The following is a 71,883-nucleotide window of genomic DNA, read 5'->3' on the forward strand; positions in this document are numbered from 1 at the left end:
AGGGCCTTAGCTGAAAAGGCACTTCGAATTGGCTATTATTGGCCAAATCTGAAGGATGATGCACTTTCACTGGTTAAAAGTTGCAACAAATGCCAGCACTTTTCCCATCTGATACACCGGCCGGCCCAGATTATGACACCCATCACAAGCCCAATACCCTTTGCTAAGTGGGGAATGGATCTCCTAGGCCAATACACCACCGCGCCGGGAGGGAGGCGCTATGTCATTGTTGTTATTGATTATTTCACCAAGTGGGTGGAAGCGGAAGAATTAATGAACATCAAAACCTATGATGTGAAGGCATTCATATGGAAAAACATCATCACCCGGTTTAGAGTGCCGCAACCGATCATCTTTGACAATGGACCACAGTTTGAGACACCGAAACTCAAGGATTGGGGCTCTAAAGACTTATTCTTGTTCGGTTCGGGAGCGGCTAGGGAAGGCACGCATCACATAGTATGTATACTAAATTATTCTAATTGACTATGTGGCAATTGATTTGGATTCTGGCTTTATGGTTTTTCCGCATGAATTATATTGTTGTATTTTTCATAACCTAACACTTTCTACTCTTTCTGTCATTATAATTTTATAATCAATGCTTCTAATAGTTGCAGGCTTACAGTTGGTGCAAGATGATACTGATTTCAATTCTCCTAAAATGTTTCTTCTCCTTGATTTAAGCCCTTCTGTCCCTAGTGAACTTTGTAGGAATGAAAGACCATTTGTCTACGAGTTGGTCCTTGGATAAACATGGTGATTGTCTAATCTTGTTGATACACCATTTTGATTATCTCTAATTTCATCCGAAGTTTTGCTAATCATTTGGCATAATATTTGTATTGTGTGTTGCGATGTATTCATTGTAGAGATATATTTTCATAGTGATATTAATTATGCTACATTCTTTTGAATGGCATACAACTCTTTATTAGGCAAACGGTAAAGTCCAACTTATTTGGGTCAGCACATGATGTTATTTAACATAACATATACATGTACCTAGATTCTTTGTAAGGCGTATCAACGAACATTGGTGTTGCATGCCATGAGATCCAAGCATTTTTCCACTCGCTTCTTTTCTTCTTTGTATGTTCTTATTTTTACCACAATTATAAATTGTGATTAAGTACTTGAGGATTGAAAGTTTTAAAACTTAAATTACTTGTTTTCTCCAACTACGCTATATAATTTTAAAACTTTAATTACTTGTTGTTTTCTAGAGAAGCGTATAAGACCCAATTGTTCTTGCGGATATTTGGAATCAATCCCCTGGTGAAAAATGGGTTGTCAAATTAAATCGGTATGGACAACCTATTGGTGAAGAATACACCATTGGGAGAAATCCAGAGCTAGCACCACTATGTTATTCATACTGGGAGCAAGAGAAGAACAAGGTATATTTTTTCCTTGCTATTAAGACCTAGCTTATTACTTCGTATTACTGAAGCTCTTTTGTAATATTCTATATTAGAAGTCTTAAGATGACTGTAATGCATGTTCATTTCCAGACTGCGTCAGTATTTCCCGCCTTTGATGTCTGCAGTTGTCAACACACAAAAATGGATTGGAATAGTGATAAAGAGAAAACTAGGTCGTTACTAGTCTCTCCTAATCAAAGAAAAACCTAAACTAATAACTAAACACAAGTAAAGCGATATGTAATGGTCGAAATCCACAAGGACTAAGGTACACTAGTTAATGCTAATTAATCGATAAGCTAGGTCGGAACAAGTTGGAAAGTCAACTAACTAACTAAGACTAAATCAACTAAACTAACTACCAAAGACAAACGAGGTTAGGGAATGGGGTCAAACAACAATGAATCATGGAATGAGAACAATAGGAATGAAAAAAGATCATAGAACATGAACACCACATATATGAACGTTGAATTCACGAGTAGCTACATCCACCTCCCGGTATCTAGAAATTTCCCTAAGCATCAAGCATGAACTCTCGTACTACACTATCACCCCGGGCTAAATCAAAGTCCAATTCAACCAAATAGTCAAGGTTAGGTCTTTAATCCCTTTCGAACCCAACTAGACTACCTAAAGAATCAAGTAACACCCAAGTAGCTAATTTGAATGCAACAAGTATTGAGAATGCTCAAACATGTAATGATTTAATCATGAAGAATCCCTAAAATCCAATCAAAAATGCCTAAACCAATCATTGTTGGATTTTCACCCAAACCCAAACCAATAACTACTCAATCAACATAAAAACAATAAATTTAAAGACTTTGACAACTAATAAGATGATACTAAGCAAGAACAACAACTAATTTAAAGATTAAATTATAAAACTAAACATAATCAAAGAATTAAATGAAACGATAAATAAGACAATGAATGAAGGGATAAGAGTAAGAAATTCTCATTGATTAATTGATGGAGATCTCCAAAGCATTAATTCCCATCTTTGATTCTTTAAAATCCATCAACAACCCATTATTTCTCTCACTTTCTCTCTCCAAAAACTAACTAAACCCCTAGAAAAATTAGAAACTAAGACTATTATGTACATGGTTCGTCATAACCCAAATTTTGGTATTTATACTAACTGAAGGAAATATGCCCTTGGTCTAAATTTGCAATTAATGCATTTAATGCTAACTCTAATAAATGCGGTTCATTATTCATTAAAAAAGTTAATTATTCAGTGAGATCAATTGATCTGAATGTCTAACTATATGCCGCTTCAGTTCAAGTGGAATTAATATAATTAATGCCACAACTTATTCTTGACTGACCCGATAGGGTCACACAAATAGTACGTGAATGGATTAAGTATTTAGGTGAATATTATATTCATTAAATACTCTTATAATGGATATTCGGAAATGATGGATGTTGGTTTCAGTGGGAACTAAACAAACCATCAAAAAGGCAAAACAAGAATATTTGCCGGAAATGAAGATATTGCCGGAAACAGAAATATGGTTCATATTGGAATTATAAATATTATCGAAGTGGAAGATATTTCCGGAAACAGAAATATGGTTCGTTTCAAAATAGTATGGGAATAGAAACATTGCCGGAAGCTGAAATATTGTCGGAATCCAAAATATTACTGAAAACGAAAATATTGAATTGGAAATAATTCCGGAATCGAAAAACCAATCGGAAGCACAACGAGCGACAGGCCAACGCGCAAGCGACGACCCGTCGCTCGACGAGCCAGCCCGCAAGCGCAGCATAGTTTCGGGCACAAGGCCCAGCGCCAACACCAGCACGCCAGGCCGCAAGGCCCAACGCGCATCGCCAGCGCACAGGCCCAGCGCACATGCGCGCATGTAGTTGGTCGGTGCTGCTAGGCCAGCGCGCATTACTGGTTCACAGCAAGCCCAAACGTGGATTTTCTTGTGCACCAAGTAATGCGGCCGTCTTCCTTAGGGTTCCTCAGGGTTTGGGGATTTTCCCAAAACTGCCAAAATTACTTCTAGGGTTTTGGCACTTTAGGGTTTTCCTATTTCCTATAAATACATGGTCCTTGACCGTGAATTAAAACATCACAACAACATACTTTGCCTATCACAAAAGAGAGATCCAGAATTCATAATACCTTAGTTAAAATCCTAGTTGGTTGAACCTAAGGCGGATCCGAACGTACTGGGGACTTTCTACGGAGGAACGACGTTTAGAGTTCTTGTTCGGTTCGGGAGCAGCTAAGGAGGGCACGCATCATAAAGTATGTAAAAAAAATTATGCTAATTGATTATGTGTATTTAACATAGATTCTGGCAATTATGGTATTTCCGTATGACATTGGATTGTTCATAACCTAACAGGAAATGATGTTGACGACTCTTAGTTTTAATATTAATTATAAATTGTACGTGGCCATTACCAAACATATATAAGGTTGGACATTACTAAACAAATAATCAGTGTAGTGAAAATTGGTAATGACCATGCATAATATTGGACATGACCAACCATATAAAGTATTAGAAAAATTATCAAAAAAACTCACGAGTCGGTAATGAGAAGATATATTGAAATTACCAAATCACGAACAAGAACTTTGTTCTTGGCTTTGTGTGCTGGTAATATCCATATGTATTGTTTCTAGTTACCTTAAAAAAATTAAATATAAGCTATTCTTAATTTTCTAGGTTATTTTCCTATACATTTTTTTTTATTCATTTTACCCTTGTATTTCTTTTATTGTAGGTTAATTAGGTTAAGTATTTTATTCTTTAAACTTCTAATTATATAATTTATTCATGCAGTAAACCAATAAAAATAATATTCACAACAACTCGTTTAAGTTCGCTCTGAAGTGTGTTCATGTTTAGGCATAACTTATTTATTCTCGTTAAATTCTAAAAAATATGTGATATGATTTTAAAACTATTTCAGTATCCAGTCGTTATGCTTAATAAGTCAATAAATCTCCATATAACACCAAGCAAACAAGGAGTTAAGCTTATATTTTAGTGGTTTAATGGATAAATAAATTATATAATCAAGATCTAAAAATGAATAAAAATTGTTAATCGAACTAATTATATTAAGCTACAAAATAAGAAATAAAGATAAAAATGAATCCTTAACACGTGTTTAATTTTATATGTTTATGTTTTTTAGTTGAAAATATGTTATAAATTTGTTACAATAAACGAGGTAACCTTAATTTGGGAGTAATGTTCTTTCGTGGTCACTATGACCAACCATTACATTTTCCACATATTATCAATATTTAGTTCTAAAATTTGTTTAAGGTTACTATCAACAATATAGACCGGCATTACTATCGCAAAACTCAACAACAATGTCCATATATATTTGCGTTTTTGATAATGTCCTTATATTTTCTTGCAAGTTACCACAAACAAATAGAATATAATATTAATTGTTATAATATTAATCTCACGAGTGATTCACTTTTTATGTTAATCACTATATGTCCAAGACTTTTTATTTTTATAATAAGATAACAAGTAATGTCAAACCTCAGGTAATGACCACATTTCTATAGTTAAACTTAAAAAATCTAAATAACCTAAAATGCAGCTTGGATCTTTATGTTCATGGATTTTGTTGTTGATTGATTTTAAGTTGTGATATTAAACAACTTATTGATGACTTCTCCAAGTTTTTAACCCATGATCATGAACGATTTTAATAGAATATGGTTTGAAGGAATTTAATTGAAGTTTTGTTCATTATTTAATTAAAGTATATTGGTTTCGCATATTAATTGAAGTAATTAATTGAAAACAAAGAAAACAGAACACATATTTTGAAATATTTAGATCTAAAATATTTTGTGGTAACTGTCAACAACATACATGGACACAACCAATATACCTGCCCAAAACAATATCAATCTATATCGTGTTTTGGAAAGTTTCACCTACGCTGTTGGTAGTTACCAAACAAGTGTTAGAACTAAGTATTTCTAAGTAAGTGTTTTGTCAAAATAAATCTCAAGATGGCAAGGAAAATGAGCCAATAAATCTCCATATAAAACAAAGCAAACAAGGAGGTTAATCTTAATTTTAAGTGGTTTTAATGCGTAAATAAATTATATAATTAAGAGCTCGAAATGAATAAAAAATCGTTAATCAAACTAATTAAGCTACAAAATAAGAAATAAAGGTAAAAATGAATCCTTAGCACGTATTTTATTTTATATTTAAATATTTTTTAGATGAAAATATGTTATAAATTTGTTACATAAACTAGGAAATTTTTAATTTGGGAGTAATGTTCTTCGTGGTCACTGTGACCAACCATAACATATTTTCAACATAATGTCAATACTTAGTTCTAAAACTAGTTTAAGGTAACTACCAATAATGTAGACGGACATTACCATTGCAAAACTCAACTACAATATCCATTTATTTTTGCGTTTTGGTAATGTCCTTATATTTTCTTGCAAATTACCTCAAACAAATATATTGTAATAAAAAAATTATAATATTAATCTCACAAGTGATTCACTTTTCAAGTTAATCTCTATATGTCCAAGAGTTTATATTTATTAAAATAAGATAAAAGGTAAAAGTTTGATATTTAATTAAAAGAATATTATAAATAATTTTCCTAAGATTTATCTTTTTATTCTATAAGATTTAAGTAAATCTCAAAAATAAAAACATAAAAATAAAAAGAAAAACAATGGTTACACCAACGATTGAACCTCAAATCAAGTGTGTCAAAGATTAGCATGTTTAGAACCACTAAGACAAAATTATTTTGATATCATTTGTTGCAGATTTATATTATATATTTATTATAGACTGGGAGATTTTAAAAAACCATGGGCCCAAAATTAACCCAACCCGGTTAAGGTTTCCAGCCACCCCCTTCGCCTCCCCCCCCCCCCTCCTTGTTGCAACCCCCTCCCGTTGTAGTCCCCTCCCCGTCGCCGTCCCCTCCATTCGCAACCCTCCCCAGTCGCATCCCCCTTCCCGGCGCGCCCCTCTCTTGTTGTTTTTCGCATCCAACCTTGACCCCTCCCCCGCAACCAACAACTCGGACCAGCAGCCCAACAATGCTAGTCGCACGACCATCCCTGCCTACCTGTCGGGCCCACCTACGCTTGGTGGTCCGACGACGGGTTGGCCAGAGGAGAGAGAAATTTACAAACCCCATTCTTAATTAAATTTGGATAATTATCTTAATTATCCTAATTATTAATTTTATTCTTTTAGACAATACAAATAATTGATTTTTGAAAATTTCATAATACAAAAATTGTTTTCATAAAAGATATTTGGCATTTAAATTTAAAGATAAAAACAATTAAAATCATTAAAATGTATTATTTAATTTTTATTTAAAGATAAAATAAATTATTTTATGTGGCCAAAATTAATAGCTAGTGGTGGTCATTTTTATTACGGATTTTTCATGAAATAACCCCGACTTTTAGCATAATTCACCAAACGCCCATTAAGTTTCAGAAATACATAAAATGCCCCTCACAAATGACTTAATACCCAAGATACCCTTACCAATGACGTGTCGTTAGTCCGCCGTTAGTGCTCCGTTAGCCTAGTTTCATAATTTACCAAATATCCCTATTTTAATACTTATTTCACCAAATACCCTTATTCTGAAACATAATTCACGAAATACTCATAACTTAAAACTACCAATTTTGATGCTCAACGACTAGGTTTTGTGTTTGAAAATTAGTTGTTGCTTACTGTTTGCTTATAAATACAACTTTTCTGACTGTTTATTGCGGCTTAGACATTATTTTGTTGATTTCATATCATTTTTGTCATGAGTTTCTGATTCTCTTTATTTTTATTTTTACTTTTATTTTATTTTTAAAATTCTTTCAATTTTTATTTTTATTTTATTTTTATTATTTTTTTTGTTAAAAAAAATGTTCACATGCTATTTTGAAATGTACTTATTTTACTTATTCATTTATTTTAAATCTTACTTATTTTTTATAAGCTCTTACAATATTTCTTCTATAATATATATATATATACATTTTTTCTCTTATCCTACTTTCATTAATTTAACTTTCTCTTCCTTGTTTTTTTCTTTTTACTTCATGCTCCTTTCTGGTTTGATTGGTGACAATGACGATCTCCTACGGCGATTCATGTTAGCCGACCCCAAATCATTTTGGGACTAAGGCTTTGCTATTGTTGTTGTTGTTGTTGCATTATCCACACCCTACGAGTCCACGTATGTAAGAGTCTCGGAGGTAAGAACCTTTTCGTTTTGCACAATGCCTTCTTGATCCACTAAAGTACGTCATGATAATATCAAAGTCTAATTATGAACAAACGTAGTTAGAAGAGAAAATAATAATATTGATTGTGTGTTCCATTCAATACAAAGCTACACAATTTATAGGAATCAAAATAATAAACTAAGCCTAACAACGAGGGAGATATTCGCATGATCAGATTACATAACTAATTATTAATCCTATGCTTTATTAACCAAGTAAACATAACAAAATGCTCCTAAACATTAGCCACTACTATTTTCAATCAATCGATTGTTGCTCCATATAACATCATTGTGTCTTCTCACATAAAAATCTCACATTTCGTAACGAGTACTCCATTCGTTCTAGCTAACATTAGCTTTGGAGTAGTTGTAGTTGATTTTTTAGGATGTACAGTAACTATCACACAAAGATATACAAAGATCTCATGATCAACCTTAACTACTCTTTATGTGATTAAATTAGTATTTGCAGCTTATAACATAGATTTATGTGATCCCTGCAGCAAAATTGGGAAGATGCATGGTACGGTTCTACTAGAGACTACCTGACAAGTTTGTCGTCATTTACATCTATTATCTATAGTCTAAATATTTTATACAACCTTCATCCCTTACTTTGTCTTAAAAGTTAAAACCGATGAGTATCTTCACTTCTCCATCATTTGTGTGATAGTTTGGGACTCTTACATATGTGTGGATTCATAGGGTGTGGATGATGATTTTGAAAGAAAACTCATGACAAAAATGATATGAAATCAACAAAACAATGTCTAAGCTACAATAAACAGTCAAGCAACGGCTAATTTTCAAACAAAAAACCTAGCGGTTGAACATCAAAATTGGTAGTTTTAAGTTATGGGTATTTGGTGAATTATGTTTCAGAATAAGAGTATTGGGTGAAATAAGTATTAAAATAGGGGTTTTTGGTGAATTATGAAACTAGACTAACGGAGGACTAACGGTGCGTCATTAGTAAGGGTATATTGGATATTAAGTAATTTGTGAGGGGCATTTATGTATTTCTGAAACTTGATACTAAAACTCAGGAGCATTTCATGAAAAATCCGTTATTATTATGACCATTGTAGAAAGGTCCTCCCAAATGCGATTTATGAATAAGAGATTTCCCTTTCACCTTGAAGGAGAATGCTAGAGCGAAGACTAAAAGGCAACCGCAAGTTCACTACTTGGTATCATTAGCGAATAGCTACTGCATACCAAATCCAAGCCTACTTGGGCAGCAACTTGATGCAAATTTTTATTTTCTTTTTTGTTTTGCTTTGAGGTTTAACACCCCCCCTGCTTTTTATTATGACAGTATTGGCCTTCTTTTAGAACCTTACAGTAGGGAAGCAATAGATTGAGGATTTAGTAGGGAAGCAAATTCTGCATGTTCTGAAGTATCAACACAATAACAAGTCATTGATTGACTGCTGAGAGAGTACAGTAAAATCCCTTTTTGCTTGAAGGATTTTGAAGGTTCACTAGTTCCTTATCATTTCTTGTCATATTGACATTTCCTATTTCTCCTTGTTCCTAAACCAATACAACTCATAAAGATATATAGATGGCTAATATAGTTGCCTTAATACAAACAGCTTGTAGTACACACATACGAGCAAACCACAAGTTATAGAATGCTCGAGTTTTCAACATAGTATTTATTAGTTCACAAGAAACACCAAAAGTATTGCAACATTTAAACTTCTCTAAAAGGTAATAAGAGGAGAACCACTGCATTGGATATTGGAAACATCAGAAAGTCTTTGCCTCTGGGGCTGTTTTCCGTTTGCAGGACTGTCGAGATCAATGCTTTTTCGCTTCTGATTTTCAACCATTACACTATCTTCTGAGACCTCGACGATAGGACTCAAAAGCTTTATGTGCTGTGACATCATGGCTTGTGCTTCAGCCACCACAGATGTTTCATCATCTGTAGCATATAGTATCTTCTGCATTGCTGCCACAATCTATAGAAGAAGAGAAAAATGTAAAACTTTATATTGCATTCTTTCAAGTAACTTAGAACACAAATACAAGGCATACCGGTGAATTTTCTATCTCTGGGGTTTGACACAACATCTCGATATCCCTCAACTTTGAGAAATAAAAATCGCGCTCTTTCTCAAGACTGTCAACTGATAACTTCAACTCGGTAATCTGCTCAGTCAGTGTAGGATTAGATTCAGGTACAAAGATGTTAAAAAATGCACAATCTTTGAGACATATACTGACAATTACCTGTTCTTCATATATAGATTCAGCAGCAGAACTGGGTTTCACAGCTTTAAAAGAGTGATTCTTAGTGTTAGCAGAACACACATCAGCTCGGCGGTTGTTGTGAGATGAATGAGCCTTGTTGGTAGAACTGATTGGTTTGTTGGAAGCTTGGAGGTTTACTGATTTCCTAACCATTTCTTTTCCACCTTTCCTGCTCTCTCTCCTTTCTACAGGATTGTAACTATCATTCATAAGAACAAACAGCATTTTAACATTAGTATGGAATTCAGACATATGCAATGAAGCGTTTGTTTAACTACTTTCCACACTAAACAATAGGTCACATTTTAACAAATTTGCAATACTATCATTTTGGGACGAAGGAAAACTCATGTCTCTTCATTTGCCCCTTTATCAGCAAACTTAACACACAGAAATTCCAATTTACCACAAATAGCACCAAAAATCGAGCTGCCAGTCAAATTACTTCCAATATTTAGAAGATTATACATATGTGCGCACTTGTACAGCAAATCCTTCACAAGGAGCAGCAAAGAAGAAAACAAGCATATTGACATACATTTTGGTAAAGACTTCATGAACATAATACGAAACCAAATTAACCACTGAAACAACTTACAAATTATTTTAAAAAAAAATTGAGTAATTTCTGAAAGTTAAACCTAATTTCCGAAAATCAAGTATGATTAATTCAACAACATAAAAACAACCCAAATCCCAAAACTCCAAATTGAAATAAGTACGTTTTAATTAGGACAGCTTGAATATGAAATACAAAAATAAAAATCACACAAATAATGATTAATTTCTAAAAACAAACCTATTTTCCGAAAATAAAGAGAAATTGAGATTCACTACCTGTGGAGACCACCATTAACAGAATCAAAATATTTCTTCATCCATTGCATAAACTCCAGATTATCCAATGGCCTCCCTTTTATGAGTTTGTTAACTTCTATATGCTGAATTCAACATCCCCGGAAAAAAAACCAAAGAAAATCAATAAATGAACAATAGACGAAATCAGAAAAGAAAACAAAATTAATTGAAGAGAACCTTAGTGATCTTGAGCTTATTGAAGACATCTTGAAGAACCTTGTAATTCTGGATCATATCGTACTCGTTCTTCGCCTCGAAATTGACCTTGTGCATTGGCACCGTCCCTGGGTGGGCGGCGTCCATCAATTGACACTGCACTGCCCCTGAAGCTGCCTGAAAATTACCCATCAATTTTGATTTAGCGATTGTATTGAATTAAATAAGAATAATCAAAAGAAGGGGAAAAGAGGAGTAACCTCTTCGACTTTGGAGAGATTGAGATGGAGGGTGGAATTGATCCACGAAAGTATTTCAGATCTTCCGACGAAGTACGCGGAATCCATCATTCCTATGTTGCTCGCCATTTCTCACACTTTTTCTTGGAGAAATTAGAAAAAAGGATTTCAGAAAATTAGGTTTTGTTAGAGAAAGAATGCCCGTTGAGAAAGAATATATTGAGCGCCGGTTCCTTTTTATATATTTAATGTTTAAACTATAGTGCTTTTGAAAATTCAACTTTAGGCATTTCTAGCCGTTAGGCCCTTTTTCTTAGTGACTACAGTGCCGAATCTGGTGTCTGATGGAGTGTTGGGCCTGTAGAATATGGATTCCATCCAAAAATTTCCTATCTATATACTTCCTCCAATGCGTCTTCGTGACCGGCCACACCATCAACTTGATGGTGTGACACGCGCGTAATTTTTCACGCGCAGCTACTATGGAGAAAGTTATTGACTAGTGTTACTTGATTTCTATGCTGGTGTTACTTTTAGTTATTTCAGTTTCTTCAACATCATGTTAGAGGTTCTTTGTATAAATTGATGCTACTTGACTTCTATGTTGGGGCTACTTATACATTGTATTCGCCGTTACTTTTCTTGTTTTATTGCAGTTTCATGTTAGAGGTTCCTTGTATAGATTGGTCGGTGTTACTTTGTTTTCTATGTTGTTGTTACTTTTAGATTTCGTTAACCAACGTGTTGTGTTTATTTAAAGTGTGAATACGTCACACCATCAAGTTGATGGTGTGACTGGTCACATATAAGACTTGAGGTACTTCCCCTGTTCTTTTGTAAATCACACAATTATTTATGCACGTTTGCCAATATATGATTTCAAACGTTAATATCTCCAAGTATGGATTAGACCTGATCAAACGTCGGGCCGGGCTAGGTTCGGGTCGGGCTTGGGCATGAAAAATAGGCCCACTATGTCGGGCCGGGCCAAGATTCGGGCCAAAATTTTGTGCCCAAACCCGCTATTTTCGGGCCTAAAATACCGGGCTTTTCGGGCCATTTTCGGGCCGGGTCAAATTTATAACTACAAAGTGTATTTTTGTGTTTCCCAAACCCGTCAAAAAAAAAAAAATGTTTCGGGCTGGATCGGGCCGAGCCGGAAAATTCTGCCCAAACCCGTAAAAAATTTGGGCGGGCCGGGCTGGACCGACGGGCCGAGCTAGTCTTGATCAGGTCTATTATGGATAATAAAAAGTTGATATTTAAAAAATATTTATTGAGACGAATCTAATAAGACCCCATACGACTATGTTTTTTCTTAAATATAAATCACAAAATAAAGTCAAAGAAGCTTGTATGAATAGTGTCATAAACCCAATTGTGTCATGTAAATAAGAACGGAGGAAGTACTTCCTATGTTCAAAAAAATTGCAACACTTTAACTAGTACGTTTGCCAAGATATAATTTTGACTATAATTATCTCTAATTATCTTGTTCTAAAATAATCTTAAAATTTAATATTATAACAGTATATAATGATATCAATTAAAAAAGCTTTTAACTTGATAACATTTGCTTTTAATGGATTAATAAAATATATGGTGAAGGTTGGTGTATGAATAGTGGCAAAAGTAAAAGTGTTGCAAAGTTTTTTGAAACGGAGGAAGTATAAGGTTCCTAACTATATTAGATCAATTCAACGATTTTTTTGATAACATTTGATTTTATTAGATTAATAAAATATATGGTCTAGGTTGGTGTATGAATAGTGGCAAAAGTAAAAGTATTGCAATGTCTTTTTGAAACAGAGGAAGTATAAGGTTTTGAAAAATTCCAAAAATGCATATGTTTAAACAAAAAGCTTATGAAGTATAAGATTTTAAAATAAATTAAATAAAAAGAAAATTCTTTTCAAAACTTTACTTTCTCTCTCCATAAATTGCTCTCTCTAAATTCATTTCTTTCTAAAAAAAAACAGAAATTCTTCCTCTCCAAAGTTCGATCAAACTTCTAACAAACTTTATGTTCATCCATTTCATTGCCATAACCACTCACAAAACACTAACATTCGTCGACATATGCATTAAAATTGAAAAAAGGATAGCATGTCACCAATGTTTTTGAGATTTCAAGTAAAATTAAGGAACAAATAATTGATGTTTGAGAGAAAATCAACTTGAGCAAGATTTTGGATGAAAAAAAACGTAAAAATAAAAGGTGAGTTAAACCAACTTTTTTACCCATTTTTAGTTAATTTTAAGTGGTTTAAAAAATTTCTAGTTTACATTTCCATTTTTCCTCTCCATTTTTCTTGTCAAATTCGAGAAATTCAGATCTAGAATTTAACTTTTGTTTAGTTCAGATTTTTTTTCGAATTTCAGATTAATGCATATTAATGTTCTTTTCATGTGATTCTAATGTTCATATATGTTTATTACGAAGATTGAACATATGGTTTTTGATTAAATGTCGGAATATAAAATGTTCATTTCTGGAAACAAAATTTTAATTTTCTGAGAATAAGATGCTCATTTTTGTTCTTTATAATATTGCCATTCGTCTTAAAAATTATTTTGTTAATACGTAAGATATTTTTAAAAATTCTGGTTGAGATCTCCAATTTCTTTCTCTATTTCCTTACCAATTTTCTTAAAAAGTTTCAAATCTAGATATTTTTTGTTTGTTTTGATTTAGAACTAGTTTTGTTTTTCCCGGGCGATGCCCCGGGTTACTATATTAATAACATTGCCATTTACTCTTTTTCTCCGCAATGATAACATGAAACGTGTCATGTCATAGGGGTAAAAGCTTTATTGTTTAAACACAAAATTGGGGGTTCAAACCTTATACAAACCATATTTAATAATTTTTTATGCATGTGAAGATCACATAGAGTAAATGACTCATAAGTAGAGCGCCACATGTCACATAAACTTCCTTAGAAATGCCTTTTAATGTATAATATAGATCTTTAAAGCTCGTATTAATATATAAAGTCCATTGACTAATCTTTAAGATCCATAGAACATCTCTTTAAAATAAAATGAGCGTAAGTGTGAGCCACAACCGTATCTTATGCCCAAGAAGTTGAAATATCAAGGTTACAGTCTATAGCAAAATTACCCGAAGGGGGAATGACTGTGCCATTCTTCTCATCTTCCTTGTATTTGGAGCACTCTCTTTTGTAATGGCTGGTTCCATCGCAATAGAGACACTTTGATGTGGACTTGTCCTGTTTTATGTAGCATTGCGCTTGGACTTCCCACATTTTTTTAATGTTCTACCTTTATCCTTGAGTAAATATTTGGCTTCACAACTAAGTACTATTTCAGCATTTTTTATAAGCTGAATAAACTCACCAAGTGTTTCTTCTTTAGGTTCACTCAAGTAGAACCGCCTGAAGCGTTCATAGCCATCATGGAGTAAATTGAGTAAGGTGTAGACATATTCCTTCACTCATTGGAGAACCCACCAGACTCGAGCGATCAAACAACGATAACATGTACTTCACATGAGCTCTAAGTGTCTTTCTAACTCTAGGCTTATAGCAAAGGATCCGAGCATTTGTTTCATGGACTTCCATCCTGAAAATCTGTTTTGAGGATCAACCTTCATGCCTTTCATTGATTCAATCAATTCATAAACATTATGGTTTCTTTCTTCGGTATTTCCACGAGAGATATGCCTCAAATGCTTGATTAGCATAAATCGCCATGTGCTTCCCTTCAAGTGCGGCTCATTTAGTAAATTGGCAGCACTTGAGAACATTTTTAAAAAAAAAAAAACCATTTTCACAAATACAGTTCATTTGAGAAATTTGGCAGCACTTGAGTTCAAGTGCGGGCTTTAAACTCAAGTGCGGGCTTTAAACTCAAGTGCGGGCTCATTTCACAAACGAGTCGCCCAAAAAATTTCACAAAAAAAGTTTCATTTCCCACTTCTCCTCCTTCCCTTATGTGGATTTCTTTTCCCTAAAAATGAACGCTTTTTTCCCTCTGGTTTCGAACAAGGCCACAAAACTCAAAATTCACAGCACTCACCGAGACTAGCCCCGGTGCCGCTGCTCTTAGGATTTCTGAGTTATCTGAATGTGCGTTTTCGACGTCGAATTATTCGTATTGTTAAGAGTGAGGGTTCTTCCGATTTCAAAATTATTGGAGAAGCTGTGTTTCTCATTAACAAAGTTGTTGTAATCTCTCTTTCTCTCAATCTCCATTGTTTTATTGGTTAAAATTGCTGGAATTTGAAATCGGTTTGCTCTATTCTTTTGATTTTGCTGGGTTTGTATTTTGAATTTAGTCTGAATTTTATGCTCGTATTATTGTTGAACTATCAATTCGCCTGCTTGCAGGTTGCAACTGCCTGCAATTTGTTTCCTCTGTTGTCCGTGTTAGGGTTTAATCTGTTGAGAAACAATTTGTACAAATTGTTGAATGAATAGTTAAATTGTTGGTTAGAATTGTAGAAATTTGAACTGGGTTTACTGTATTTTTTTTATAAGAAATTATGTGCGTGTAGTTCAATTGAATCGGAACTTAATGCATGCATGCTTGCAACGGCTGCAATATGTTCATTGAATACTGAGTGATTGAAAACAATTTGTAAGATACTACTGATTTTCTAGTGAAATTGCTTCTCCACTACCTGTCGCGTCGCCGTTGCTGTTCCCCCACCACCGAACTCTTCCTCTTCCTCTTCCTGCCAATTGGTAATTCCTTGAACTTATCCCCTAAATTAGTTGAATAGAAAACCCCAAATCACCTAAACCCTAACTTCTCCTTGATTCTATCACTTCTCTGGTTGTTGTTGCTACTTTGTTGTTGTTTCAGGTTCGATGGTGCGCCGCCACTACCACCATCCCTTATGACTGCCCGCGTGCGCATTTTATTGTTTTCAATTGGTTGTAGATGCAGTTTGTGGGCTAAGTAGGTGGGGGGAGGGGGTAGGAGTAGGGGTTGCCTCTGCCCCATGGTTTATGACAATCCTATATGGTGTGTGGTTAGAACATAATTTACACTTCATTTTATGAACCACATTATTATGCAATTTGCTTTCAGATGAAGTGATTTATCTAGTATCCTTGTGGGCTAAAGTATTATTGCATTTTAATTCTGTAGTCTGTTACTAAATGCTATATCCATTTCAGGACATGATTGAAAATGTAGATCAAAGACACGCATGTTAGGGAGGTTATGACACCACTTGTTGATGCTACGTTGTTCAAGTCATACTGTAATACCCCGAATTTTTGGGTATTTTATAATAAATTATTTTGATAAAGTAAGATAATTTTACAATTAAAATAAAGTTTTTAATGAGTTTTAACTACAAGTATATTTTCATATTTATTTTTTAAATTTTCTGAAATTAGTCTTCTAGTTATACCCTAATACCCTAAGCTATAAATACCCTGTTACTCCCTCCGTCCCGGAATACTCGACCCGGTTTGACCGGCACAGAGTTTAAGGGACTTGAATTGACTTATTTAATTTAATAGGTAGTAGTTGATAGTGGGGTATTATTTTAATGTAGTTAGTGGGAAATGTGTAAAAGGGTGGGGTTGGGGAGAGTGGGGGTTGAATTTTTAATTATTTTTTGTATGGAGTAGGGGGTAGATGGGTTAATAGGGGCGGAGTGAGAAATAATATAATATTGTTAGAATATTTCCATTTTTAGAAACAGGTCAAGTATTAAGGGACGACCCAATAAGAAAAACAGGTCAAGTATTCCGGGACAGAGGGAGTATAATCAAAAGTTCTAGTACATAACTTCATTAATCCTCTCAAAACCCTTCTTCCTCCATCAGTTATTCTCTGTCGTCATCAATTTCCACCATCATCACATCATCCTTTGGGTAGGTAATGGATTATATCTCCTCTAACTTTAATTTTTTAGCATGATCTCCATAGTAAGACCATATGATTCGGGTAGTTAAGTTTTCCTTTTTTTTTTTCCATGTTTTAATTGGTCATTAGAACGGCATCAATTGTTTACAGCAAAGTATTTCAAGGATTTTAAATTGGTTTGACATGATTTCCTATGCACTTCTCCCTTCCATTAGTTTCACAATATTGCACTTCCTTCGTCTTTCATCAATTAGGGGCTTATTGAGTAAGTTAGGGGTTAATTAGATATTAATTAAAAGTTACTTAGTGCAGTTAGAGGTTAAAGACTAACGGCGTTAACATCCATTAGTCAATAGGGATGTTTGATGCATTTTTACAAACTTGATGGGTACTTTGTGGCTGGTGCATTTCGGAAAAGTTAAGGGTATTTCGTGTATTTCGTTAAACTCCGGTGCATTTTATGAAAATATCGTATAATTTCTCCATATAGAAATACTCGCAACGTTAGTACTTTTTATGTACACTATTAACATATTCTACTTTGACTATTGTTGGTAATTTATATGTCGGAAAATTTGCCAAATACAACATAATAAAGTTTTCTATTTGTCAATTACAACCTCAAATTTCTAATTTTGCCAATTACAATCTTAAACTTATACATCCATTTTAATTTACAACCCAAAGTTATTTTCCGGCAAAAATCAACAGAAGATGATGTCATAATGTTATTACAAAAATTACATAATGTCTAAAAAAAAAATTAAAACCAAAAAAATAAAAAATAATCGATTTTTATTTTATAGATATTATGTACTTCGTAATTTTTTTTTAATAACATTATGACATCATCTTCCGGTGATTTTCGCCGGAAAATGATTTCGGGTAGTAATTTAAATTAGATGTAAAAGTTTAAGGTTGTAATTGGAAAAATTAGAAATTTGAGGTTGTAATTGGCAAATAGAGAACTTTATTAGGTTGATTTAGCAAATTTGCCTTATATTTGGGATCTAATTAGATTCTTCTCAATACGTATTTTCAAAATATCAAAAAAAAATTATAATTTTTGCTTTAATATTATTTTTGATGTTAACGATCAAAATTGTGCATTGTCATGCGTGAAAGTGACCAACATGACGAGTATTTCGGAATGGAGGAAGTATTATTGTCATTGACTATACTTTTAGTATTGTCTAAGACTTTCTCATAGGCCCATAGTCATGTCAACAATCAATGATATCTACCAACTTACTATCACCATTTCAAAATAATCTTTACCCATTACTTTTAGTCCATTTCATAATGCATTTTACACTTTACTATACACTATTTTTGGAGATGAACATGTACCCCACAAAATTTACATTTTTACACGGACTTCTTCTTACTTTATTCATTTTTTCTTACCCATATCTACCTTTTTACATACTTTAGGTTACTTTATTAATTTTTTCTTATACTCACTTATTTTTTACACATTTATTTCATTTGTCATCACTAATATAGTAATATTTGTGCAAACAGTGAAGGTAAAAAACATTATGGAACTTAGGTAGTACATAGTCCATTTATGGTCTAACTTTTTTTCTATTTTGAGAAGTCGTATTTGGTGTTCGCTTGCCTACGGAGTACTACACGGCACCTTTCATCCTTATTGCTGAGCAGTCACTAGATCTGAACATTGATTTTAAAATTCAAATACTCTCATCTCAGAAAACATCCGTCAGTACAGTAGTAATCAAATAAGTTTGCTTAGATTTCACATTATTCACATTCCTTGAAACTTTAAAAATCTTAGATATGGACTAATCCCCGCGTAGACGCCTACCCAGTACCCACACACCCACCCACCCACCCACCCACCCACCACCTAATTATTTCTTCACGACCATGTTGAAGACCAATATCTCATCTTACCTGCATTGGATTTTGTTATTATCCTATACCTTGAATTTGGATCGAAGTAGTTGTGAGTTTAGATCCAATGATAAAACCATAATCTTACTAGCCGGGCAGAGCAACATGGCAGGACGAGGTGGCGTAATAAACGACAAATGGGACGGTATAATCCCGGAGGAATGCGGGCCAACCCCATCCATACTTCGCCTAGACGCGAAGCATCGATGGGTGGAGGCAACGGAGCCACTCCATCGGGATATTGATACTAATCATACTTGTGGGGTTGGGCCGGGTATGGCATTGGCCCATGCGGTAGTAAGGAAGTCTTTTGAGATTGGTACGGTGGGGTTAGTGCCTTGTGCTGTAGGTGGGACCAATATTAGTCATTGGTCTCGTGGTGGTCATTTGTATAATCAATTGATTAAAAGGGCAATGGCTTCATTGCGTGAGGGTGGGACTATTCAGGCTTTGGTTTGGTATCAAGGTGAGAGTGATACGCTTTTAAAACAAGATGCTGATGCGTATAACAGGAGATTGTTAAACTTCTTTTTAGATTTTCGGACGGACCTTCAGTCCCCTATGCTTCCAATTATTCAGGTACGCCCACTACTAATAAATCAATCTCCCATATTAAATTAGTGTCCATGTTGTTTTCGTCATATTTTAAGTAAGGCTGTTAGTGTAATTTTTTTAACTTCATTTAGAATTATACACTTTAGTATGCTGATTTTATTTTATTAAAATAACATGGAATTATACATTTTAGTATGCTGATTTGATTTTATTAACTATACATAATGAGTGGATTATATATTGTAGGAAAAAAAATGATGTATTAAAAAAAATGATGTTGAGACTATGAGAAGATAACGACAAACATAACGGAATAATTGGGAATGGGGATCATGAAAAACCAAAAATAGAAAATGTAACTGATACTAAAATATGACCGTTTTTAAAAATACGTATTAAAATAAGGAGGCAGCAACCGATTGTGCTTGTCATAAAAAGTCATGTATACTCATTTTATTACAAGTTACACAGTTTATTTTACTTGATATAGAATTTCTGTGGAATCATACACTTGAATTTGGAATAATAGCCAATTGGGCTTGGCTAATAAAAGTTATGCATGTCATGTAAAAATGTAAAATGTTCCTAGATTTTTTACTCATTTTATTATCCAAAATTTGGTTCTATTGCCGGTCTATATATATGAAATTACGGAGTAATAGCTATTGACAAAATGATTCCGTTATTAATAGTTGGGGCCGTATTGTGTTTTCATGTGGGGTTTGCTACTTCGTGTAAAAGGTGCTATACTATTTTGATATTGCTGTTCAGTTTGAAATTTGAACTTTTTTGGGAAATCACTTTCTTAAAATTATTTACCAAGTGCAAACACTCTATAAATTACAAATGGGGTTAAGATTTAAAGTTGCGACTTATCATACACTGGTTGTTAGTCTTAATTATTAGGTTATGAACTCATTGACTTCCTAGATTTTTTTTCAAGCATAAGAGTAATAAAGTTATATTTCAAAAATTGCCTTGGCATCATGGCTATCAACTACTCGTATTAGCTAATACTCTATCCGTATTTTAAAAACAGATACACTTTCTTTAAATGACCGTATTTTAAAATGGGATACACTTTATTTTTCTTTTGACATGTTATGGTCTCCACTTCCAATCATATTAATGTTTCTCTCTTTGTTGTGACTCTCACACTTACTCACATCATGTTTTTACTATAATAAATAATTCAACCACTATCCTACTTTCATCTTATTTTAATAAATTCAGCTCACTCTCCTAAAACTACGTGCCGATCAAAGTGTATTTCTTTTTAAAATACGGAGGGAGTACTTGGAATACTTATTACTTGTATTATTATTGATTTCATAAAATGTTAACACTTATAATATAGGATGTGAGGAAAAATAGTTTGTAAATAGATTTCATAAAATGTCAAACACTTGATCAAAATCGGAATTCGTTGAGCGGGGAAAGAGAACAAAAACGATACAACAATAGGAGGCGAGTATATAATATAGCTAGTACTAGTGTGGCAACTTGGCAAGTCTACATCTCCCTCTGCATTCAGGGCGTTAAGAGTCGTTTTTAACCTTTTGATCATACCACACTAAGGAGATTGAGAGATTCTATATGTGGTTGATGGAAATTGGGTTGTTTTTCAGTCATAAATCACCTGATTAAAACCCAAGTGTTTGGTTGTCAAAGCAGTAACTTGATGCGTCATAAAAATTGTATTTGTTGAATGCAGGTTGCCATAACATCAGGAGAAGGGCGTTTTATAGAAGACGTGAGGCAGGCTCAGATGGCAGTTGATCTTCTGAATTTCCAGACAATTGATGCCAAAGGATTGCCCTTAGAGCCAGATAACTTGCATCTCACTACGCCAGCACAAGTCCAACTTGGACAGCAATTGGCCCATGCCTTTTTGCACTTCCTCCCTGGACAAGTACAAACTAATGCTGGCAGTTTGTTGGTACAGAATGCTGCACCTAGTATTTCACACTATAATTTCTTTTACACCGCTCTTATTGCTTCAATTATTCTTATTTATCACATTTCACTACCAGTACATATACTATAGATTATTCATTTACGGGTCCTCGACTTTATACACTTTTAAATAATTGTTGTACCAAAAATTATTTTTTATATTTTATTTTTTCAAATTAATTGTTGGATATTAAAAAGAAATATCAATTGAAAGGTGAAACATCACAAAGCAAAACATTGTCCATAAACAAGCAGCTGTAGTGTTCCATTTTATTTTAATTATATAATATACATTTTTTTGACATAAGCTTATAGAAACGAACTACTAAAATTACTAAAAGACAAAAGTAAAGTAGAAGCCGTTTTCGCCAGGTCATGTGCTTGTTGAACTCGATCTCGATCCATCTTGTTGATGCAACACCAGCTAAAAGTTTTACCTATCTTCCTAATCTAAGCGATTGTCTAGATGATTTGCACAACTATCAAATCATTTGACCTTAGCAATTCCACCAGACGTTGAGAATCTGTAAGAATTGTAGCTCTTCCAAACCCTACCTGTAAAGCCCATCTCAAACTTAGAAGACAAGGCATAACCTCTGTTTGAAGAACAGAATTTGCTGAACATGTTTCTGCTCCACCTATATTCTACTAGAGATGATTTGTTGGCTATCCAAAACCCAACCCATGCCTGCATTCCTAGTATTCCTGTGCCAAGATTCGTGGATCACAATTGTAGATGCATGCCCTTGGTAGCCAACATTCAACGGTTGTTTTTGTTTACTTTGGATATGAGACTTTCTGTGTCCAAACAAAAAATTGATTATGTTGATTAATGGAACAAAATCCAAATAAGTTCTAGCGTTTTGAAGGATTTTAAAACAAACAAGATGACCCTACAACTAATGTAGAACAACTTTGCTTAATTTTCCACTCGTAGGTCAATAATCGGGCTTAGCTTCCAAAATTTGAGTTCTTAACAAAAGTTAGAACCTCAAGCGGTAATACAATACCATAGGAGATCAATTGCTAGGCCGTTTCTCTTTAACAAAAACATTTAGGTAGTAGAATTTTGAATTCATTTCTTTTATTCCCTTATAGTCCAAAATATTTTACCCTTTGCTTGATCTTCTTACTTTGATATGCTTACAAAGTCTCTTTCCCCCCACGTGTTGGTTCTTGGTTCAGTGGTATTTGAGACTGAACTTGGTAGGAAGGACCGCGTATTCGATCCCCCGCAACAACAATTGGGAGGGGACTAGAACCTATCCACCCAGATTTCTCCCCGAATCCGGATTAGCACTAAAGATGAACCGGATGGTAACACCTGAAAAAAAAAACAAAAAACAAAGTCCTTTCCTTTTATTCATTTTTAATGACCACATCCAATGAGTCTAGTTTTGAATCAAAAGGCAATTTGTTGTTAACCATTGGTAATACATGAGCCTTTAAATCAATACTTAATTATTCCAAAACTGTAATGCCTAGTATTTTTGAAATGATTATAAATATATTTTATTATATTTATTAAGCTTTTTGGGATTTTGTGAATTTAAATCGCATTTAAATAAGTTATTTAAATATATTTAATTAATTAAAAGTATTTACTATTTTAATTAATTATAAGATGAATTTAGTTTTTGAGTCGAATAGTTATTCGGGTTTTAAAATTAGAATCCAAGAAGCATAGCTCAAAGCCCAAAAGAAAAGCCCTACCCCAAATGTGGGAAAGTGTAGGAAATTCAATAAACTTCCTTGATCTTATCCTTAATGACTCATCACTATGATTAAGGGAACTCAACCAAGGTTAACTAAGTTTCTAGGAAACTTCCTTAGCCCTGATCCCCAAGTATTTCCACACTATAAAAACCCATGAACATCCTTATTTCTCCTCACAAATTAAAGAATTCTTTTTCTCTCTATTTTCTTCTCTCCCATCTTTTCTTTTTCTCTTTCTTTCTCTTCGGTGCTGCGCCCAGCTCACGAGTGCTGCTGCCCCAAGCCTCGTGCATCGCTACACTTAAGTGTGTGAGTGTGTTTCTTCTCCGCACAACATTCCCCGCGCACAGCCCCGCGCTCAGCCCAGCCTCCCTCGCACGTCGTTGCGCGTCTAGCTACCCATTGCGCGTCTGTCACTGCCCGCAAACAAGCCGAGCTTGTTGCTTGCTCGTGCTTGCTCTTCTCTCTCATTTTGTTGCCCATTTGCGCCCGATTACATATTTTGTAATCGTACCGTGCTATTAGGCCTGTTAGTTATAATTCTCTTCTTCCGAGCCTTCTCTAGGATTAAAGTTTTAATCTATATTATATTTTGATGATGGATTGTGATTAATTATATATGTGGGATTGGTTATGAACACCAAAGTTGAGGATGGTGATGATTAGATTGTTGAGGATTATTTTTTATTGAAGATTAGTGATTTTCAGATTTGATTATGAGATAAAGTTCCAATCTTTATGGATTTTTAACGATTTTAATGATGATTTAAAGTTAGGGTTTTTCCCTAAACCTTATGGTTAAATGATTAGCATAATTAGATGACAATTTTAATTATGATAATCAATTGTAATTTTCAGCTTTGGTTTAAGACATAAAGTGTCAATTTTTAATGGTTTTAAGCATGAAATGAGCCAAATTTCATGCTAGGGTTTTAAGAGATTAATTAGAACTACTATTTTATCGATTAACGATTAATTTATAATTAGTTCAAGTGTTTCAAAACTTAATAAAATTGCTAGAAATTTAATGAACATGGATAATAATTAAGCCTCACTATTTTAACGATAGGAGGAGATTTCTAGAGAATTAACTTGAATTGCAAAGTGGCCCCAACTCTTACAACTTTAAGGTACGTGCAAGTCTAGGGTGATCACCTTATTTCCATGATGATTCATGTGATGATTTTATATTGCGGTTCATGTATTTGGACTATGTAATGATTCTTCTTTGATTGCGTGAACAAACATGTTAAAGGTATTGTTTATGTTTGTTGAATTGAAGTAAGCAAGCATGTTATGATTGGTTTATGTTTGTTGAATTTGAATAACAAGCATGTTGTCCAAGTATGGTTATGCATGTATGATTTGTTCACATGCAAGGAAGAGTTTATGCTATTGTACGTAATGTGTAGCTTGTTTTGAGCTAATTTATTGTGCCTAGTTGCACTATTGCTATTTACCACATATGAAGGGATAGCTTTTGTTAGCCACCGCATATGTAGGGTAGACTTTCGAGTCAATTGGAGTAAGGACTCATTCGTGCCTAGTGCACAACCCGCATGTTAATGTGCATGTCGTGAATTACTTAACAAATGTTGAGAAGGAACCAATTCACTAGCGTCTTGATTGATTGATCACAAGTCCTAATGAATTAAAAAGGGAGTCTTGTTTGGTTGTCTGTTTATTAAATGCCTTGTTTGACGGTGTCTTGAGTCGACTTTGTGAATAAAATATTAATAAACGTAAAGTGCAACCAGAACAAGCTTCAAAACTCTTGGAACGTATATACCTCGAGTATGGACATGGGGGGGGGGGGGGTCTTGCTGTAAAACTTAACTCCTATGAATGATACAATACGTTGTTTCATTCTTTTTATGCGCTGGAATTCCGTCGGCATGGCCCGACAACTTTTATTATTTTAGGTGTGTGGTTAGCCCCAACACCTGTCCTTTGGACATTTTTAGGCCCGTTCGAAACTTATTCTAATTAATCTACAAGTCAAGAGTCAAGTCAAGAGTCGAGTCGAGATTCGAGTCTTGTCTTCATGATCAATTGTTATTGATTGGCTTTTGCATATGATTTAATTATTGTTGGTGTGAAGCATGTTAGCATAAGATTTCATTCTAGCTTGTTTATACTCAGCTTTTGCTGATTACGTGCTTTGTGTTGGTCATGGCCTACACCTAATGACCCTATGATGATCCTTCAATTGCATTCGCATTGTTTGGGAGTTGAATTGGTAACATGTTGGTAGAGTTAATTAGCAAGAGAAGTCATCTTGCATGGGGATGGTTGAGCGAGTTTCTTTTCTCGTGCATTATTTCAAACTCTATTTATTTCATGTTCCTAAACTATGTTAATGGATTTGGTATTAAGGGTTGGTTTGGGCCGAGATGGTTCCAACTTGTATGGAAACCATTAATTATCTTTGTTTATTTTAAAAGTTTATTTTATTCCGCTGCGTAACTTTGGTAAATAGCCTTAACCATTTCTACGGTGGCAGTAATATTTCAGTAGTTACTTATTATTAAGTTGGAATTAGGTTTTTTTATAGTAAGGAATTATTAGGGTGTTACACCAGCCTTGTTGTTGTCGTTGCTACACAAACACGCGCCCAAGTCAAATAATGTCCATTTGACTTTTGGCAGCGACATTACACTTGATCCATATTCATTACTCTGTAATTTTTTTTTTTTAATGTAAGTGGTAGACTTTTATTCATTAGTACTCACTCCGTCTCTTTTTGTTCTTTACGTTTGATATTTTGCAGGCGTTTTAACGATTAATTAATGTGCATTGACATTCTTCTATTTTTAAAAAAAAAATTTAAACAAGGCAAATTACATTTATTTGCATTGTTTTTACTTTTATAAAAAATTTAATATTGGAAAAATGAAAAAAATTAGAAGTCCAAATGGATAAGTGTGAGATTAAATGTCCCAATATATATTTAATTGGTTGAAATAATCATTGAACACAAATTTTGATAGATATTAAAACATTTATGTTATAATATACGGAGTAATGAACAAAAAGATATTGAGGGAGTAAAATTGCAAAAGTCTGAAAAAATTAAATCAGAAATCCAACACTAGCGGAAAGAAGTCTGTGATACGCTGAAAGTGGGCCTATACGTTTTAAGGGGGCACATTTGATGACTCTACAAATGTTCCGTTTATGAAGCAAATTATCACAATAGCTATTCTTGAAACTTATTAAAATTACGGATTTTTCATGAAATACCCCCGAATTTTGGCATAATTCACCAAATGCCCCTCGACTTTCAGAAATACATAAAATATCCTTATTTCAATACTTATTACACGAAATACCCTTATGACGTCATCAACACTAATTAACCCAATTAACCCACCCATTAACCTATTTTTTCCCTAATTACTTTTTCGTTTCTCTCACCCCCTTCCTCTTCCCTTCCCTCCATGGAAATTACTTTGCTGCTACTCTGCCCTTCGTCTTCGTCGAACCCGCAGCCCAGAAACGACCAAGTCACCTCCTCCAAACACAACCATTTCCAACCGATGTGCCTGCAATAACACCTGCAACAGCACTTTGTTTTCACGTTCGTTCGTGCTCTTTTGCGGAGGAGCAACTCAATGCAGTGGAGAGTGTGGTTTTCCGCGGCGGTGTGAAGCGGAGCGAAGCCGAAATCTCCGTCGACGTCGTTAACTGAAGGAACGACGGCGCCGCCGGTAATTTCGCCGCTAATCAGAACCTCTGTTGAGTTCACCGAGTCGAACTCATAGCAGAGGTGAAGGAGTTTCGACATCATCACTCGATTGGACGATTCCGACCATTTTTCTTCAATCCTCTGCATTTTCTGCCAAAAAGAAATCCCACAAACAACCAAATCGTCCGAATTTAATTTTCTGCCAAAAAGTAAAAGTAATCCCACAGACTACCAAATCGTCCGGCAAAAATGCTTGAAAATGCTTGAATTGAAAAAATAACTACAGCTCAAACATAAATTCAGAGAAATATGGAATGAATTAAGAGAAAATTGAAGAGATTCAGAGAAAAAATGAAACGGTGGCAAGGTGGTGGAGGAATCTGGGTTGCTTGATTCGTGAATCTGGGTTGCTTGATGTTTGAGGGGTATTTTAATAGCAGTGGTGGTGGTTGTTACGGTGGCAGGAGGAGATAGAAGAAATGAAACGGTGGGCGTGGTGGGGAGGAATCTGCAATCTAGGTTGCTGATTTTTGAGGGGTTAATGGAAGAAGGAAGGGGAAGAGACCAGTGAGTTTATGGAAGAAGGAAGGGAGAGAGAAAAGAAAAAGAAATGGGTACGTGGGTTGGTGGGTTAATGGGTGGGTTAATGGGTGGGTTGTTAGTGGGTGGGTTGATTAGGGGTGTTAATTAGGGATTATGTACTTTAATTACACGTTAAGAGGTTGATTATGGGGTTGATGACGTCATTAAGTATATTTGGTGTACTTAGTTTTGAAATAGGGGTATTTCAGTCGAGGGGCATTTGGTGAATTACGCCAAAATTCGGGGGTATTTCATGAAAAATCCTTTAAAATTATTATGCTGCTCATGGGCAGTCATTCCATCCATTTATCAGTCGAACCAGTCTCAAGCTGCTGCTAGTAGCTTTCCCTCCCTCTCTAGAATCCAGCCTGCCATATCAGCAAAATCATAAGATGACCTGATGCAGAGTGATCACTGCAAACCAAACCAGAAATAAAATAAAAAACCTCAAAAATCACAGGGAAAAAGTACATTAAATAGGCCAATGTTTGTAAGGCTAAAAACTCACCAGTATACCTCTACCATTACGTGTCTGTGTACGAAAACCTAGGTTTTTTAAATATAGTCCAGGAATATTTCAAATTCCAGTAACTTATTCCACACCATTGACCCCCCCTGCAAGATTTCCCCTCCACGTGGAAACTTATATTCATTCATAAAAGAACCAAAAATGTTCTCAGTTCCCCTTAATTCAAACTACCATTCTTCATTGAGTTCATCCGTCAAAAACTATGCAATGTGGCATGGTAATAAACATTACCATCACTCAACTTTCTTATCATAAAAAACGAAGTTCAATAAAACTTCAAAGCAAATAGAAGTCTAGTGACTTGACTCCCTCTTCAAAAACATAATAAGGGACTAGCTGCAGAAGTTGAACCTCATTGTATTTAAGTTTGAATGCTTTATCGATAGAAGCCCGTGCTTAATAGATACGGAGTATGGAGTATTCATGAGCAAAGCATTATCTAATTTTACACTTAAAAGAAAGCCCAACATCCCAAAAACCGAAGACGGAAAATTTCACAGGGGCGAACGAAAGCATTATCCTTTGATATTCCGATAATTCTTTAGTTTTCTCCTGTGATATTGTACAAATTAGATGTTCGATAATGCTTTCGTTTTCCCTGTGAAACTTGTAACAATCATGCCTTCCGTTGTATTGCATAATACTTTTTGTACCAACTTCTTGATTTCAATACAATCCGTTCATATGATTAATACTCCACGGTAAGTAGTTGGTATAAGTGGTAGCTTACTGAATTGCTGCTGAGGTGTGACAATATGGATGTGCATTGAATTAAGTGTGCCTAGATACACTATACAACCTAGAGATCAAGTGTCTTATAATCTAGATGATGGTTAATTGATTCACGCATGTTTTGAGAGTAAAACATTTTACACCAAACCATTTTACTCTCTTACTCAATCGAAAAACATTTTACACCAAACCAAACATTCCCTAAATGTAATAGAGTTAAGAGAGAAAGAGACTCCTTACCTGACCAACACTCGTACACGCTCTTATCAGAAGCCAATAGTAAAGTGATCAGGGCTAATAGGCTGTATTTCTGATCCAATTTCTGCCAGCACGTCAAAAGCGCGTTCTACTGCTCCAGACTGGCCACAAGCGGTGATAACTGCATTGAACACAACTCGATCTGGCTTCACATTCTACTGCACTATAGGTATGCTATCATTTGGCTTTTAAAGTTACTGAGCAGGTAGTCTAGAAATCAACCAAAGATGTACAATAACTGCATACCTTAAACCTTATCACCTTAAATCCCATAGACCAAAGGCTTTAGCTACCTGGCCCGCTCTTGCAGAACCATCAATAAGAGCTCGATATATGAAGATTTGGTTCTACTCAAACACTCACCATTTCAGGAAAGACCTGATGAACAAAGTTCAGAGTGAACCATAAGAGATTTCAAATAAGAAAATAAGGACAATATTACATGGAAATCCATAAACAAATACTCCGTAATACTCTGGACAAAAATTGTGACTTTAAAAGGAAACGAAAATTACAAGAGGAAAAGGAAGAAAGATCTTAATCAAGATATAAAAGAAGAGCGAAGCATAAATAATCGACAATCCCTGTGACGTTTGCATACGTGTCTTTGATCTGTACCCTAAAACTATAGATCAATTTAGTCATTCCTGTAGGAAATAAAATATCATTGATATATTTTTTTTTTGGTGTACCACCTAGTTCACCCTTAGGGCTAATCCGGATTCGGGACGATTCAGAGTGGATAGGTTCCATTCCCCTCCCAATTGTTGTTGCGGGGATCGAACACGGGTCCTCCCTACCAAGTTCAGTCTCAATCACCACTGAACCAACAGTCAATTGGTAATATCATTGATAATTTGATTAATGAGAAGCTGCTTATCTCATCATAGCCAAATCATGAGTGATAGAAACAGCACCCCCATTTCCGCTTAATTTTTTAAAGCAATCCACGAGCCATTGCAAAGTTCTCAGTCACTAATAAACTAAAATATAAACCATAAGACTAAAATTCAATTGAAGAACGAAACTTGATCCTTCTGCTTATGATTGTTGTGATTCTTGTGAATAATTTTCACTGTTCTCAAAATCAAGCAATTCAATAAAACTTCCCCACTTTAACTACCTACCTGTACATCAATGAAGGGAAATGGGTGCAATTATAAGCATCAAATTACCTGAATGCGATTATAAAGACGATGAATATAGAATTGTCGTTAACCAAACTCATCCGCACAGAACCCTAATTTTCATAAAATGTAACACAATTAGAAATAGAATTCGAACAGTAATAGTTGAATACTAAAAATTTGAAAAGGTGAGGAGAAATCAACCTTAATACTGCTAGGAAACAACCTAGCTATCGGTTAATCCGCAACAAATCATCCGCTCTAACTGCATATTCGACTAACCTCATCGGTTCATCAAGAAAGTACTAGAATGAAACCCTAGAATTTGGATCCAAGCAATTGTAATCAAAGAGAAAGAAAAACGTAGGTTTCGATTGTGATTAATCAAAGAGAATACGATTTCGATTATACTTACCTCGGCGGTGACTCTTCATCTTCCTCTGGTTATCGCCGACGAGGAATATTTTGATGAGACGCTTGCGGTTAATTTCAGTAGTACCCAGATTCTGGAGATATGAAAATATCCTGAAGAACCCTAGAATTTGGGGATTCGAAAGGAATAATCAGTGAATGAAATCAGAAGATATCAGGGAAATTAAAAACCCTAATTTGTCGAGTTTTGACACAATTCGAGAAAAAGAAATGAAGTAGAAAATTTGGGGATAAATTGATGAGTTCAATCGAACGGAAATTTTACGCGGAAATGAAGAGTTTAGGAGGAAAGAAGAAAACAAGAACAGAGAAGGGAAGCCATTGACGAGCTTACTCGCCGTTGGGTGTAATGGCCGGAGAACGAACTGGGAGGCCCGGAACGATGGTGTTTCTGTTCATCTTTTTGTTTGAAGATTGATATCTCGGTTCTTAAGTTATTTTTTTTAGGACAAATTTTTTTTACCACCTATCGAAAAATTATTTTTTACCATCTAAAAAAACAAAACTTGTATTTTACCACCTAATAATAAAATAAAAGTTGTTTTTCACCATCTAAAATTGAAAAAATGGAAGAAACCGTTACGTGGGACAATTACTCATGCGAGTTATTTCGACTTGACATCTACTATGGCTACTGCTTTGCATTGGCTATGCTTAATATCTATCTGCTTTGCTTCTCCCAAAGGTTCACACCATCTTTGCACCTGTTGTCGAAATGCCATGCCCATATCATGTCAAAATCATCTATAACCCCTGTAACCAAACTAGTTGCCTTCAATTTTTCCAGAAGGATGTCGTTAAACACCTCCATTTTACTAGGATTGAATGAAAGAACTCGAGCACATCCTCCTGTAGTGATTGTTGACCTGAAGATAAAATTTGATACTGCTAAACCCCTCTTCTTCACCCCTTCCATAATCTCTTTCCAGAATGAAGCTGCATCTTTTGTTCCGCGAATAAAACCCCTACCGTTATGCCAATGAATCTCATCGTGTAAACTGAATTAATATGACAGTGTCAGGTACAGCAGACCCACTGAAGAAGCTTTTCACCAAATCCCGATATCCTTCATCTAATAGTCAATTCGGGCCTTGATAGTTCGTGGTCATATTCCAATGCCCATTGAAGATGTTTGTGATTCTAATAGACTGTGACTCGTTTTTTGAGTGGGTAAAATGAAGGAAATAATGCCCTTGGTCCAAGTATGCATTCTATGTTAAGTCTAATAAATGCGGTTCAGTATTAATTAACAAGTTAATAATTCAGTGAGATCAAGTGAGCTGAATGCCTAGCTAGAGGCCGCTTCAGTTCAAGTGGAATTAATGATATTAATCCACAGCTTACTCTTGACTGAACCCGTAGGGTCACACAAATAGTACGTAAACGGATCAAGTATTTAATGGCATTAAATACTCCATCTATGAATATTCGGAACCGACGGATCTTGGTTTCAGTGGGAGCTAAGATCGTCACAGGCAAGAAATGAATACTCCGGAAACGATGATATTGCCGGAAACGGAAATATGGATCGTATCGGAAATATAAATATTATCCAAGTCGTAGATGTTGCCGGAAACGGAAACATGGTACGTATCGGAAAATATTATCGGAAATGGAAATATTGCCAGAATCGGAAATATTGCCGGAAACGGAAATATTGTCAGAATCGGAAATATTACCGGAATCGGAAAATAATTCCGGAAACGGAAATATTAAATATTTGTTCGAAACGGAAATTAATTCCGGAATCGGAAATATTAAATATTGTTCGTATCGGAAATGAATTCCGGAATCGGAAAATTTAATCGGAAGCGCATCGTACGAATAAGCATCGGACGAGGCCTGCCGGACGAGGCCCAGCACGAAGCCAGGCCATCGCCCAGCAAGCCAAGCGCGCCGCACAAACAGCCACGCCAGGCCCAGCGCAAGGCCAGGCCCAGCAGGCTGCGCAGCGCGCACAGCGCGCACAGCACGCGCAGCGCGCGCGGGCGCTGCGTGGGCTGCTGCTCGCGCGCACGCATGGGGGCCCATCGTGGCTGCCGTGCGTGTGTGTGCAAGTGTTTGTGTTCGTGCACGTTTCCTAAAACATGCAGAGTTCGATTAATGATTAAATTCCTAATTCTATTTGATAAATTAATTAAATTAGAGTTCTTGTAGGATTCTAGGTTTAATTAATTTGTATCTGAATAGGATTTCGATTCCCTTTCCATACCCCTATAAATATGAGGCTAGGGCTCACAATTTATAACAAGTTTCAAAGTATTCAAAAAGTGAGTTTTTAAGAGAAAACTAAAACACACATCTTGCTCATAAAAGTGCCGAAATTTTCTAGTACCTTAAGGGCGATTCTAGTTGGTCAATCTTAAGGCGGATCCGGACGTGCTGTGGACTATCTACGGAGGGACGACACTTGGAGTCCTAAAGACTTGTTCTTGTTCGGTTCGGGCGCAGCTAGGGAGGGCACGCAACAAAGAGTATGCATCTAAATTATGCTATATGATTATGTGTAAATAATATGTTGTCCTGGGTTAATGGTTGTTTCCGCATGATCTATGTAATGTCATATGTATCATAACCTAACAGTGGTATCACGAGCCCCTTATTATTTTCATAATCTAAATTGCATGAACATGGTTAAATATTACAAATTTGCAAGAATTAAAAGGGGTGATTAATTTTCGTAATTGTTAATTAATTGCAAATTGCGTTTATTTAATTATACGTACGCAGTTTTTCGGCAGTTTCTTCGTTACTCATCCGAATTGAGTGATTTTTGTGTTAATTCCGCATGTAAAAGGCATTCTAAAATTTTGACAAAAATAGTTATTTTTCTGCCGAACCCAGAATTCTCAAATTCGAAGCCTAACTATGACTTTTCGAAGGTTTTAGTTTTTCGAATGCAAAATTTCGTAAATTTAAGATGTTAAATTAAATATTTGCGATTCTTGTTGATAAATCTTGAATTTTTGATTGACCTACTGCATATGTTTAACAAGTTTGAATGCCTAGTCTTGTTAATTATGCAATCTAATTTGTAATTATGATTAATTTGTTGAAAATTAGAATAATTTAGAATTAATTTGATTTTCATAATTAATTGTAATTTAATTAGAAACCTATGATTAAAAACCACCATAAAAATTGTAAATTTATGATAAATTTTAAATTTTTATGACCTAGACTTGAATCCATAACAATCGGAAATCAATTGGATAATAAATTTTCGATTTTTCGCCCTAAAATTATGAAATTAATATTATTTATTAATTTGTCAATAATTTTAAATATAAATTTTAAATTTTTATGCGATTCGTTCATAAAACTTGCACGCACGAAGCAATGGACGCTTCGTGTTACCCTTAAGGGGTGTTGTATAATGCGGGCATGCGACGACGAGCAAGGGAGCTCGTCGCCCGTGCGGCACGAATGCAATGAGCAAGGGCGTAGTGCACGAGCACAAGGCAGCAGCCCTGCCTTGTGTCGTGTGCCACGAGCAATGGACGAGTGGGCATGGGCGAAGGGCGAGCCAAGGCAGTGGCGTGTGGGCAGCAAGCGAGCTGCGCCACAACGCGCGCTGCCTCGCACAAGAGCGCGCAGCCTCGCGCGCAGCGAGCGCAAGCTCGCGTGCCACGAGCGCTGCGCCCAGCATTGCTCACGCGCACAACGAGCGAGGACTCGCGCGCACAGCCAGCATTGCTCGCGCGCACAGCGAGCGATGTCGCCCGCCCAGCGAGCGATGTCGCGCGCCCAGCGAGCGATGGCTCGCGCGCCCAGCGAGCGATGTCGCGCGCCCAGCGAGCGATGTCGCGCCCGCACTGCGAGCGATAGCTCGCGTGCGATGAGCGCTGGCGCGCGCAGCGAGCACCAATGCGTGCGGAGGCTTGCGATGGGGATGCAGCAGCTATGCGACGAGCGCATGGGCTGCGCGCACATGGCCAGCAATGGCTGTGTGCGTGCGGCCCATGGGCGTGCAACGCGTAGGGTGTTTGCGTTACGATTAAAGATCGTTTTGAATGTTTAATTTGAAAATTTCAGTTCACGTAATTTTAATTAATTTTAAAATTAATAATTTAAATTATTTTCTTGGATTTTAATTTTGAATATTGTAATTATAATAAATTTTATTTATTCTAATTATTTTACTAAAATTAAAATCATGAATTAATTTAAATACGACTGAAATTAAATTAAACTTTTGGATTCAATTATAAATTGATATGAGCTTTAAATTTTAATTAAATTTGTATGTTTCCGGTTGGACTAGAAATACATTTTTATGTTTAAAATCAGTAAAGCATATGAATTTATTGGTTTAAGTGGGAGCGCTTTTTAGTCATAAACTCTTGATTAGGTCTACAAATCCTTAAGGTTAAAACAACTTGATTAGAATTAATAAGGACTGAATAATTGGTAGATTATTGGTGCCCTTGATTAATTGTTGCAAATGTTTACGTGATGCATAATGTGTTTTACTAACCAGCTATGTGGGCCATTCATGATAATGAATGGGTGAATGGTATATATTGTATATGTACTGTTTTGCAGGTTATGAAGTGACTAGTATGGCCCAAATAGGATAGAAAATATGGTCTGCGTACCATTAATTTGAATGTAATTGGTCTGAAGTACCAAAGTTATTTTTCAATTCAAATATGGTCTGCGTACCATCAAATAGTTGTAATTAGTTATAGCTTATCCTATTTGAAGAAAATGGTGCCTCCCACGGAGATTTTCAAGACGGACTTTGAAGTTAAAGCTTCAAGATGAAGTCGGGCCATACTAGATCACAAATATCTTATGCATGTTTTAAGTTATTTATTGCTTTTAAATATGTCTTAAAATGCATGAGATCAAAAGCTTGATTATGTTGCATGATTAAGGATTTTAGTTCACTTAAAATCTAACCAACATAGTAAGAGCCTTAAGTTCCAAACTTAAAAATTGAGTTAAAAGGTGCCATGCCAAAATATACACTTGCTTGGATATCCTTTACATCAATCTAGTAATAGTTTTCGCTCAGCGAGGTGTTACTTATTGGTCCTAAAGGGGCAAGGTACACAAATAATTGTGAGTACATGTTAGTTTTGGTGAAACTCAACGATATAAGTAAGGAGTCCTTTTATGTCGTGGCAAAATCGATAGGTTTACCTAATAAGTTCTTAGACGTACTTATCAACCAAGAATAGTTTCTAGACTATTAGCAAAAGGCTTTTGCTTACCTAAGATGTTCTAGGATTAAGTCGACAAACTGTGCTTAGTTCTTCAATGATTTTAGGATCTTGGAATCATTTTATTCACACCTGCCGGAACACATAATTTGAATAAAATGCTTAATAAACATTGAATTATGCATGTATGCTAGAATTTAAGTTTATTAAGAGAAACTGTGAATGGTTATTTATTTGTTTATTCTTTTCAATTGTAGTTTTTAATATGGCAAACAACAATTCATTCAACATTCGATCAATTCTCGAAAAGGAGAAGTTGAACGGGAAAAACTTCCTTGACTGGCAAAGGAACTTGCAAATAGTTCTTATGCAGGAAGAAAAGGAGTATGTCCTGGATGAGGCGATGCCCGAAGCTGCAGGCGACGGGGTCACTCAGGCAGCCCTCAATCGTTGGATTGATGCCAACAAGGATGTGAAATATCTAATGCTCGCCACCATGAGTGCGGATCTGCAGAAAACGTTCATCAACTCAGATGCTTTCACAATCATCAGTGAGTTGAAGAACATGTTCCAAGATCTGGCTCGAGTCGAAAGATTCGAGACTCATAGGCAAATTCTTGAGACCAAGCTTAAGAAAGGCGAGCCCGTAAGTCCACATGTTCTCAAAATGATTGGACTCATTGAGAATATGAGTCGGCTGGATCAGCAATTTTCTCAGGAAATGGCTATAGACACCATCCTCCATTCTCTTCATAGCGGGTATGATCAGTTCAAACTGAACTACAGTATGAATAGTCTGGACAAAACGCTCACTGAGCTTCACGGTATGCTTAAGACCGCTGAAAAGACGCTCAAAAGTGATAAGCAGGATGTGCTTATGGTGCGTGGGGGCAAGTTCAAGAAATCTGGAAAGAAGAGGAATGCTAAGAAAGGTGGCAACAAGGCCAGCCCAACTAAGCAAACTGGCGCCAAATCTGCAAAGAGGAAGGTCAGTCAACCCACTTCTGAATCCGAATGCTTCTACTGCAAGAAGAAGGGGCATTGGAAGAGAGATTGCTTGAAGCTAAAGGAAGATCAGAAGAACGGAACAGTCGTTCCATCTTCAGGTATTTTCGTTATAGACTGTATACTTGCTAATTCAACTTCTTGGGTATTAGATACAGGTTGTGGCTCACACTTATGTTCCAATCCACAGGGACTAAGAAGAAGTAGAAAGTTAAGCAAGGGTGAAGTCGACCTACGAGTGGGAAATGGAGCACGGATTGCTGCATTAGCCGTAGGAACTTACTATTTGTCGTTGCCCTCCGGGCTAGTTTTGGAACTGGAAGAATGTTTCCATGTTCCAAGTCTTACTAAAAACATCATTTCAGTTTCTTGCTTAGATGCTAAGGGATTTTCCTTTTTAATAAAAGACAATAGTTGTTCGTTTTATTTTAAAGAGATGTTTTATGGATCTGCTAGACTAGTCAATGGACTTTATTTATTAGATCACGACAAACAAGTATATAACATAAATACCAAAAAGGCCAAAAAGGATGATTCAGATCTCACCTATCTGTGGCATTGTCGATTAGGCCATATAAACTTGAAACGCTTAGAAAGACTTCAAAGGGAAGGAATTCTAGAACCATTTGACTTAGAGGATTATGGTAAATGCGAATCATGTTTACTTGGCAAAATGACAAAGCAACCTTTCTCTAAAGTTGGAGAAAGAGCAAATGAACTATTGGGTTTAATCCATACAGATGTATGTGGACCAATGAGTACAAATGCTAGAGGTGGTTTCAGCTACTTTATCACTTTCACTGATGACTTCAGTAGGTATGGTTATGTCTACCTAATGAAGCATAAGTCTGAATCCTTTGACAAATTCAAGGAATTTCAGAGTGAAGTAGAGAATCAATTAGGCAAGAAGATTAAGGCACTGCGGTCTGATAGAGGCGGTGAATATCTGAGCTATGAATTTGATGACCATCTGAAAGAATGTGGAATTCTATCAGAATTGACTCCTCCTGGAACACCACAATGGAACGGTGTGTCGGAACGGAGGAACAGAACCTTGCTAGACATGGTCAGGTCAATGATGGGTCAGGCCGAACTTCCATTAGAATTTTGGGGACATGCACTAAATACAGCTGCACTCACTATAAATAGAGCTCCTTCTAAAGCTGTCGAAAAGACTCCATACGAATTATGGTTTGGAAAGCCTCCAAATGTGTCTTTTCTTAAGATTTGGGGATGTGAAGTATACGTCAAACGATTAATTTCAGACAAACTTCATCCAAAATCTGACAAATGTATCCTTGTGGGCTATCCAAAGGAAACAAAGGGGTATTACTTCTACAATACATCTGAGAACAATTGTTGCTCGAGATGGTGTCTTTTTGGAGAAGGATCACATTTCCAAAATGACAAGTGGGAGAAAAGTAGACCTCGAAGAAATTCGAGTCGAACAACAAACTCTAGAGAATGCTCAAGATGACATTCAGGATGAAACTCAGAGATCTTTAGAAGAATCTGGTGAGAATCATGGTCAATCTAGAAATGTTACCCCGCGTAGATCGCAAAGATATAGATCTCAACCGGAAAGGTACTTAGGTATTTTGACGAACGAGAGCTATGACGTTCTATTACTTGAAAGTGATGAACCTGCGACTTACAAGCAAGCTATGACGAGCCCTAGCTCCAAGCAGTGGCAAGAAGCCATGCAATCTGAATTAGACTCCATGTCTGAAAACCAAGTATGGGATTTGGTCGATTTGCCAGATGGCTACCAAGCCATTGGAAGCAAATGGGTTTTCAAACTGAAAAAGGACAAGGATGGGAAACTTGAAGTTTTCAAAGCTAGATTGGTCGCAAAAGGTTACAGGCAAGTCCACGGTGTGGATTACGATGAAACCTTTTCACCAGTTGCAATGCTAAAGTCTATTCGGATAATGTTAGCAATCGCTGCATATTACGATTACGAAATATGGCAGATGGATGTCAAAACTGCTTTCTTAAACGGCGTTTTAACAGAAACTGTGTTTATGACACAGCCTGAAGGTTTTGAGGATCCAAAGAATGCTAAAAAGGTATGCAAGCTAAAGAAATCTACGGATTGAAGCAGGCATCCAGGAGCTGGAATATACGTTTTGATGAAGCAGTCAGTGACTTTGGTTTCATCAAGAACGCGGACGAATCTTGTGTATACAAGAAGGTCAGTGGGAGCAAAATTGCTTTCCTAGTATTATATGTCGACGACATATTGCTTATCGGAAATGACATTCCTATGTTGAACTCTGTCAAGATTTGGCTTGGGAAATGTTTTTCGATGAAGGATCTAGGAGAAGCACAGTACATATTGGGCATCAAGATTTACAGAGATAGATCTAAAAAGATGATTGGACTTAGTCAAAGCACTTATATCAATAAGGTGCTTGATAGGTTCAAGATGGCGGACTCCAAGCGAGGCTACCTACCCATGTCTCATGGAATGACTCTAAGCAAGACTAAGTGCCCAAAAACACTTGATGAGCGTAGACGAATGAATGGGATTCCATATGCATCATTGATTGGTTCAATAATGTATGCTATGATATGTACACGCCCGGATGTTGCGTACGCACTCAGTGCTACGAGCAGATACCAGTCAGACCCAGGAGAGGCGCATTGGACTGCTGCCAAGAATATTCTGAAGTACCTGAAAAGGCACAAAGATGACTTCCTGGTCTATGGTGGAGATGATGAATTAATTGTTAAAGGCTATACGGACGCAAGTTTCCAAACCGACAAAGATGATTTTAGATCACAGTCTGGGTTTATCTTCTGCCTCAACGGAGGAGCAGTAAGCTGGAAAAGTGCTAAGCAAAGCACCATTGCGGATTCTACAACTGAAGCGGAGTACATTGCTGCACATGAAGCAGCAAAGGAAGCTATATGGCTAAGGAAGTTCATAGGAGAACTTGGTGTAGTCCCCTCCATTAAAGGACCAATAGCCCTGTATTGTGATAATAACGGAGCTATTGCACAGGCAAAAGAGCCTAGACACCACCAGAGAGTCAAGCATGTACTTCGTAGATTTCACCTTCTACGAGAGTTCGTTGAAAGAAAAGAAGTCGAGATAAGCAAAATTGGAACTGATGACAACATATCAGATCCATTAACTAAACCTCTGCCGCAGGCGAAGCACAACTCGCACACTGCAGCTATGGGAATCAAGCATATTGGAGAATGGCTTTGATGTCTCTGTTTAATGTTTTAAAGTTTTAGAGTTTAAATCTTTGTAAAACATTATTGGTTAATCATTCACAATAAATGAAAAGAATTCATTTTTCCATTTAATTTGTGGTTTATTAAATGATGAGTCCCTTCAATTTGACGATATATTCAAGATAGACTGTCAGGACCAGTCCTGTGACTAAGAAATGTCTATCAAGTGAACTTGAATGTCAAAGGTTGAAAATGGTCCCTAATCGGAGTTTTCTATAAAATTGGACGCATAGAAAACGTTAGACGATTAGAATGCAAGATGACTAGTAGTTCTGTTTCTTGAACTATGTGGACATGGCAATGTCATAATCATTTGCATAGATACTTACTTTGGGAAGACTAGTATCGGACAAGACCTATGAAACTTTACTGTAAGAGATGAAAGTCTGTCATAAGTAAATTTCATTAAATTATTAGACACTAAATCCTCAATACCTGAGTGATTTGAGATTACTTGTTTGAGAACTGGTTGCTTTGACGTTGACCAACCGTCGCACCGTAAAAGGAGGCTATAAAGGCAACGCTCAGGTAATCACCTATCAAACGAAGTCTAATCTCAAGATCGCAAGATTGGGATTGTCCTCCCATAAATCGGGATGAGATGCTTAAAAGTTGTACAAGGCCACTCGGAGAGCTAGAAACTGTGAAATGCATGGCCGTGCTCGGATGAATCATAGGCTATGATTATCTGTTTATTTGATCAGTTGAACTCTGAAACCGAGGAACACCTCTGGACATAATAAGGATGACAACTCTTACCTTATGTTCAAGAGCAAGCATCGAGCGACAAAGGAATTAGGAAATGCACACTTGTCCCTAAGGACAAGTGGGAGACTGAAGGAAATAATGCCCTTGGTCCAAGTATGCATTCTATGTTAAGTCTAATAAATGCGGTTCAGTATTAATTAACAAGTTAATAATTCAGTGAGATCAAGTGAGCTGAATGCCTAGCTAGAGGCCGCTTCAGTTCAAGTGGAATTAATGATATTAATCCACAGCTTACTCTTGACTGAACCCGTAGGGTCACACAAATAGTACGTAAACGGATCAAGTATTTAATGGCATTAAATACTCCATCTATGAATATTCGGAACCGACGGATCTTGGTTTCAGTGGGAGCTAAGATCGTCACAGGCAAGAAATGAATACTCCGGAAACGATGATATTACCGGAAACGGAAATATGGATCGTATCGGAAATATAAATATTATCCAAGTCGTAGATGTTGCCGGAAACGGAAACATGGTACGTATCGGAAAATATTATCGGAAATGGAAATATTGCCAGAATCGGAAATATTGCCGGAAACGGAAATATTGTCAGAATCGGAAATATTACCGGAATCGGAAAATAATTCCGGAAACGGAAATATTAAATATTTGTTCGAAACGGAAATTAAATCCGGAATCGGAAATATTAAATATTGTTCGTATCGGAAATGAATTCCGGAATCGGAAAATTTAATCGGAAGCGCATCGTACGAATAAGCATCGGACGAGGCCTGCCGGACGAGGCCCAGCACGAAGCCAGGCCATCGCCCAGCAAGCCAAGCGCGCCGCACAAACAGCCACGCCAGGCCCAGCGCAAGGCCAGGCCCAGCAGGCTGCGCAGCGCGCACAGCGCGCACAGCACGCGCAGCGCGCAGCGCGCGCGGGCGCTGCGTGGGCTGCTGCTCGCGCGCACGCATGGGGGCCCATCGTGGCTGCCGTGCGTGTGTGTGCAAGTGTTTGTGTTCGTGCACGTTTCCTAAAACATGCAGAGTTCGGTTAATGATTAAATTCCTAATTCTATTTGATAAATTAATTAAATTAGAGTTCTTGTAGGATTCTAGGTTTAATTAATTTGTATCTGAATAGGATTTCGATTCCCTTTCCATACCCCTATAAATATGAGGCTAGGGCTCACAATTTATAACAAGTTTCAAAGTATTCAAAAAGTGAGTTTTTGAGAGAAAACTAAAACACACATCTTGCTCATAAAAGTGCCGAAATTTTCTAGTACCTTAAGGGCGATTCTAGTTGGTCAATCTTAAGGCGGATCCGGACGTGCTGTGGACTATCTACGGAGGGACGACACTTGGAGTCCTAAAGACTTGTTCTTGTTCGGTTCGGGCGCAGCTAGGGAGGGCACGCAACAAAGAGTATGCATCTAAATTATGCTATATGATTATGTGTAAATAATATGTTGTCCTGGGTTAATGGTTGTTTCCGCATGATCTATGTAATGTCATATGTATCATAACCTAACATAAAAATCTTGACAAAACAGAAGATAGCAAAGCAGAAGCAAAGAAGATACCAAAGCAGAAGAAATTTTTTGTTTAGGTGGTAAAAAACAATTTTTACACATTTTTTAGGTGGTAAAATACAAGTTTTGTTTTTTTAGGTGGTAAAAAACAAATTTTCAATTTTTTTAGGTGGTAAAAAATAATTTGTCCTTTTTTTAAAAGTATTTGTGAAATTAATTCAGTAAATTTTTTTTTAACACATAATTGGACTTATATTAAACTAAAAATAGAAGGTTCGAATACAATATCGGGACAAAAACCAAAAACTTGCCACCCCGATTGTTAACCCATGAAATCCAGCCCTTCTATTGTCCCAAAATATATACAAATTTAACAAAATCATGACCAAGCTTCCTAAAGTAAAACAACAGTGAGACATCCAAGCTTGGGGTAAACCATGCACTTAAGTGAACTATTTTCCTGGATCACGAATACTCTCTGCATCTTCATCGTGTAACTGCTCTCGCACTTGGGTAGTTCTTGTGAGTCTTGCCGCCGTCGTTGTAACTGTAGTGGAGATCGTTCTGAACATAATTTCCGTTGTAAAGGTTGGACTATGCTGCTCCTCAGAAATGTTTTCCTCCAAATCAATTACATTACAGCTGCTAGATCCCTGGTGTTGCCTTCTCTTCTCTGCATTTTCCATTTTTTGTAGATCACCTTGGTATGCGATGTTAGAAAAAGGAGGGGGGTTGAGGAAGAAGTTGTGACCAACTGCCATCTCCAACGCATAATGAGCAAGGGCATGTGCCACTTTGTTATTTGCCCTAGGGGTATGTTTCACCACCAAGGATTTGAACTTGCCCATAAGATTAGCTACATCAGTTAACACAGGTTTGAGCTCCTCATGGTACTTTCCATTCACGGATCCTAACATTTGTAATAAGGCTTGTGCATCTGTTTCCACTTCCAGATTCTGAATTTCATATGATACAGACATGAGCAAACCTTCCCTCATTGCATAGAGTTCAGCAGCAAGGGCGGTGATTGCATTGAACTTACTCGAGAACCCCATGTACCATCTTCCAGTGGCTCCCCTGAAAACTCCACCCCCACCAGCATTGTTGTGAGCACTAGTAGAAAAAATGTCATTTGCAGCGCACGTAAAAGGGGCTTTTTGCAGCGTTTTTTAGCGCTGCAATTGTGATGGCTGCAAATAGTGGACTTTTATTTGCAACGAACAAAAACGCTGCAAAAAGCAATTAATTGGAGCGCATGGTGTTTCACGCGCGTTGTAATTAATGTCTATTTACAACGCTTTGATGTACATAGGCACTGCAAAAAGAGGTTTTCAAAGGGAATTTTCTGCCACTATTTACAACTTTGGTCTACCAGCACGCGCTGTAAATAGTGCATTTATTTTACAAAATAAATAAATTCCTGCACTAATACATTGGTACTACTACTCGATACTAGCCTCCATAATTATGGCCTAACATCCATAAATACATAAATAAGATCCATAAATACATAAATAATATCCATAAATACATAAATAAGTAATACAGATGTACCTTCTCAAACCCTGCGAATAAAAGGAATCTACATCTGTACCACTAAACACCCCTAAACAGCTAGCATGTTAATCTGCCACCACTAAACACCCCTAAAAGATGATTAAACTGTGTATCGATTAATCTCAGCAAGAATTCAGCAGTAGCAATATTCCCGTCGATTCGCCAGGTTGATTAATAAGATATCCAGTCACACAGATGGGTCTTGGATTCCTAGAGAACTGTGGTAAAGTGAGAAAAAGTTTCATTCGTACACTTAAACTTCTTTTAGAAGTACAAGCTCCCAAAATGCCTATGATTATGAAACCTAATAATAATAGTCATCCTTTGATAATCTAAATGATACAGACAAGCAGCTAGCGAATATACAAATAAGGAGAGAGGAACTTACTGTCAGTGGGCTCAGTAGACAGCAAATTTACCTCATGTGTTACTATAGCATCCAGTCCCTCCTGATCATCTGGAGCCTCTTCAGATAGCTCTTGTACATCAAACCCTGATTTAATTCACATTGCAAATAATTATGTCAGCATTGCAAAACTGCAAAATTTCAGCTCTGGTCCATAACAGCTAATTAGCAATTTTATTAATTGACATATAGAAAGAATTACATAAAGTGAGAGCATGCACATAAGCCTCCATTGTGCACAACTATACAAGGTAAAGACCTTGTTCAACCCACTTCACAAGGTGATATCCAAACAAAATAGTTCCCAAACAAGCAACACCAACATACGGCAAAACTGATGCAGAAGATTTCCCTTGATATTTGATAGGAGTGGCATCTTCAAGATCTCCTCCTAAGATGTACATGCGGTGTGGATTATGAGAAAATAACCAAAATACAATGCATCATAGAAAACCTAAAGACATAGAAGTGATATAACACCTAAAGACATTGTCACTAAAAAGCGTTTTAGATGGTTCGACTACCAAAACTCCAGAATTCAATCTTTCAGAATGATTCAGGTTAGCACAAAACTTCCCACAACTAAAGATCTTCAATGTTCTTGATCACAATTGTATCTTCATCAAGATACGCAACTGCACAACACACATACAAATTGTTTATCATCATTCTAAGAAGCCGGATTCAGGAAGTCAATTGTAATAACAGATAAGCAGAACCTGATAAGCATTAGTATATATATATCTCAAAATCAAGTTACCTTTTTTGTAATTAGTCATGTTGAATATCTTCATCTTTGTGTAAACACCCCAAAACCTTATCGGACGAACACAATTGGGATTCTCCAGCAAAGAAATCATCTTTACAATCCAACGATCAGCCTGTCCAACAAGTCAAAGTTAAAACCTTCTTAACTCCTTGCGTTAAAAGATGCTAGTGTATAATGCAAAATATAGCACCACAATACAAAGTACAACAAGCTGCTCAAATCATAATCCAAGATAAAAAGAACATACACATAAACATTATAAATAGTTCAGTACATCGAAATCATATACGGCCAATTCTCTAACTACACCAGGTACAACCTCATGCTATAAATTAAGCTTTAAGTTAAAAATACAGGGAGTTGCCCTAATCGTCATTCTAGATCTCACAAAACCACATAGAATTGTCTAGGTAACCAATCGAGTCAGAAATCTGACAACTAAACTTGTTACCTGAGAGGTCGTCTAGACTAGAGTTTGAAGTTCTTGGAGTTTTCCAATTTCATCTTAACTAATATCTACCCCTCGTCGTAGTTACTCCAACTCAACCACAACTACTTCAAGGCCTAACCTGCTGCCTCGTCATCTCCTACAGACCACACACAGCAGCAGCCATTTCACACATACAAAAAAATGTCAAATGTTACCAATTCAATACAACAGAAAATGAAGGATAACACAACATCAAATAAACCAATTCAATGACAACTGCATAGTAAGCTTCGAAGATTTTTTCAGAATGCATAACCATATTGAGTATTTTTGCTAAAGATTCAGAAAATCTACTTAGAATTTGGGCATAGTGAATCCTTAATATTCCACATTAAGCACGACAATAACTTAAATAATTTCTATTAAAACACCCTTAAACATGAAGACAAAGACTGAAACAACTTGAAAAATGCAGGAAATTAAATATATATATATATATATATATATATATATATACAGTTAGAGAATGTAGTTGTAAAAAGTTCCGCCACGCAAATGCAGATAAGCTCCCATGGGCACGTAATCAAAGACAAGAAGCCTCATTTTCCCTACAGAACAAAAATTCACAAGAGTTTAAAGTTGGATAGTAAGAGTACTTTTGACATCGACCTACCACTATTGCAATTAGATTGATGACAAAAATTGATTTAGATAATCCAATGCCCCTAACTTCTATAAAGCAACCTTACTATGTTATGTCCACCCTTTTAATCAATTGTATACAATCCTTAATTACAACTGACTGAAAAAAGAAAATTAAAAACAAATGATTACAAGTACTTTGTGATTCTTTATTCAGATAATGAAACAACCCAATTCTATAATTAAGGCAAAAATTACTTCTCGGCTACACGGGATTCAAAATTTAAGACGGGCAGAATCATACCTTGAGCCAGAAGGAGAAGGAACAACTTCACCTAATCCGTCTTCCTCCAATGCTAAGATGATCAAATACCGGCCCTTTCTTCTAATTTATCTCGGCCAGTTCCCAAAGCAGTGCCCCCTTTGAATAACTGAAGAGTTCTGGTACCGTATTTGGTGATCTTTTGGTTCCCTAGACTTAACTGGTACAACGCTGTCATCTCCAAAGTTCTTCTCAGGGACACTGAATTCCTGCTGCTGGTTATACGACGGTCGCAGGACTGATTACCTGCACTTGAATTATATTCAAATAGGTCCAGGTACTCATCAACCTCTCCTCCTCCCGTTAAAAACCCATTTGTATTTAGGTTGTTTCTGTTCTTACCTGGGTAAAGTAGCAACCATGAAGCAGCTTCATGCTCATCCGCTTCATTATCAGTGGTCTGATCATCTCCCTTAGGCAGGTCCAAGAATCCGAGTAAATTCCAAAAACTCAAACCAATTTGGCCAGAAAAATTAACAAAATCGACCTAAATAACATAAAAAAAACAAACAACAAAATTAATCGAAAAATGACCCGAATCGGTCTTCCAGTCAATAAAACCACCCAAAATTACATCAAATCAAACGAAGAACAATCAACCCTAAAATCAATCAAATCACCCAAACATCATAACCCAAACAAACTTCCAAGAACAAATAGAGATTAAGACTCGAATCCATACCGCAAAGCCAACAACGAAGGTTGAACATCGAGCCGCAGAAGGTCGAATTCTTTCTCTCTCTTCTGCCCTTTTTTCATCTCTCTGTAGACCGCTATTGAAATCTTGATGCAAAATTGAAAGATTACGAGATATTTGGAGGAAGATTAAAAGGGAGATTCACAATGAGATTTACAAAGAGAGATGAATGCTGGTTGGGGTTTCAGATATTAGATTTGCGATGGAGTAGATCAAAGATAAAGAGGAAGTAATAATCGTCGGTGAGATTTGCGAAGGAGAACTGTAAATGAGTTTTGGAGATTTGATAATTAGGGCTGAGATCTGAGAATGGATCAACTCAGAAGGAAAATGTCGGTTGAAGTTCTATTGCAGCGAACACTAAAGGGAAAAACTGCAATTAATTGCACTAATTGCATCTTATATTACCCCATACGCGCTGCAAATTTTTTTTAAAATATATTTTTCTTAGCGCGTTGTTCATATAATCGCTGCGAGTAATTCATTTATACCTTGACCCGCGTTGACCAAATCCTTATCGCAGCGAGTGTAACTTGTATGAGTTGTAATTGGTGAGTTGCAAATGAATATTTCTCTACTAGTGGAGCCCTCCAACTTCCATCAGTATTGAGTTTTAGGTAATCATATGCTGGAGGAGTCCACAACGTTGGCACCATCTTTGCTTTGCCTTTATCCTTACCCTGAAAAATCTTGTTAGTAGTGGTGTAATCAACATAAAAGGCATTATAAATAGAAAAGGCCTTGGCCATTTTTTGTTTAAACACTGCCTGATTTCTAGACTTCCAAATATGCCAAATGGCGATACAGAAAATGGTTCTCCAAGTTCTAGATTGGCTTAGATTAAAACTAATCCAATCAATCCAAGGAAGGTGGAAGAAGCTATGGAGATTGATACAATTGTGTTTGACTAACCTGCTGAAACTATAGTTCCATAGGATACTCGATTCCCAACAATCTCTAAAGAGATGCAAATGATCTTCTTCCTAAACAAAACAACGAGTACAAATTGCAGAAATACAGTTAATTTTGATGTTCAAATTTTTTGCAACAGGAAGGATTTCATGACAACAGTTCCAAATCAACATCTTGTATTTAAAAGGAATTTTGATTTTCCAGAGCATTTTCCAATTAAAAGTAGAACCTGAAAAGGAAGATTGGTTTGTAGGTTGGGTAAGAAGATAATAGGCAGTTTTGACAGAGAACTCACTATAGGGGTATTTTTTTTGTATGCAATTCCCTACAAGGGAGGCGGTTTTTAGAAACCATCGTATTTTTGTATCTCGAAGGAGTCGCCACCAAACATTGTTTAGGGTCTTGTTTGGAAAGACCGTAAATGACTCTATTAGGATAAGACTTGAATCTTCGAAACGGATAGGTGAGATCCGGGCACGGGAACGAGATGCTTATTGCGCGAGCTTTGGAAATTATTCAAGTACGTGACACAACATTTTCGAAAATACCCTAGTTTAGACTATGTGGGTTTGAATTTAGAGCAAATAGAATCTCTACTTTGTATGGTGGTCACTTTGCTTTAAAGTTAATTTAAGGGAACCTAAGATCGGTTTGTCCAAGAAATTATCTTTGTTAAGCGTGATGTAACCTTGCATTTTGTTGTATTTAGCATGTATGGTGATGAAAGCAATAAAGCAAATAAAGCAACATCACAATAGTAAATAAGTGCGGAATTAGTAAATACAAGACCCCCTAGAGATGGACTAGGGAGTAGGTCCACATTGCCTAGAAGGACTAGGCAAGTAAAGATGCGGAATTGAAAGTGCGGAATTGAAATGCGGAATTGAAAGTGCGATATTGAAATTGCGGATTTGAAAGGTGTATAATTGAAATTTGTACTTGGGCACATGAGATTCGAACGCCAAGCGGCTCCGTAAAAATAAGTGCGCCCGACACGAATTCAAAGCCAAAAATCTCAACTTGGGAGAAGTTTCTCATCCCAAAGTATCCTAGATTTTGCATATAGAACTTGAACTTGAAAGTTTGAATCTTGAAATATTGAACTTGAAATACTTGAACTTGAACTTGAAATATTGAACTTGTACTTGAAATATTGAAGCTTAAGAGACTTGAATCTCAAAGATCGGGCCTTTTAATGTTGAAAAGGTTAGACCTTTGATGTGCTCTTATTTTGAAAGGATCCTAGTTTAGGGAAGTAGTCATGAGCAACCCTAAACATTATCGGATCTTGAAATTTGAAAACTTGAACTTGTATATTGAAAAATGGAGTCTTGAATCTCAAAAGACTAAACCTTTAAAAGTTAGAAAGGTGTCATCTTTGATTACTCCATACTTGAAAGTGATTCTAGTTCAAAGAAGTGATTACAAAAAACTTTGAACATCCTTGAATCTTGAAAGTTTGCATTTTTGTATTTTGAAAAGTTTGAATTTTGAAAGATGTATGATTGTTGCAAGTGACATTTTTAGTAGTAAAAATGCCAACTTGCTAATCATTTTTGAAATAGAAAAATCAAAGAAACATGATTGAATATGGTGGGGTTCGAAATTACCTATTTAGGTTTAGGCAAGAATTCCTTTTAGAGCTTCCAATTGCTTAGACTTGAAGTTTGTATGTGTTTTTGAAGGATTTTTTGATTTGGATTTGAGGCGTAATTTTTGTATTACGACGTTGTATATCGAATCTGCCTCCCTTAATGCTTGGAATTAGGGGGTATTTATAGGGAAAATGGCTGCTAAACGCCAGCCATTGCCAGCGCAACAGGCAGCTGGCAGCGCTGGGCGCTGGTGACATGGCGTGAATGCCGCCAAAACAAGGACGCGGGCTCCGTCCTTGATTTGTCTTGTATTGATGTACCTTCGTACGAATAGTACGATGTTTGGCGTGTAGTGTTTTCTTGGAGGTTAAGACTTGATTTTGCGTCTAAAAACAAGCCGTTTTGGGTTTTGAATTTCGGTTTTACGGGACGAGGCCCGACTTGCTCGGTTTTGTGGGTCGGCGCCCGAATTTGACTTGCCTTATATGATTTTGAGTGGAAAAGGCTTAGTAAAACCAATGAAATGGTCTACTAGATGAGATTGTACTTGGATTTTAAAATTGGTTTTTGAAAATTGTATTTTGTACCGAGTTCCGGGAGGGGAACGGCCTCGGGAGTTGGATTTTGGATTTTGTATTTTGGACATGTTCTTAGGAATTGAGATTTCCGCACGGAGTTGTTCCAACCGCCTAGTAAGGATAATGGTATCGTTATCATCCCAGAGGGGAGACACGATTTAGGTGTCTACAGAATCCCCCACTTTGACTAAGCGTTCGGTTAGGAAAGCGCTAGTCAAATTACTCGACTTGGGACGGAGAACGGTCAAGACGTTCTACGATCAAGACCATTCTTTGTACGCCGGTACCTGCACAAAAAAGGCGTTAGAAAAAAGGATAGAGTCTACCTCCGTGCGGTTGTGATGACTCCGATTGTACTTGTACTCTTCCACCTTTGGTTCGGGACGGAGCTTGGCATCGAAAATTTGAATTTTGAATTTTGGAATCTTGAATTTTTGAATTTTAAATACCTGGAGTTGATCCGTTGGGGATGTGCTTTACTGGGGATAAGAGCTTTTTACTGGCCCTTAAGATTTTGAAATTTCGGCTGACTTTCCTGGAGCTTGGGTCCGTTGGGAGTCGAACGCCTGAGTCATTGTATTTTTTGGACTTTGTATCCTTGAAATATTCATCTGTTTTTACTTGGAGATACGGGTGTATACCCGTATTTTCGAAAGATGGCCTGATGCGACATTTGATGCTTGGTGCGGAAGACCGTAGCAGTAAAGGACGTGCAATCAGCACGGGAGACCGTGCGCGGCAGATTCTGCGCATGCAGCAGGCAGCGTCCGGCGCGGAGCTCTGTGTCAGGCGCGGGGTTGAGCTATAAAAGCTCCCCTTGCCGTGCCATTTTGAGGCACACTCTCTTGAATTCTTTGCTCTTCTCTCTCAAAGGTCGATTAGCCTCTCCCCTTGGTCTTGTTCTTGCCTTGTCCATGTAAGTATTTCATGTTTTTTCTTATGAAATAATCTCTAGGATTGCATGTAGATTTGAATTTTCTCGTACTTTGGAATGACGCTTGTGTGCTTAAGCTTCTTGAATTTGAGAATTGTTTGATAGCCACTGGAACTGTTGGAACTTGTAGATTTGAACTTTTGAAAATTTTCTTGAATCTTGTACCTGGTATTTGTAGATAGTAGTCTCACTGGTGACCTTGCGGGGTCTCAGGAGAGAATAGGCTAGGATGCCTGGATGTTGTTTGTAGAGTTTTGGAATGCTGGCTTCGGCATGGGTATCCTAGGCGTTGTGTTGAACTTGTATACCTGCTTTGGCGTGGATAGCCTAGGCGTTGATGTCGAACTTGTATACCTGCTTCGGCGTGGATAGCCTAGGCGTTCGTGTGGAACTTGTATACCTGCTTCGGCGTGGATAGCCTAGCCGTTGGTGTAGAACTTGTATACCTTCTTTGGCGTGGATAGCCTAGGCGTTGGTGTAGAACTTGTATTTTGAACTAGAGGTCCCTGGCTGAATTAGTACTGCCATTGGGGATTTTTTGAATTTTTGACTTTGTACAGGCTAGTATAGGATACCCCCCAGTTTAGGATTTTGACACTTTGTACTCTTCTTGATTTAGTATGCCTCGTCATACTCGGAGGAAGCTCGCCGAATCTTCGGTGGTTCGAGATGCTGAGGAGGATGCTTCGGACGATGAAGCGACTGCGGTAAATGCACCGGATGGGGGTATGGTTCCCCGGAGTGCACCTGCCTTTGTTGGTACTGGTTGGAGTTCTTCCGATCTGGTGTTTCGATCGGAGTTTCACTTGTCTCAGCGGCCTCGCGCTGGCTTGGTGAGTCTTGTACTATGCTTTGAATTTGTATTTTGTACTTGTATAAGGTTTGAGCTGATTCGTTCATCTGTAGGCCGATGGAGAGCCGTTTCGCACCTTCTGGTCCTTGACGGAGCTTCAGAAGGCCTTTAAAGCCATCCGTGCTGACAAGGAGGCTATGGGAATCTGGTTGCAGACGGGCCTGGTTGATTTCTGGCGTGCCATGGGAGGTACTTCGAGGAGAATAGGGATCAAACCCCGGCTATGGGCTTTGCTGGAGCGGTGGTGGGATACCACCAACACTTTTCATATGGCATGGGGGGAGATCACCATTACCCCTTTTGCGTTTTCCATGATTACGGGTCTTCCTTTTTCTGAAAGGAACGTGACCTTTGATTCGGAGCTGACGTGGCGCTCGGCCGCTGCCAGGGACTTGCTCGGCCCTGTTGTTGACTTGTTAGACGACGACACCCACTCTTCTGTGACGGTGATTACGGACGCTATCCGTGGTGTGGGTGTGTCTGCAGAGCAGAGGGTTAGGCTATTCCTCTTAGCTTTGGTGAGTAGGGTGGTGGCCCCGAGAAGGAACAGTCGGGTGCACATTAGATTCTTGTCAGTTTTGCAGGACTTGAGAGCTGTTTCGAGCTACAACTGGGGTGGTTTGGCATATAGCCACCTCTTGTACGAGATGAAGTGGGCCTCCCGGACTGCGCCGGAGAGTGAGCCGAGCATTGCTGCTCTGTGGAGTGTGCTGGAGGTATTTAAGACTCCTTGTACTTTGTGCCTCGTACTTGTATGTTTGTATTTTGAACTTGACTGATGTTTTGCTTGCTTTTTGAAAGATTTGGATATACGAGCACTTTCCGACTTTGGCGCCGGATCGTACTGGAGATGCGGCTTACCCGTATGCTGCCTCTTGGATAGGAGCGGTGCGCATGAGGGTGCCTCTGGCTGCCTCCCGCAGAGCTTGGAGAGTTCTACCTGCTGATGAGGTAATATTTTTGTACTGTTTTGCTCTTTTGTATTTGTATTTGTATAGTTGTTTGAGTTGTCTGCTTTGCAGGTGGTGTGGCGTCCTTTTGCTAACGCGCCTGTACCTGCCTCGGCTGCTCGTGCCCATTTCTTGCCTGGACGGCGGGTTTTTCTCCCAGGGGTGTATCGCCACATGTGGTATCTGGGGGAGCGAGTGTCCCTTCAGCACAGTTCGGGGAATAGGTTTGTCCCCAAGGACCCACCGGAGTCCATGCTGGCGCCGGATGAAGAGCTTGCCCGGCTCTATGTGAATGCTAGGGGCGATGTTGTTTGCCGTTCTTGGAGGGACTTTGTACAAAGGAAGGGTAGCTATGACGACTTCCTGAGGAGGCTGGCTCCACCAGTACGCTTTGTACTGCCGGTGAGCTTTCGAACTTTGTATCTTGTATTCTTGTATTCTTGTATTCTTGTATGTCGGTTTGATTGTATGATTGTATGAATGTTTGTAGGAGGAGGAGGTTGATCCTGAGGACATTCCCTATGCTGATAGGGTCATCCGCTATGAGAACTCGGACGGGGAATAGGTGGAGGTGACCATCCCTGTAGCTTCTCCTCCGCATCGGAGATCGCATGATGCTGTACCCGAGCATTATGCAGCTGTAAATACTGTTGCATTTTCTTGAAACTGATTGTAATCTTGTATCTGGGAATGTAATACCTCGTATTTTTCTATAATTATAAATATATTTTATTATATTTATAAAGCATTTCGTTGTATTTTTACAAATTAATTTCATTTAATGAGAATTAAATGCACTTTTATTTTTAATTAATTTAAATATTAGTTATTTCGAAAACCGTATTTTTATTAAATAAATTCAAGGAATTTATTTAATCGGGAATTGTTGGGTCGTATTTCAAAAATGAATTTAATAAACTTAAAGCCCGGTCGTTTTGTTTTAATTAAACCCAACAAAGCTTGCAAGGAAATTAATGAACTAAGCCCGAAAGCAAGCCCAACTCAAAATTACCCTAACCTAGCCCACAGGGGAAAGAAAACCTATAAATAGACCCTCTCATTAAACCCTCACAAATTTTTAGCACTCCCTCTCTCTCCTCACTTTCTCTCTCCTTGCGGCACCCTTCCCTCTCCTCTCGTCCGACCCCTTTGCTTGCAGCACAAGGCACGCTGTCGTGCCATGTGTGCTCGCCCAACCACACGCGTCGTGCCTCGTCCAGCAGCCCGCAGCGCCCCGTGTTGCTGCTGCCTTGTCCCTCGCCCAGCACTTCGCGTGCCCCCTCTCTCTCGTCGCCTCGCCCCCCAGCGCCGCGCCCTCGCTGCTGCTGTGTGTTGCGTGCGCGTCGTCCCGCCCAGCAGCCACGTGAGCTCGTGCCCGCTCGTCGCTGTGTTGCGCGCCCAACGCCTGCCTGCCCCTCTCGCCCTCGTCGCGTGCTCGTGCGCACTACTGCTGCGGTGCGTGCGTGTGTTGTGTTGTTGCGTTGATTGTTCGACGCACACGCACACAACACAATTAATTTTTGTGTGCGTGTGTGTTGTTGAATTGGGACAATCAAATTATGTTTTCAAAAATATTAATTTTCAGTTTTAAATTGATTTAATTATTGTGATTGAGTTTAATTATTGGATTGTTTAGATTAATTAAAACGATTATGAACACCGTATTGGGTTAGTATTGTGTTCTAATTAAAGAGATTGGTTTTGATGATTTAAATTATGATTTTCAGATTTTATATGTTATAAAGTGTGGATTTTTGAAGTCAAAACATGTTTTCGGATTAAACTATTGCTAGGGTTTTGGTTTCAAACTGATTAAGAAATTGATTTACATAATTAATTTAATGGCAATTTAAATTATGGGAATCAATCAAAATTTTCAGAATGTTTATGAGCTTTAAAAGTTGGTTTTTAAGGGTTTTAAAGCGAAAAAGTCAATGTTTTTATGCTAGGACTTGAGTTGACTATTTGAGACTATTAAATTACCAATTAATGAATGAATTTTATTTAAACTAAGGGTTTTAGTTTCTTAAATAGTTGCTGGAAATTTAGTAAACATGGATAATAATTTAGTTCTCTTATTTTGTTTTATAGGAGTTGATTTGTAGTGAGTCGTGATTCGCACAGTGGCCCCCGTACTTAGGTATTCCAGGTACGTACAAGACTAGGGTGACCACCCATCCCTTGAGGACTTTGTGAAGTGTATTGAATGCGAATCATGTGAACTTATATGCTATGAATTCATGTTTGATGATTGGGAATGATTATGTTATTATGAATTCATGTTTAATGTTGAGAACGAGCATGTTATTATTATGGGTGAATCTATGTCAACGAGCATGTTATGAATTGAATTATGCCTTATAGATTCTATTGAACTTTCATGTTATGGACTTTTATAATCGTTGAATTATGTCAAGCATGTTGTTCAAGTTGGTTTGCATGTATGAGTATTGCGCATGCAAGTTGTTATGATTATTATTATGCTATAGTACAGGATGTCTAGCATAATTATTGAGCCAGTCGAATATTGCCAGTGAGCAATATATATTCTACCAAAGGGGTAGAATATGTTAGAGAGTCTATGTGAATTGAATTAAGGACAATTCGTGCTAAGGGCACACCCCGCTTGTTAATAAGCAATGTCGGGTTATCTCAAACAGTGTTTTTGAGAAGGAACAATGGGAGTAATTTCACTTGAGTCTTGTTTGATCACAAGTCCTAAAGAATTAAAATAAATAAAGAAGTGTCATTGTTGAATTGTTTAATTGTTCAATTGTTTGTATGTTGTGTCTTGAGTCGCCTTGAACATAATATACTAATTAACGTAAAGTGTAACCCAAAGAGCTTCAAAACTCTTGGAACATATATACCTTGAGTATGAACAATGGGGGGAGTCTTGCCGGAAAACTTGTACTCCTAGAATGATACAAGACGTTGTTTCATTCTCTTTTATGCCGTTGTGCATTGGAATTCCCGTCGGTATAGCCCGACTGTCGGTAGTAGCCCGACTTATTTTGGTGTATGGTTGGCTCCCATCACCCTTTCTTTCCTTTTGAGGATACTTTACTTTACCCGTTCGAAGCTACTTTTTATTAATCTGTGAGTCAAGAGTCGTGTCTCGTGTCGAGTCTTGTCTCCATGTTTACTTGTTTATTATATGGCTTTTGCATGTGGATTATCTAATTTGTCGAGTGAAGCATGTTAGGATAGAATGTTATTCTAGCTTGTTCGTACTCAGCTTTTGCTGACTTCGTGCTTCATGTCTTCTGGTCATGGCCTTCGCCTTAATGACCCTATGATGATCCATCAATTGCATTTGCGTTGTTGGGGAGTAGATTTTCAATAAAGCAGGTTTGTAGAGATAACTTGCGGGAGAAGTTATCATGGGATTCGAGTTGAGAGTTTATTCTTCCGTAATTTATAAACTCTATTTCTATTTATAGTCATGACTAATACTACTATTTTCAGTTAATGGATTTCAAACGGTTTGTTTTAGTTTGGGCCTCAACGATTCCAACTTGTTTTAATGACCATTAACTATTTATTTAATGTGTTTTGAAAGTTAGTTATTTCCGCTGCGTAATTCTGGTAAATAGCCTTAGCCGTTATCACGGTGGCGGTAATATCTTGGTAATTCCTGTGTTTTAAGTCGGAAAATGTTTTATAAAAAGCAAGGAATTATTAGGGTGTTACAGGGAATTGATCTTGAATTTTGTATGCAGGCGCCTCGGGTGAGAGTGCGTCGCTGGATGCTTTTGATTGATTCTTTGAAGAGGCATTGTGCCAAGCTGACCCAGAAGCTTTCTGGCCAGGATAGAGAGATGCTTTTCTGGATTTTGAAATTTGTATTCTGGAAACTCGAACTTGGATGTTGATTCTCGAAATTTGTATTTTGTATAGGAGCGCCGTCGAGGCCGCAGAGGTTCCGTTGGTAGGGAGCCCCAGGCGGAGACTTCCTCGAGGCAGGAGGGACGGAGTTTGGACCTAGGACAGGGGTCCGGTGCTGGTACTCATCAGAGGCATTCGGATGCTGATCGGGGAGCTGCCCCTTTTGTATATGTTGATCCTACCAGGCATTCGTTTGGAGGTGCAAGCAGTTCGAGGCCCTTTGTTCCTCCTCCCGGTTACTACTTCGGAGGGAGTGGTCCTCAGCCTTGGGGTGCGGATTCATGGGCTTACTGGTCAGAGATGGAGAGGATGCGTCAGGCTCAGATGTTTGCGCCGTACCAGTTCATGGCGATCCCGCCGTCTTATCAGTATCCTTCTCCTCAGCAGGGAGTTCATCCCTCTCCTGGCACTCTTCTTATCTCGGAGCAGGATCCTGGTACCCCTGGGAGAGAGCTGGATCGAGATCTGGAGCGCCTTAGGAGGCGGAACAGGGACAAGGAGCCTGTGGTTGACATTACAGCTGATGGTGACTCAAACTGACCCTGCATGGTAGCGAGTTCCAGCTTACCTGGGTTGATTTTGTATAGGCTGGGTTGTATTTGTATGGATTTGTACGGTTTGGAACTTGAATTTTGTACGGTTGTATGGTTTTGAACTTGAATTGGTTTGGAAATTTTTTGAAGATTGGCTTTTGTATGTTTGAATATTTGAACTTGTATGCGTTGTGTGTGCTTTGAAATTTGTAGCTATATGCATGCATGAAAAATTTGCAAAAAAAATTGGAAAAAATTTGCCCATTTTTTCGGGTGTATATACCCACTATAAGCCCCCACTTTGACTGAGGTTTTTTGGTTAGGAAAAGCGCAAGTCAAAGTATATTCAACTTTTGGTATGCATATGCAGACTCGACTTAGGACGCCGATCTAGGACTAGAATGTTTGAACTTTGAATAATTTGAACCGAAATCTGCCCGAAGCGTTGATCCGGACTGCTTGAAATTGCGCGGCTTGCGGCTTTGGAATCTTGAATAATGGAAGTTTGTACTTTGCTGTCCGAGACACTAAAGAGTGTGTACTCGGAACCATAAAAGAGGACGGTGGCCTCGTCCTTCGCTGCAGGCCCCTGCGCTTGGCGCAGGATATGGCGCCTGGCGCTAGCGGGCTGTCGTGCAAGCCAACTCTTGTATAAATAGGGAGTATTTCGGATCATTTCTTGCATCAATCCTTCCTTGCTATTCCTTGCACACTACTTCCTTACGAAAAAGAAGAGAAAATATGGCTATGTCCTTTGATAATGCCTTGAACTCGTGGCTTGGTTCGCTAGGCAAATTGGAGAAGAGGGAGCTTGATGGTATGCATCTTGGGGTGCTCGCCTCCTTCCGGTTTGTAAAGATGGATGTGCACTTCATTCTTGCTGCTTTGGAGGCTTGGGATCCGAATCATCATGTCTTCCTCTTTGGGAATAATGAGGTATGTCCCCTCGCTGAAGAGTTTAGCGCCATATTGGGGTGGCCCATTATGCTAGAGCCATGCATGCCCAGTGTTGAAGAACACTTCTTCTTGGGTTTTAAAAGATATTTGGGCTTGAAGCCCCCACTTTTGAGTGCTGTTGTATATAGAAGAGGGGTGGCTTTGTCCCTCCTTGTCACCTACTTTGCTGGGCTTGATGTTCCCAAAGTTTTCCGCTTGAGGGCCTTGAGTTTTTGTCTCTTTGCTCGCTTCCTCTTTTCGAAACAGGGGTTTGGCAATGGTGATGCCTCCCTAATAGAGATTGTAGAGCAGTTTGCTAACGGTCGGGACCCAATGCCGCTTGTGATTGGCGAAACACTGATGGGCCTTGACATGATAAAGTCGGACCCCTCTTCTTTGCCGTCGGGAAGTCCGGTATTACTCCAAGTAAGGATCTGGAGCCTTCTTGCATGTTGAATTTGTACTTGTATTTTGAATGTTGAATTTTGAATGTTGAATTTTAAAATGCTTTTCTTGTATATTCCCCAAGGTCTGGCTTATGGAGAGGCTGATGCTGGTGGCACCACCGGAGAACATGGAGAGCTATAATAGAAAAAGGTTCACCGTGCGGCCCATGATGTATGGCCGACTTTCATTGGACGAGTGACGAAGTGCACTCTCTGGGTTTGAATCTTGTATAAGGTGGGTAGTTCCTTGGTGGGGAATTGCTGCTATGAGACATGCCCCTGGTTCCACTGCTTTGAGGGTGCCAAGCCTCACAATGCTGGTCTTCTACTCGCCTGCTCGAGTGATGAGACAGTATGGCTTGAAACAGGAGATCTCAGATTGTACTGAAGAGAACCTGAAACCTGTTGCGCTGAATGCCAATCGACTTGAAGTTTGGAGGCGGTATTGGGTCGCCAAGCCATTCTTGAGTATTCAGTTCCCACCTGAGCCAGTTACTCTGTCTGCGGGGTACATTGTATGGATGAGAGGCCTAAGACAGAGGGACATTTCTCTCTCCGGACCAGCTAGAGTCCGAGGTTCTAGAGCTAGACCTCCTGCATCAGCTGACTATGAGGAAGGTGACGGGAGTGTGGCCCATCCGGTGCTTGACCGTTCGGAGTCCAAAGGAGGTTCGTCGTCCTCCCGTCTTGGAAGGCTAGCAAGTTCCTTCTCCCGCCGCTTGGGCAAGGGGAAGATTGATGATTGATTGCGGGAGGAGCCAGGGGATAGTACTCAAGGTGCCAAGACTCGAGAGCTTAGTCACCCGACCCTAGATCTTTGTAGGCTAAATGTGTTTGAAATTGTATTGGAAGGAATTGTGTTTAGAATGTGTTTGGAATATGTGTTTAGAAAATGTGTTTAGGAAGTGAAAAGGCTTTTGAACTTTGCTTCACTTGATCCTGACTTTGTATTTGAATTAGCTTTGAAGGCCTTAGGGCCAAATAAAGAGTTATTGTGTTAAATTCCGCTTGAACATGCTTTGCTTTGAATTGGAACATTTGGAATAAAGACAACAATAGAATTTTGAAATTTGATTTGATTTTTAGGATGCCCTTAATTGAGGAAATTTTGAATTTTTTTGTATTAAAGTGGCTGGGCTTCGAAATGAGGTTGCTTACGTGTCCCGTTAAGGAATCAGGCCGGACGTAGTTCTGACGACCTTACGGGACTTTGAATTGGATTCTTGAATTTGAACATGGAACTTAGACATAGAACTTCTTGAGTTGATCGAGGTTTGTCAGAGATCTGAATTCTATTCCATCGACGTCTGTTAGTTTGACTGCTCCCCCGGAGAGGATCTTCTTGAAAATGTATGGGCCTGCCCAGTTGGGTTTGAATTTTCCCCTTGGGTCCATGGTGCTTTTGCGAAGGGCTTTCAGGACAAGCTCGTTTTCCTTGATGTTTCGGGTTCTGACTTTGTTGTTGAAATGTCTGACCACTCGGCGCTGATAGACTTGTACATGGTGAGCGGCTTGAAGCCGACGCTCATCGAGCATGACTAGCTCGTCATATCTTGCTTGTACCCATGCAGCTTTTGGGATTTTGCTTTCGAGGACTATCCTTAGAGAAGGTATCTCCAGCTCGATAGGTTGTACTGCCTCCATTCCATAGACCAACAAGAATGGGGTTGCACCAGTTGAAGTGCGAATTGAAGTTCGATACCCCCTCAATGCGAAATGCAACTTCTGGGGCCAGTTCTTGTAATTTGTAGTCATTTTCATGATGATGGTCTTGACATTCTTGTTGGCTGCTTCGACTGCCCCATTGGTTTGTGGGCGATAAGGCGAAGAGCGATGATGTTGAATCTTGTACTTGGTGAATAGATCTTCACACTCTCCTTGAAAATGGGTTCCCTGGTCACTGATGAACTCGTGAGGAACGCCGTATCTGCAAATGGTGTTTTCTTGTATGAACTGGGCCACTTGCTTGGAACCTAACACTTTGAATGATCTGGCCTCGACCCATTTAGTGAAGTAGTCGATAGCAACCAGTATGAACTCATGACCCCCGGTGCCTGTTGGAGTGACTTTGCCAATGACGTCGATATCCCAGGCTGAGAATGGCCACGGTGATGATTGAGAGTATAACAATGATGGGGGAATGTGCTTTAGATTCGCACACTTTTGGCATGTAGGACATTTCTTGACAAAGAAGTAGCAATCCCGTTCGAGGGTAGTCCAGTAGTATCGAGCCCTGATGATCTTGAGGGCTAGCATCTTCCCATTCATGTGGGTGCCACAGACTCCAGCATGTATGTTGTCCATGACTCTTTGAGCTTCGTGCTTGTCAACACATCGGAGGTTAGGACCGCCAAGGGACCTTTTGTATAGAACGCCGCCTTCTATGACGAAATTGGCTGATTGTAGTCGTAGAGCCCTTTGATTCTTGCTTGAAAAGTGTGGGGGATACTCTGAATTTTGTAGATACCTTTGAATGTCTGTAAACCAAGGTTCATCTCTGTCTTACTCGACGTCGTCAATAGCATGGACATATGCTGCTTCTTGACGCGTTTCAATTGTAAGCGGTATTTCAGCCATGCTGTTTGGGATGTTGATCATTGAGGCCAGCTTTGCCAGTGCATCGGCGAATTGGTTTTCCTCTCTCGGGAGGTATGTATAGCGAAGCTTTTCTATTTGCTCAGACAGCTGCTCAAGATAGGACTGATATGGAGCCAAGCTCTCGCTCCTTACTTTCCATTTTCCGGAAATTTGATTGATGATTAGGGAAGAATCCCTGTATACTCGAAGTTTCTGGACACCTAATGCTAAAGCGGCTTCCAGGCCCATGATGCATGCTTCATATTCTGCCGCATTGTTTGTGACGTTGAATTGCAGTTTTGTTGACATAGGAATGTGAGTGCCGTCTGGGGCTACTAGAATTACTCCAACACCACATCCGTTCTGATTTGAAGCACTGTCAAAATGCATTGACCAACTGTCATCACTGGTCATTAAGATTTGCTCGTCGGGTAAGTCGTAATCTTCCTCTTCTGCCTCGACAGGACAGTCGTCTAGGAAGTCTGAGACCGCTGAACCCTTGATAGACTTCTGCGGGATGTATTTGAGGTCGAATTCTGCTAGCATGACCAACCACCTGGACAACCGTCCGTTGAGAGCTGGTTTTTCAAATAGATACTTGAGCGGATCCGCTTTGCTGATCACATGTACTGTATGGGAGAGCATGTAGTGACGTAGTTTCTTTGTGGCCCAAACCAAGGCGATTCTGAGTTTCTCGAGCTGAGTGTACTTGGTCTCGTACTCGATCAGTTTTTTGCTTATGTAGTATACGGCGTTCTCCTTGCCTTCAACTTCCTGGGCAAGCATAGCCCCTACTGCTGAATCTGTTGTTGCGAGGTAGAGCCTGAGGGGAATCCCTGGCAAGGCTGGCTTTAGCACTGGCGGGTTGGAAAGGTAGTTTTTGATAGTGTCGAATGCATGCTGACAGTCGTCATCCCACACTTTGGGCTCGCTTTTTCGGAGCTTTCAAAATACCGGTTCACAGATCATTGTGAGTCTTGAAATGAACCTACTGATATATTGTAGTCTGCCGAGAAAACCCCGAATTTCCTTTTCATTCCTTGGTGGTTGCATCTCGAGAATTTCTTTGATTTTCGAAGGATCAGCCTCTATGCCCCGAGAGCTGATAACATATCCGAGTAACTTGCCTGACGTTACCCCGAATGCACACTTTTGAGGATTGAACCTCATGTTCTATTGCCTGAGCCTGTTGAAAAACTTTCGAAGTACTGAGGTATGCTCGTGTCGCTCTTTGGATTTGACAATCATGTCGTCGACATATACCTCACTTTCCCTGTGAATCATATCGCTCATGATGGTTGTGGCTGTTCTTTGGTAGGTTGCTCATGCATTCTTCATTCCGAACGGCATAACTGTATAGCAATATGTGCCCCACTTAGTGATGAAGGTTGTTTTCTCCATGTCCTCCTCTGCCATGGGAATCTGATTGTAGCTTGCATACCCATCCATAAAAGAGAGTAAGGCATGATTTGCGGTGTTGTCGACCAGGATGTCGATGTGGGGTAATGGAAAACCGTCTTTAGGGCTGGCCCTGTTAAGATCTCTGTAGTCCACACACATTTGTACTTTGCCGTCTTTCTTTGGAACTGGGACGAAATTTTCGATCCATTCTGGATATTTTACTTCTCGGATAAACCCGGCCTCTAGCTGCTAGGAGACCTCTTCTTGAATTTTGAGGGAAACGTCCGGTTTCATGCGACGGAGTTTCTGCTTGATGGGCTTTGCACCTGGAATGAGGGGAATTGTATGCTGACCGATGCTTGGATCAACCCCCGGCATATCATGATAGGACCATACGAAGACGTCTATGTACTCTGAAAGTAGCTTGATAAGATCATCCCGCTCTGCTTGAGAAAGAGTTAAACCAATCTGAACTAGTTTTGAATCACTGTTGTTAGAAAGGTTGATTTTTTCTGTTTCCTCAATTATGGGCGTCCTGTTTTCATGATTTTCGATAGATTTTAGAATTTCAAGGTCAGTTTCTTGTGAAGCAAAGATGTTTGGATTAGGATTGTGTTTTGAATTAGAACTCGAGGAGTAACTAGAAATTGAAGTGTTATTGAAATCAGCAATCATTACATCGACTGTTTTGACTTGAAGCTCGGGCTTTAGAGGCTCTTGATTGATGCAAGACTCTAGTTCTAGACTCTTAGACTCATTGCTAGACTCGAAAATTGAAAGACAGACTCTGGACTTGGACAAAGACACTAATCGTAAAGATAGTTCTCGGGGTATTCCCAGATATCCACATCATCGTCATAATCATCGTAGACGGGGCTACATGCACAGATCTTCAAGGCTTGATCCCAGACCTGGTCCCATGTGATGTAAGGAAATGCGGCGAAGCTGCCTTTGCATGAAGTGTTGAGCCCTAGGAGGAACATTCTCACCATTTTGCCCTCTGACAGCTTAGGCTCGATCGTACGAGCGGAGGTTGCCCATTTGTAGTAGTATTCTTGAATGCACTCATCCTTTTCCTGGCGTACAGCCGGCTTTTGTTTGATGGAAGTGTCTCGGAAGCTTGAACCTTTGAGGGTGAGGCAGGCAGGGCCATCCAATATTTCCTCGAACCAAGGCTCTCCGAATAGTAGATCGAAGTTGGAAGGCACATCGATAACTAGGAATTCAGCACTGTTGTAATAGGTGTCGAAGGAGAAAACCAGTTCGAGGACTCCCAGGACCTTGTATGTGACACCCTGGAGTTTGACAGTCTGTTGAGCACTCAGCATGAGGTCGTACTCGGAGAAGCCCAAAGCCTTCAAGGTGGCGAGGGGACAGATGTTTTCTTGAATGTCGGTGGTTACCCTAGGTTCGGGGATCACCCAGTTTTAAGCACTTGGAAGGAGATGGCAGAAGCTTGGAACCATCAGTTCGTAACCTGGCTTGTATATTGTAGAGATTAAGTTGCATGGAAATTCCTCACCTTCATCTTCACAGTCATAGGAGATGGCTTGGACCGAGGGAGTTTGTTTGGCTCCGAGAGGTAGGGGTAAGGTCTTGTTGTCGACCATGTTCTTGATCAAATGCTTAAGCTTGTAGCAGTCTTCGATGTCATGACCCTTCCCTTGATGGTACTTGCAATGGGCTGCCGGATACCAGCTCTTGGACCTTTTGTCGACTGGAGGATCGAGTGTTGGACCGATTGGTGTTATGACTTGCTTTTCGACCAGCCGATCGAATGCCTCGTTGTAAGACATTCCGAGGTTTGTAAAGACCCTTTGTGGTCTGCCTTGATAGTTGCGCTGGTTAGCATTGTTCTTGAAATTGTTTGACTTTGGACCTTGAGGAGCCTCTAGGGCGTTGACCTCGTGAACTTTGTGTGTTGCTTCAGGTCTCTTACCCTTCCACTTTTCAGCTTGTGGAGCCGGGGGTGCTGGTGCTTTCATCAGGTCATCCTCTATGTCGACCCCGATGTCGTAGGTTCTCTTGAAGCTTTCCAAGCCTAGGTACTTCATGTGAGTATTGTATTTCGGAAGAAGACCAGCAATAAAGATCTTGACCAATTCTCTCTCGGAGGGTCGAGTCACCATTTGGGATACCATTTCTCTCCACCGGTTGAGGTAATTAGTGAATCCTTCCTGAGGCCCTTGCCTGAGAACCTCTAGTTCCCTTAGAGTAGTTTGAAGTTGAATGTTGGGCTGATACTGCTCCATGAATGCTCGAGCAACTGCTTCCCATGTACATGTTTGATGTTCTTTGAGTGAATAGTACCATTTCTAGCAGACAAGTTCTAGAGACATAGGGAATACCACAGGGTATAGCTCGAGTTCGACCCCCTTGATGGCCATTGTAGCTCCGAAGTTCTTGAGGTGGTATTTAGGATTGTCGGTGGACTTGAACTTTGGAATATCATTGGTGGAGAATTTGTCCGGTAGATTCGCCCTCCCCTTGAGGTTGTCTTCCATTGAGGTGTCAAAATAGTTCTCTTGATTAGTGACCTTACTGACCAGACTCTCGATCTTCTTGGTTAAGTCATCAGTGGGCGCGCCCTGTTCCACAATACCCAGTCGATTGCTTATGTTCTCCACATTGGCGCTGAGGCTGGTGAAAGCTTCTAGGAGTTGAGTGAGTTGGTCGGGGGCAGACATTTGGACTGATTCTTGAAAGGGACTGGAAGTTTGATTTGTAGAAGATGATCTGACTGCTCGTTCGATGCCGGCTATGAGGCAGGCTAGGGCTGATGGAATTCTTTTCAACCTCTCTCCTCTTCGGCGAACCCACAGGATCCTCAGACTCCTATTTAGGACACACCACATGATTTAGAACTTGGACTTCCCGACACATGATATGATATGCATGCAATGAATGAGACCTAGACTTGACTCTAAGTGCCACTCCGAAGATTCGGGATTTTGAATTTTTGTATTTGTATTAAGGATTTGCAACCCGTTGGAAGTGTTTGCAAGGAATCTTCATTCTTTTGTGGAAGTTGACTCTTTGTACTAGAACTTGGAATATCGAAAGGATATTTCGACCTATTGGAACTTGGACTATTTTAGGGGAATTTCAACCCATTGAGAATTTCGAAATTGGACTTGTACTAGGAGATTGAATTTTGTATTATTTCAAGGGAATTTCAACCCGTCAATATTTTAGGGGAATTTCAACCCGTTGGATTTTGGAATATTTTAGGGGAGTTTCAACCCATTGAAATATTTTAGGGGGATTTCAACCCGTTCATAGGACTTGGAATATTTTAGGGGAGTTTCAACCCAAGAATAGGATGCGAAATTTGAACTTGTACTATTTCAGGGGATTTTCAACCCATTGGAAAGTTGTACTTGTATTATTTCAGGGGAATTTCAACCCATTGGAAAATTGGAGGGCTTTGAATTTGTATTATTTCCAGGGATTTTCAACCCATTTGACAATTGGACTTGTATTATTTCAAGGGATTTTCAACCCATTGGAAATGTTTGGGATTTTGAATTTGAGAGTAATGGAAAGCAAGGATTTGTAGCTCGAAAATGAGTTTGAAGTTTGAATTTGATTCGAAGTTTGAACTTTGAAATGGAAAAGACGCACTTTTGTATACAGAATGTGAGGCTTTGTGTTAGGTTATGATACATATGACAATTCATAAATCATGCGGAAAAACCATTTAGCCAGGAATACATATTATTTACACATAATCATATAGCATAGTTTAGATGCATACTCTTTGTTGCGTGCCTTCCCTAGCTGCGCCCGAACCGAACAAGAACAAGTCTTTAGGACTCCAAGTGTCGTCCCTCCGTAGATAGTCCACAGCACGTCCGGATCCGCCTTAAGATTGACCAACTAGAATCGCCCTTAAGGTACTAAAGATTTTCGGCACTCTTAGTCAAGAAATGTGTCTGAATTTTCTCTCAAAAACTCACTTTGAATACTTGAATAATCTCTGAAAATATGTGACCCTAGGCACCTATTTATAGAGTTATGGAAAGGGTTTTGGAATCCTATTAGGATACTAATTTATTTAATTATAACCTTACCAGGACTCTAATTAAATAATCATTATCTAATAGTTTTAGGATTTAATCACACTTCGAATCCTGATTGCTTCAGGATTCCCGCACAAGCATTGCACGAGCACCGTACACCCGCGCAAGCCTTGCGGCCCACGCTAGGCGCACAGCGCTCGGCCCATTGCTGCGCTCCGCGCGCGCGCGCCCAAGGCCTTGGCTGGGCCTGGCCTTGCGCTGGGCCTGGTCGAGGCTTGGCGTGCGCTGGTGTGCGTTGGCTCGCTGGGCGACGGCCTGGCTTCGTGCTGGGCCTTCGTCTAGCGGGCCTCGTCCGATGCTAATTCGTACGATACGCTTCCGATTAAATTCCCGATTCCGGAATTCATTTCCGATACGAACAATATTTAATATTTCCGATTCCGGAATCAATTTCCGTTTCGAACAAATATTTAATATTTCCGTTTCCGGAATTATTTTCCGATTCCGATAATATTTCCGATTCTGACAATATTTCCGTTTCCGGCAATATTTCCGATTCTGGCAATATTTCCATTTCCGATAATATTTTCCGATACGTACCATGTTTCCGTTTCCGGCAACATCTACGACTTGGATAATATTTATATTTCCGATACGATCCATATTTCCGTTTCCGGCAATATCATCGTTTCCGGAGTATTCATTTCTTGCCTGTGACGATCTCAGCTCCCACTGAAACCAAGATCCGTCGATTCCGAATATCCATAGATGGAGTATCTAATGCCATTAAATACTTGATCCGTTTACGTACTATTTGTGTGACCCTACGGGTTCAGTCAAGAGTAAGTTGCGGATTAATATCATTAATTCCACTTGAACTGAAGCGGCCTCTAGCTAGGCATTCAGCTCACTTGATCTCACTGAATTATTAACTTGTTAATTAATACTGAACCGCATTTATTAGACTTAACATAGAATGCATACTTGGACCAAGGGCATTATTTCCTTCAGTCTCCCACTTGTCCTTAGGGACAAGTGTGCATTTCCTAATTCCTTTGTCGCTCGATGCTTGCTCTTGAACATAAGGTAAGAGTTGTCATCCTTATTATGTCCAGAGGTGTTCCTCGGTTTCAGAGTTCAACTGATCAAATAAACAGATAATCATAGCCTATGATTCATCCGAGCACGACCATGCATTTCACAGTTTCTAGCTCTCCGAGTGGCCTTGTACAACTTTTAAGCATCTCATCCCGATTTATGGGAGGACAATCCCAATCTTGCGATCTTGAGATTAGACTTCGTTTGATAGGTGATTACCTGAGCGTTGCCTTTATAGCCTCCTTTTACGGTGCGACGGTTGGTCAACGTCAAAGCAACCAGTTCTCAAACAAGTAATCTCAAATCACTCAGGTATTGAGGATTTAGTGTCTAATAATTTTAATGAAATTTACTTATGACAGATTTTCATCTCTTACAGTAAAGTTTCATAGGTCTTGTCCGATACTAGTCTTCCCAAAGCAAGTATCTATGCAAATGATTATGACATTGCCATGTCCACATAGTTCAAGAAACAGAACTACTAGTCATCTTGCATTCTAGTCGTCTAACGTTTTCTATGCGTCCAATTTTATAGAAAACTCCGACTAGGGACCATTTTCAACCTTTGACATTCAAGTTCACTTGATAGACATTTCTTAGTCACAGGACTGGTCCTGACAGTCTATCTTGAATATTTCGTCAAATTTGAAGGGACTCATCATTTAATACTAAACCAAGATTAAATGGAATATGAAAATACATTTCATATATGATAAATGTTCAACCCCAATGTTTTACAACCATGGGCCTCTAACCCATCTTTAAAACATTTCATGCAATTCAAAGCTATGCTTGATTTCCAGTGCTACAACGTGAGTGTTGCTTCTCACTTGTTGCATAGGTTTAGTTATCATGCTTTGCCAATCTTAACATCCTTTTCATCGAATGTTCTTTGAGATATGATGATAAGATCTTTTCGAGTTTGTTTATTATGTGATCTAGTCTTTCTTACTTCGATGGTGGTTTTACTCATTTTGCAATGAAGAACCATCAAGTTAGCAGACGTTTTTCTTGCTTCAAGAGTGGTTCTACGCATTTTTCAATGAAGAACCATCAAGCCAGCAGATAGGTGATCTACCCAAGTTCAGTGAAGAACTTTAAACAACCCTGTTTTATTGCTTCTTAGGCAATAATTACTTTTACTTCAACTGTATAGGTTGCTAGTGATGCTTTGTTTGGATTTACCTATCCAAGAAGTTCATAGATATGTGGAAGACTCTCTAACTATATCTTAGAACATAGAAATTATTATTTTAATTTCCCACGCAACAACTCATGGTCTTCAATCCATGTTGCCATTTCAAAACACGATGCTCTTTAGCTCGTCCTTGTCAATGGTTAACTCCAAAGGGTCTTGCTTGATCCTTTGCCAGTGTTTATGCGTGTAGCATCAATATTTAGCATATCTTTATTTCCTTGAATCAAGAACTATTCCTATGTACCTTTTCAAGTACCATAAGTGTTCTTGATCTCAATCTAGTTGATCTTCACTTAGATCAATAGAGATTGGTATATGTTCGTCATGCCTAAAGTCATACGATACGTTTTTGGCGATCCTCATATTATATTATATACATGATAAATTCTTTTGCAGAATAATTCCCAATTGAATTCTATTCATGTAACTTTAGGTCATTTAGTTACAGTAGATACTGAATCCAACTAAATTCTTTGACATATAATATAGGTGAAGAATCTCATTAGATTCTTTGATGTTTAACTTAGTAAATGCTTATACATAGTTCAAACATTCATTACTTAGATTTATTCATATGGATCGAATATCTCTAATGGAGTCTTTCGTGTTTGATTTAGTAAATGCCATTACTAAACAATATCATAAGATCTTTGTAAATAGATCTTAATACCCAGTATGTACTAAGTTTCGCCTTGGTCCATCATTGATGAATAATTTCAAACCTAAGTCATTAGCATTTGAATGTTATTTCACAATAGAGAGATATGTGTGATACACATAGGACCAAATAAGATTTACGTACTCCCACTAAACTTCTTATATATCTATAAGAATTATGTATATTTTATGAAACTAAAATGCTTATTAGCTTCACTAAAATACAGTTCCAATTCCCAATTGCTTGCTTAAATCTGTACTTAGATTTCATAAGTTAGCATTCCTTTTCAAGCATTTATTTGGATCCACAAATCCTATGACATGCCATGTACATAGTTTCTTCCAACATTTGACTGAGGAAGATGTTTTGTCATCCAATTTCCATATGTACCAATATGCAATCATTGCTTGAATTATAGACTTAAGCATTACGATTTTGCATGAGGTTTCAACACAATCCATATCGTGAATTTGCTTGTAACCTTTAGCAACTAATCTAGCTTTGTGTGTGAACACAATTTCATGTTTGATGGTTTTTATCCTTAAAACAAACTTGCAACCAATAGGTGTGAAACTATTCTTGCAAATCAACAAAATTTCAATTTTGTCATCAAAACATTGAGTATGTTTTATGGCCTCTAACCATTTAAAACATTTGAGTCTATATATGGCCTCTAACCATTTTAGGGAATCTGGGTTTCGTCATAGCTTTCTTACAGGTCACAAATTCATTAATCTACATGATAATAGTTTGACTGCAAGTTGTAGGTTTCTTCACTATCTAATAGAAGAATTGCATAGTTTCAGTGACCTGAACTCCATGTTTCTTCACTATCTAATAGAAGAATCTCATAGTTTCAGTGACTTGAACTCTATGCCTACATGGGTATAGAACATCAAACAACAGAATATCAATAGCCACTTAAAAGTCCTTTGAATATTCTGTTCTCCTTGAAGCACTTGTAAAGTCTTCTAAGAGATGTCTATTCTTTAAAAGCCACTTCTAAAGTCCTTAAAGAATAAGTTCGGATTTTCTGAAGCACTTCGAAAAGCCTCCGGAATGTCCATTTATGTTTGTTGTTCGCCTCGAAAACTTTCGAGGTCTATTTTCTCCCACTTGTCATTTTGGAAACGAATCTCCAAAAGGACATTATTCCGAGCAAACAAACATTATGTTCTCAAAAATTCGTGGTAGAAACAATACCCTTGTGTCTCATTTGAATAAATCACAATGAAACATATATCTATACTTGGGCCTTAGTTTGTCGAATGACAAACACTAAGCTCCCACTGAGTTTTGCAACTCTCTAGATATATTTTATGAAAAGTTATTCTGAAATTTCTTTTCAATAGCTTTGACGAATTTGGTTTAGTTTGGTGGTAGTTGAGCATTTTGTTTTAGAAATTATAGGAAAAAGTCTTTATGATTCATCATTGATCGAATCAAGTACCAATTGACTTCGATCATTCCAACGTAGATATGCCATATCTTATGGAGCTAGATTGTGAAATTACAACACACAATCATTGATGATCATATTTGGTCTCAAGTAATCATCAACATGATCTAACCTAGATCTTTATGATTTCTTGCCAAGTGGATTTTATACTTCTGAATCTTTGAACTAGCCAAACAGATTCAACTTATATCACATTTGAGTAAATAAACCTATATTCACTCAAATCCATGTGAAATAATAAAGTCATAAAATCTTTCTTTAGCTTTGAACTCTATTGTCTAGGCGTTCTAACAATAGTTCATATCTTTTGTTACTTTCAACAAGTAAGACTAGTTGTCTTAAAATGATCTAGAAATCAATCAACTTTCTAAACTCCATTAAAATAGAGCTTGTGAATGTTAACTTGTTGACATGGTCTAAGCAACAATGCCAAAGATTAGTGGAACTCAAATCAAGGGCTTGATTTGAACCTAGTAAAGTTCTTTAAAGAGTTGTTTGTTTTAATCAAGCATATTGACTCAACCTGTAATTGACCATTTCATTCAAATAAACAAACAAACATTGTTTTTGTTTTTCTTGAATGTGAGTCTTTCTGTGTTTGAAACAGAAATTTAGGTATGCTGATTATGGAACAAAATAGCCATTAAGTTCCAGCCTTTGAAAGGACTTAAAACAAACTAGATGACCCTACAACTAATGTAGCATTGCCATGCTCCATTTCCCACTTGTAGGTCATTAGTGTATCCTAGCTTCCATTGTTTGAGTTATTACCGAAGTA

At 38.1% G+C, this 71,883-nt stretch overlaps 5 protein-coding genes and 1 long non-coding RNA gene across 34 annotated transcripts in view; 4 read left to right on the forward strand and 2 right to left on the reverse strand.

Moving 5' to 3' along the window:
* Positions 1–754, forward strand: part of LOC130469667 (uncharacterized) — a 1,690-nt gene extending 936 nt beyond the window's left edge. The window contains exons 1-2 of the mRNA XM_056839079.1: positions 1–400; positions 621–754. The exon at positions 1–400 is cut by the window's left edge and continues 936 nt beyond it. Coding sequence (XP_056695057.1) covers positions 1–400; positions 621–754 — 534 coding nt within the window. The remainder of the gene's footprint in view (positions 401–620) is intronic.
* Positions 755–9,117: 8,363 nt separating this feature from the next.
* On the reverse strand, positions 9,118–11,479 carry LOC110790929 (microtubule-associated protein RP/EB family member 1C). Its single transcript, XM_021995684.2, has 6 exons — positions 11,261–11,479; positions 11,022–11,177; positions 10,824–10,927; positions 9,966–10,185; positions 9,771–9,884; positions 9,118–9,694 (listed from the first exon to the last, which is right to left on the reverse strand). Exons 1-6 carry the CDS (start codon positions 11,366–11,368, stop codon positions 9,434–9,436), a joined length of 963 nt encoding a protein of 320 aa, XP_021851376.1. The 5' UTR covers positions 11,369–11,479; the 3' UTR covers positions 9,118–9,433.
* A 1,679-nt stretch (positions 11,480–13,158) lies between these two features.
* LOC130470310 (uncharacterized) lies at positions 13,159–16,296 on the forward strand. The gene is made up of 2 exons (XR_008930409.1): positions 13,159–13,457; positions 14,618–16,296. It is a non-coding gene; the product is annotated as an uncharacterized lncRNA (long non-coding RNA).
* A 1,768-nt stretch (positions 16,297–18,064) lies between these two features.
* LOC110790924 (probable carbohydrate esterase At4g34215) lies at positions 18,065–21,694 on the forward strand. The gene is made up of 2 exons (XM_021995679.2): positions 18,065–19,582; positions 21,273–21,694. Exons 1-2 carry the CDS (start codon positions 18,977–18,979, stop codon positions 21,603–21,605), a joined length of 939 nt encoding a protein of 312 aa, XP_021851371.1. The 5' UTR covers positions 18,065–18,976; the 3' UTR covers positions 21,606–21,694.
* Positions 21,695–26,252: 4,558 nt separating this feature from the next.
* On the reverse strand, positions 26,253–47,498 carry LOC110790932 (uncharacterized). 29 transcript variants are annotated; one of them, XR_008930392.1, is made up of 11 exons: positions 47,053–47,491; positions 46,713–46,857; positions 45,428–46,616; positions 44,968–45,088; positions 44,410–44,842; positions 44,221–44,294; positions 30,562–30,681; positions 30,351–30,464; positions 30,195–30,259; positions 29,002–29,397; positions 26,253–27,914 (listed from the first exon to the last, which is right to left on the reverse strand). XR_008930392.1 is itself a non-coding variant. In XM_056840245.1 (6 exons), exons 5-6 carry the CDS (start codon positions 44,223–44,225, stop codon positions 42,697–42,699), a joined length of 630 nt encoding a protein of 209 aa, XP_056696223.1. In that variant the 5' UTR covers positions 44,226–44,842; positions 44,968–45,088; positions 45,428–46,621; positions 46,713–46,782; positions 47,053–47,498; the 3' UTR covers positions 42,467–42,696. The 29 variants fall into 29 exon arrangements, 5 of the variants coding, with proteins under 5 accessions (XP_056696223.1, XP_056696221.1, XP_056696220.1 ...); XR_008930396.1 differs by having other exon boundaries at positions 29,002–29,140; positions 29,266–29,397; positions 44,221–44,842; XR_008930395.1 differs by having other exon boundaries at positions 29,002–29,174; positions 29,266–29,397; positions 44,221–44,842.
* A 3,877-nt stretch (positions 47,499–51,375) lies between these two features.
* LOC130468980 (protein MAIN-LIKE 2-like) lies at positions 51,376–53,579 on the forward strand. Its single transcript, XM_056838022.1, has 4 exons — positions 51,376–52,655; positions 52,741–52,890; positions 52,962–53,291; positions 53,380–53,579. The coding sequence occupies exons 1-4, from the start codon at positions 52,077–52,079 to the stop codon at positions 53,452–53,454; spliced, it is 1,134 nt and encodes a 377-aa protein (XP_056694000.1). The 5' UTR covers positions 51,376–52,076; the 3' UTR covers positions 53,455–53,579.
* The last annotated feature ends 18,304 nt before the right edge of the window (positions 53,580–71,883 follow it).

This window comes from Spinacia oleracea, chromosome 3, assembly GCF_020520425.1.
Source record: "Spinacia oleracea cultivar Varoflay chromosome 3, BTI_SOV_V1, whole genome shotgun sequence".
In the NCBI taxonomy this organism is placed as follows: domain Eukaryota; kingdom Viridiplantae; phylum Streptophyta; class Magnoliopsida; order Caryophyllales; family Amaranthaceae; genus Spinacia; species Spinacia oleracea.

Excerpts from the sequence above, each read along its gene's own strand:
- LOC110790929 (XM_021995684.2), bottom strand. The coding sequence starts at position 11,368 with ATGGCGAGCAACATAGGAATGATGGATTCCGCGTACTTCGTCGGAAGA. Across the intron at positions 11,178-11,260 it reads ATCTCTCCAAAGTCGAAGAG|GCAGCTTCAGGGGCAGTGCA; the intron begins GTTACTCCTCTT and ends GGTAATTTTCAG. Across the intron at positions 9,695-9,770 it reads CAGAGATAGAAAATTCACCG|ATTGTGGCAGCAATGCAGAA; the intron begins GTATGCCTTGTA and ends CTTCTTCTATAG.
- LOC110790924 (XM_021995679.2), top strand. The coding sequence starts at position 18,977 with ATGTTGAAGACCAATATCTCATCTTACCTGCATTGGATTTTGTTATTA. Across the intron at positions 19,583-21,272 it reads CTATGCTTCCAATTATTCAG|GTTGCCATAACATCAGGAGA; the intron begins GTACGCCCACTA and ends TGTTGAATGCAG.
- LOC130468980 (XM_056838022.1), top strand. The coding sequence starts at position 52,077 with ATGGGAATCTGGTTGCAGACGGGCCTGGTTGATTTCTGGCGTGCCATG. Across the intron at positions 52,656-52,740 it reads CTCTGTGGAGTGTGCTGGAG|ATTTGGATATACGAGCACTT; the intron begins GTATTTAAGACT and ends GCTTTTTGAAAG. Across the intron at positions 52,891-52,961 it reads GAGTTCTACCTGCTGATGAG|GTGGTGTGGCGTCCTTTTGC; the intron begins GTAATATTTTTG and ends TCTGCTTTGCAG.